Here is a 72,089-nt window from a genome sequence, read left to right on the forward strand (position 1 = left end):
TCTCTTTGTTCTCTTACTTACTTTACTCGTATTTATTAAATATTGGTAAAAATTAGTTTGTTTAAATTCTAAAAAGATTTTATAGTTCGAAAAAAAATTTTATATGGTGACCTTAGCTCAAAATATAAATTGTTGATTATTATTTATGATTATTATTTTATAATTGAAATATAATTATTATAATTGTATATGTATATAGGAAAGAAAGAATTTTATAATAAAATCTGATAAAATGTAAGTATTATAACAAAATATAGTAATAGTAATAATAAATGTAAAAGTAGTAATAATAATATGATAATAAAATATAATATAATAATATATAATTGAGGATGGTTTTACTTGTATCACTGTAGAGTGTTTTACAAGGGAGGGTGGGGAATTATTGTCTCTCCACTTTTTTCTCCGCAATATAATCTCTCAACCCCGTCATTATAACTCTCAACCACTCTTTCGTCACCACCCCCCTGCATGTCGGGATTTTTTTTCTTTTATGCTCGACACACATGTGCTGCGACTGTGGCCAACTTACGCGTTATAATCAGTACCTCCATTTGCATTACGGTCTTAAATAGTATGGAGGTACTTCTATAATGACATTTTACCTCCATAACTATACGGGAAAACCACAGAAAACCCGACCGGTACAGAGGCTGGCAATGAAACGCACATATTCTTAGTTTATAATCATTGAAAAATATTGGTGCGCGCCGGAATCGAACCCTGGTCCCACTCTTTCGAAATGCAAATACCGAGCCGATTAGGCGGGTAGACCTCTATAGCCAAGGAAATGATGACCTATAAGACCGATAGCATAGGTTCTGATGACTTGAATTCCTATAGCCCAGATTCCGATTACCAAGATTCCGATAGCCAAGATTTTCGATTGGATATAATCCCGATAACCCAGAATCCCGATGAAATAGAAATCGTTTGCCTAGATTCCGATGAGATAGATCCCGATGACCAAGATTTCCGATTGGGTATAATCCCGATAACCCAGGATCCCGATGGAGTAAAATACCAAATGCATCTTTGAAAAAATTTTTATTCCGATAGGTGGCGCCATTTTATTGCAGCTCTTATTTTCCGTAATACTTTAAGACTGTTTACATCAAACGACAGTATATTTTAAGGAAAGTCATTTTAAAAATTTTAATTCTAATTCCGTATATAACTAATTATATTTGTAACTAATTAATTAATTAATTATAAATAATTAAATTGGAAGGTACACCACTATTAATACTAAATTTTTTTCGTTTCATGAATTTTTAATTATTTCAATATAAAAACTAATTACTTAAAAATCATTTAAAATTTTGTTTTTCAAATATAATATAGCTACTATTAAATTTTTCATTTTTTAAAATAGTCCATAAAATAATTAATAATTAAATATTATTTTTTAAATTTCATCCAAAAGTACCTCATGATAAAAAAATATCAAAAAATCAATCTAAAAATTTTTTTTTATCTTCATAATTAAACTGGAGATCACTAGAATTCAATATTAAAATATAAAAACTATAATAATTATACTATAAACATATAGTATAAAATTTCAAATAGCATAAAATTTTTTCAATTATAATTATTCATCATAACTAAGTCATGATAAAAATTAAGTCATATTTTATTATAAAAAATTAAGTTATTTAAAATTATAAATTTAGTGACTGTAGCAGACACTTAACAATCTTTTATTTTATTTATCAAAAAAAATTTTTACAAAAAATTATTAAAAAAAAATTACATTTGTCATTTCTTTTAACATCTGAATTAGTCGACTTTAAATCATTTTTTTTTTTGTTTTTATTAATTGAATTAAAAGTAAAGAAATAATTTTTATAAAGCTTGAAAAGCTCGAAAATGTCATAAATTCAGTATTAAGCACCTTTCAGGGCCAACCGTTTTAGTGATTTTTTATTTTTTTTTAAATGAACATACTAAATAGAAGGAAGCTCTATAAAATTAAAGAAAATTTTTTTTCAAAAACTACATTTAAAAACCAAAAAAATTAAAAATAATAAAGCTTTGATTTCGTTAATATTTGACCAACCTATATCATTTTTAAATAATTATTTAAGGCTTTTTATCTTGATTAATCCATTATTAAATTTTTGAAATGCTATTGGTTAGTCTAAAGTAGAAGTCACACCTTTTTAGTAGATTTCATAAAAATCTAACTATTACAGCCGTCCTCATGGCGCAACTTTTAAAAAATTTAGTAATTTTCTGACTCTGTTTGTCGAGCTGAGTCAGAAAATATATATAGTTAAAAAGTTTATATATGTATGTGTTTATATATATATATATATATATATATATATATATATATATATATATATATATATATATATATATATATATATATATTTATACGATATAACGCGGCTTGTCAGCACGATAGCGTTCTCAATTTATATCCGATTGTTCTCAAACTCAACATGCTTTATCTATCAATAAATACCAAGGTTAAGTTCGAAGATGAGCTTAATCGGTCGAGTAGTTTGGAAATGACAGGATTTTGAAATTTTGAAAATCGTAAAAATTGATGTTTACACTACTTTAACTTGATATAATTACTGAACTAGACAAGATATCGAAATTCGGTAAAATGCATCTTGAAGCTCTTTTATTATGCTTTAATTTTCACTAGCTAGAAGTGGAAATAGCTTTAATATTACTCATTTTAGTTCACTTAAAAGAAACAGTTTTTAGTAGATTTCATAAAAATGTAACTATTACAGCCAATGTCTGAAGGAGTAGTAGTAAGATATCTTATGTGTTTGAGTACATTTTTCAAAGACATTATCAAACAAATACATTTGCACCAAATAATTATAATACGCGGATCAAAAGCACGGATTGGAGTTTTGGATATATTTACAAATGATCCACTCATAGGTGATTTCCGTTTCGAAATTGGTGAAACATCGTTCATTAAACTTATTCCGATAACATTAGGGACCTATGATTTTCCTTTATTACCAAATATAATAATCTAAATAGATTCTGAAGATGATGAATAACGATCGAGATACACATTTAATTTACGAAAATTTAATTGTTGTTAGATATCTGAGTAAATAAAATAAAAGAAAATAAATCAATAATAAGCGAGATAATTTTTTATTATCATATATATTTTATCAGTATTATTTTATAACATTACTTCATATTGAATTTTATTTTATGTAGTTTTTATCATTTCGATTCTAAATATTTTCTAAAATTGAAAATATTATATGTTTTTGTCCATTTGATGTCGGTTTGATTACTTCTTATAAGTTGCGAGAGAGAAGTTATGAAATCTACTTCCATTTCGGCTGCCGAATGGCCTTTTTTTTTATTTTATTATTTTATTATAATCACAACAGTTAAAGGTAAAAGAACAACGGTAACTCATTGTATATAGAGCATCACAATGGAGTTTGTGAGCTTCCTGTAGTCTTTCTATTTTATCCTCTTTTCTTCTATCTTATCTTTATCTCTATCCTATCTTTCTATCTTATCCTTTTCTTCCAATAGAGTGCTATTATTATCAGCGATATCAGACCGCAACCCTGTTGAAAAGCTCCAATAAGATCCCATCAAAAGCGACAAAAGCCACTTAGAAACCAATAAAATTTATGGGTTTCTAAGTGGCTTTTGTCGCTTTTGATGGGATCCTATTGGAAATTTTAAACAGGGAAGTACCTGTTACTACTGCGGTACTTAGCAATATTAATTTACTATGCGTTACGAATAATTGAGCTTCCTATTTCTTCACTTCGTTTATTGGGTTAGAGATTACCATCATTTGCGAATTTGGGATTATTTGTTGCCACTCGCTGTATTTTGCTATGACCTAGATCAAAACAATTTCAATAGATTAATTGTCAATATTTTAATTAAATCAAGTTGCTAATTTCAAAAGGTCATAAAAAAAATTTCGATAATTATTTAAAAGTGGGGTCAACTCCACTTTGGGCCTTAAATATGTGAAAAATTAAAATTTTTTAATTTTTTTTTTTTATTAACTTTTTTTTTATATACTTTATTTTGACTTCGGAGGCCTACGGTGTGATCAAGGGATTCTAAACAGACTTCTTGGCCTACAAATATTTTACCCAGCTAAGTCTGAATTTCTGAACGACCGAACGTTATTAACGTCTTGTAACTATTATTCAGGAGACACCAGTGTTTAACTTCTAAGCTCTAATATTTTCTCAGTATATTTCTCATTCTTACTGCATGCTCACTATTTCTTCTCTAAGAGCGTAGATCACACAAGGTATACGTTACTCCTAGGTATTAAATGGAGATTATATTTGTGGTATTTACTGCGTACTCTTTGTCTTGTTTGATGATACTGAAGCTGACAGAAATTTTTTTTTTTAATTTTATAACTATTAAATTATTATTAGAAAATTTTACTTATGAAATTTTAATTAATTTGACAGATATTTTTTAATTTTTTTAATAAATAAATTATAACAAAAAGAATTGAAGTTTAGAAATTGTAAAAATTATAAAAAAAAATTTTTTTAATTTAATTTTTTGAAACAAATTTAGATATTAAATATAATAAAAAATGAACAAAACAGACTGAGGCTCTGGTTTAACAAGGAATGTGGGGAGAAAAGAAAAGAGATGTTTAAAGCTCTGAAAAATCACCTGAAAGAGATCAGTGAAGAGAGTAAAAAGTCATTGGTGGGAGCCAGGAAAGCATACAGAGAAACCTGCAGGAAAAGCAAAGAAGAGTGGCTAGAGGAGAAGAGAAAGAAGATAAGCAGAAGTCACAACATGGCCCAATGGTGGAGTGAGAAAAAAGGCGTTTTAAACGAGAGCCAGGCAGGATTTAGAAGGAAGAGGGGAGTAAGAGACCAGGTCTTTGTAGTAAATGCTGTCATTAACAACTGGATGAAAGAAAAAAAAGGCAACAAGGCATTTATCTGCTTCGTTGACTTCCAGACAGCATTCGACAGTGTAGATAGAAAACTTCTCTTTCAAAAAGCCTTGGAAGCAGGAATCAGGGGCAGGATGCTGAGATTCATCCTGGCAGTGTACAGAAGGACGGTGAATGAAATTACAGTAGGTGGCGAGAGTAAAGGGAGTTTCGAGGCATCACAAGGTGTGCGACAGGGTTGCCCTCTGAGTCCCCTGCTCTTCAACATCTTTTTAGATGACATTGATGCAGAATTTAATAGGCGGAATGCTGGAGGAATAGCGATGGGCAGTATTAAAGTATTTTTAGGCAAATATGCAGATGATATAGCTATGTTAACCCCAGATTAAAATAGTATGAAAGAAATGCTCTGCATCCTAGAGAAATACGCCACGAAAAACAAATGAAGGTTAATACAAAAAAAACATAAGTGTTGGTAGTAGGAAGCAAAGGCTGCCGGACAAGAAGCGAGAGGATGGTGGTATGGAGGCGAGCCCTTGGAGGAAGTTAGAGAATTTAAGTACCTAGGTTGCTGGATCTCCAGTAGAAATAGCTGGAAAAAACATGAGAGAAATGGCAGGGAAGGCCAGGGTGGCAATAAATGCGACCTGGGGCCTGATTCAAAGAACAGCTAGAAGTACACTCAGAGACAGGATGTACCTATATAACTCTCTAGTCAGAGCGGGTGCAATGTTTAGAGTGGAGCTTTTAATCGCAGGTACAAGTTTATAAAAACTACCATTAGTACCGAGCCATACTGGGTAGACAGCAGAATACCAAGCTGGATAATGGAGGTGTGGAGCAGAATCAGGTGCGGCAATATAGTGAGAGCAGGTAAAAAAGGCTTCAAAGACTGGCAGTGTAGATTGTGCCAGAACGAAGATCAAACCCTGGAGCATATCTTCAGGTGCAGAAGCCTAAAAGCTGCAGCGAATGAGAAGATAGTAGAATTTATAGAGAGGTGGAGTGGCGGAAGAGTAGAGGCAGACTTCGACTGGCTCCTAACGCAGACTCTACGAGGTGAACCTATAAAAGAAATCTGTGAATATGTCCAAAGATTCGAGAATCTAGTCAAGGCAGGGGGCACAGCGATGGAAGATGAGCTAGTTCGTTTGCAATAGTCAGCAGGCGATCGTTGTCCGAAGTGCAGTGATTTTATTACCCCATAAGAGAGTCTATAAGCATTGTTATAGTTGCAGATAAATTTATTTTTTTATTATTAAAAGTTAAAATTAAAAAGTGCAGTTTATAAATTAATTAAAATGTTAGCCAAATAAGCAGTTAAAATATCTAATAGTATTTAAGAAAAAATGCAAAGGGCAGTTATCATGCCATACATTGTAACAAATATAATAAATATATAATAAAAAATGATTAAAACAAAAAAATGAAGAAAAAAATTTTTTTTAATAAACATTAAATATTGTTAAAAAAAAAAAACAATAACTTATTATTCATAGAACTTTACAATGCCATTTTATGACGAGTTTCTAAATGGGTTTCTAAATTTTCAGAAAAATGTAGATTTGAAGATTTTGCCGGACACATTATACAAATGTAACCATTCTCACACTTGACAAAGTAATCTAAAATATCCAGTTCCTCCATTTGTTTTTTTTCAGCATTATTATCTTCTCTTGTAACATTTTCCACTATGGCCTCCGTCTCTACATCTTCCGGAGTTTCTTCACCATCAGCCTCGATTTCTGTAAAAAATTAAAATTTTCATTTTTTAATTTTTTTTCTAATTATTTTAAAGATTTATTTTTAAAAGTGTGTCTAACCCTCTGATAACTTTTTAATGGCTTGACAAATTTTATTGAGATCAGTGCCGTTCTAATGGCTTTCATCAAACTTAGATTTTAAATACAATTTGAACCTATTCGAGCCTGTAAGTGTTAAAAAATCTCAAGAATAACATTTTGAAAAAATTGTTTTCTTAAAATAACTTTCAAACAGTTGTACCGATTTATTCTAAAATAACAATTAGTTCTTAACCGCGAAAAATCACTTCGATTGCCATCAAGAATATCTAAATCGGTTGAATGGTTCGAAAGGTATCGATAACGAAAAATTTTTTTTTTTTTTTTTTTTTACATTACTCCGGTATTATTTTTCGGATTGTTTTCTATAGTCTAGTCGAGAAGTGAGTTTTCTGCGAAAAATCGATCCGAGCCTCTTAAAAATATGGCGATTGGTGCATTGGATTCAGAATTAAATTCTGAGAAAGAGGTATTTTTTAATTTATCCGCCATCAAAAATTTCATTTGTTATCAACAAAAAACGAAGAGAAAGAAAAGTAGTCTCCATTTTTTAGTTATAACTTCAAAAATATTGAAGATACCTGAAATTTGAAAAAAGATCCTAAAAGAGAAGAAAATCTCAGTTAAACAAGTCTCGACTTCTGGAGTTGTAGCTCCATTATTTATAATTTTAATTTAACGTTGAAAATTGAGCTTTGCGCGGCCGTTTCAGTGCCTAGGCGTTGCCGCAAAGCAAAGCATGCTACACAAAATAATTTTTTTATAACATTCAATATTAATTTAAAAATCTAAATAAATTATAGTATCATCTACACACTTAAAGGAATATAGCCGTGCCAAAAAAAAAATTTTATCTTGATTTTTGTTTAAGTTATTAAATTGTTAATTAAATAATTTTTTTTTGTTGATAACAAATGAAATTTTTGATGGCGGATAAATTAAAAAATACCTCTTTCTCAGGATTTAATTCTGAATACAATGCACCAATCACCATACTTTGAAGAGGCTCAGATTGATTTTTCGCAGAAAACTTACTTCTCGACTAGACTACGATGTAGTAACATAATTCAGAGAGCTCAAAAAACCACGTCAATCTCCACCAAAAACGTCAAAATTGGTTGATTCGTCGAGAGATATTTAATTTCGAAAAATTAAAAAAAAAGGTTTTTTCAAAGTAACTTCGAAATTTAACGTTGAATCATTTACCAGGTCATTAATTATCTTTTTTTGTTTAGAGAATTGCATTGAGTGACGTAAACCCCATAAAATGAATTGATTTCATCGGAAGATATCGCAATTCAAAATTTAAAACAAAAAAAGGTTTTTTCAACAACTATTTAATTTTCGAGCTCAAAAAGTGTAGGAATTGTGTTTTTGAGCTCGAAGAACTGAAAAGTCGAGAAATATTCATGTCCACAGCGTTTGGAGATCGCTTGATGCTGGAAGTTACAGGGCTGGCTCGAGCTCGAACAGTCAACTGCTTTTCACATTTTTTATGATAATTAAAAAGATAAAAAAATATGTAAATTATTGTCTGATGTTAGCTAATTACAGTACTATATGGATATTATTACTTTTTAACTTCCCACAAAGAAAATTAAATATTTTCAATAATGGGGAAGTTATTGGTTTCATCCCGTTTTTCGAAAATCGAGTTTCCATCAGATCTCGACATTTTAAGGTTCTAGGAAACTTTCCTGACTATTCCCGCGATGGTGTCTGTATAGCTGTACGTATGTACGTGTGTGTATGTATGTAAATCTCTTATTACTTTTCAACGGCTTGACCGATAGGATCGAGATAGGTGACGATCTAAAGAGTATCATTGCCATTAAATTTCGTGAAAATTTGAATCGATTCGGTTATTTAGATTTTCAAAAATCTCAAAAATAAAATTTTTAAATAGTAGCTTGGTCCGGCAGCTCAAAATAACATATAATTTCAGCGCTTAGATATGGAATTTGTGGGAAGTGGCAAGGATGACCTTTAAGATCAACCGTTTTTCTAATTTTTAAATTACTGATTACCTGTAGTTGTTTCATCGTTAAAAGAATTTATTGTATCGTCTTCTTCTGTTATACTTTGCGGGCTGAAAGTTGCAATTGGAGATTCATTTGAATCATCAAAGTTATCTCTATTCTCAATGTTTTTACTGCAATCAATAATTCATTATAAATATTTTTGATTGATTAATTTTTATGCATAATTGTTTATGGACTCTGTTATGCAATAGTGTGTTAAGTACATAGGATTTCCATTGGACTTAACACATTAATGCATAACAGTGACCATATATCTGACATGTATTTGATAGAAAATACTGACAAATCTATACCATTTTCACTCATATCAATGGTCCGAATCCCGCAACTAGGAATCTGGATGTCTCTTTCACTAATGCAGGCCCACAAGAAGTCACTAGCCTTTTTAACGTTACTAAATAGAAAATAATTTATTAATTTATATAAAATGTATAATTACAATAACTTATGAAGTAACAAAATATACCTGGTTATTTCCATATAAGTATAGTAATCTAAACCCTCGACACACCAAACTTCTCCATGATTAAAATCGAAGAACACTTCAAATTTCCTCTGAGAGGACGGTACTGAAAATAAAAATTTAATTTATTAAAAAAAAAAATAAATTGATAAGAAAATTAAAACATTGGAGAAAATAACTATTCCGCCAGCGTGAAACAATGACAACGACCGAAAGGATCGTCAAACAGCAATTAGTTTACCAAGCAAACAAAAATCTATGCTATCGTTTATAAAAAAATCGCAGTATGATAAATTATTGATCATGTTAAATTGGTTATATATTACTGAAAATTTAGTTAAAGTATTAAAATCAAATTATATAATTCAAAAAAATGAAATTAAAACTATTCCCAAGAATGTACCGTCTGTACTTTTAGATAAACAGGTCATCATTAATTTGAAAAAATATTTTACCAATGAAGATTGGAAAATTGTCGAGTAAGTATATAACATAAAAAAAGTGAAACAAGGGGCATATGAAAATACACGAAACAAGTAAGAATGTTTTTTGTGTCAGAAAAATTTAGATGCGACAGTTTATGACGTTTCATCATTTTTTAAAAGTAAAAATTAATTTAAAATTAGTTAAAAAAATAAGAATAAATTTAAAAAAATTTATTTATTACATAAAAATGTAATTTATTTAAATTTTTATTCTAGATAATAAAGTAAATATTATAGTTGACCATAACGTAGTACAATACTATTGATTAAAGTGATATGGTAATCAAAGATTAATAACTATAGATTTAGTTAATATAAATTTTGAAACTAAGTAAAATTTCATAAAGTCACTACATAATAAAATAATATCACTGTTAAATACTAACAACATTGATGATAATGAGTATACCTGTTATTTTTTTTGATAAAACACATTTTAGAATTTGCATGAATTTAATATTTGGTTTTCTATTCATCCAAAAAGTAAAGAACAAATTTTTAGAGTTATTGGATTAATAAAATAAAATTATTCATTCGAATACTGTACGAATGAAATAAAATTATAGTATAAAATTATACATTGAACAACTTTTTAGATATTTTTAATAATTTAATCAGTATCAGTATCATATTATTTAATAAACTCAATATTAAATGAATTACTATAAAATTATCATTCAATACGTACAAGCTTTATAACATCTCATTTTATTAATTTTCAATATATTTTTTCAACATAAACTCACAAAAAAGCACTATTAATGGCTACGTTTTTAGACTGACTATAAAAAACAAATGACACTCCAAAGCTTGACGATCACAGCGTCACATGCATACACTACACCCGTGCAGATATTTCGCACGCACGGGGCACGGGTACGAGCACGGATCTCACACTACTTATTATTATTGTCAACTCTTGTTAAATTTTAGGTTGCGGCTTTAATAAAATAAATTGAGAACATAAAAAAAAATTTTTTCTTTTCATTTTAATAATAAATTTATAAGTTATTAAAAAAACAATTTTTTTTAATTTGGTAATTTTTAAAATAAATTTCATTAATTTCATAAGTATTAAAAAAAAAATTTTTTTTTATTTAAAAAATTTAAAAAATAAATTTTATAAATTTATTGATTAATAAAAAAAATAATTCTAAAAATAACTTACCATAATTAATAACGCCTCTATAAATATTAATTTTAATTTTACTAATAATTTCTTGAAATACATCCTTTTTGACAAACGACCTGCCAACGAGTTTCCTTAAAGCAAAGGCACTGAATGTACACATATCAATAATAAGCCTAAGAATAGTATGAAAAAACTCCATGCATCCCGAAGACTCAGCTTCTACATTCAACTTATACTGAATCTTCCTAGCAGCATTTTGTACAGTATACTTTTCATCAGAACTGTCATCAAAATTATTAGCGTACCTTCTGCTCCACAATTCTTCCTGTAGTTAAGACTCTTCACAGAACATACGAATCCCAGCATAGGATAAATTTTGAATAGTCGAGATAATAATAGAATACTCCAAATTCTGACAAGGCTTAGAAAAAATAAACTCCTGTCTGAGAATATCACAAAGCTTGAGCGCATTCTCCACTAAAATATGTTGAAAAACGTAAATTTTATCCTCGGCAATAATAAGCAGGTTGTTAATTTGCTCTTTCAGCGTCGTATATAAAACCGAGATAACAATACTGTCCATGACATAATGAACGACCATCGAGTTGCTGTAATACGCTACTTCAATCACGTTCGGGAAAATGGACACCGGTTGAATAGAAATGACAGTTTTTTTCTTCAATACCGTTGATTGTCCTTCCAGCTTCTGAATTATTTCCGGGCGTTCCTGCTTGACCGATCCGGGTTCTAAAATTTCTAGAGCATAGTTGATGACATCAATAGTCTCTCCGCAAAAAGTAATGTCTTTATGGAGTCACCCCAATTCTTGTTTCATAAACTCGAAGGCTTCAACAAGTTTGTCCAGCGTAGTCGTAGACAACATGTCTCGTCAAGCAGTCAACCAGCAATCGTTGTTTATTATCAACAACATCTGTGCCACAGAGCGACGAGGTAGACATCGTAGCTTTCAGAGATTTCTTCTCTTTGTTGTTCGTCGGACTGAGAAGCAACTTGGACTACTGGATGTCGATAGACTTGATCATCTCTCTGAGTGAAAACGGTTCGCGAATGTCCATCTTGACTATCCCGTAGCTTTCTTCCGCTGAGGGTCGACCAAATCGCCTTTATAGTAGAACCAAAAGTCTCCGGCTTCTTCGGCTGGCCAAGCTGTTCTCTCACGAAATTGCCGTTGGTCATAATTAACCGAGAGTGGAATTATAAGAGCGTCTTCGATAGTCCCGTCTTTGTATGCGTCGATAATTATACTGAGGATTCCGCCTTTAGGCATGCAAGGTTTTCCAGTTATTGTTCTACCGCCTTCAATCAAGAATTCAATATTGTGACCAGCGCGCAGACTTTCCATTACATATGTATGCAGCGTCGCGCGGTACAGTATGTCTTTGCGACCTTGGACTGGATCTATGCGTCGCTTTATATAGAAGGCTCCTAAGTCGTTCAGGAGTTTGCCGAAGATCGGGATCCTCAGGTTGTCTCCGGCAATGATCAGTGAGTTTCTCACGTTGTTGCATTGCAGCACGAAGCTCATTATGATGTAGACCAGGTGGCTGTGGTGCAGAAAAAGGAACATCATAGGCACTCCGCGATTGTTGGCCTTCCGCACCATTTCTATGTGGGAATCCTGGGCTATCACCGACTTTATGAACAGTGACAGAAGCTTAAAGAAGATATAGCCGGTCAGTCGGAGCAATTTGTGACTCATCGTGCTCTCCATGCGGGATAATATTGCTCGAGGTCGGGATTCTGCTTGAGCGAAAGCTTTTTCTTTTGGGATTTGATAATTCTTGGAGTTTTTATGGCTATTTGCTTTATTGCGTCTCTTAGTCTTTCCTCATTTAGAACCTGGAATTAATTATTTAATTTTTAAGAATTTTCTTTTAGTAAAAATCTTTAATCTATATTAAGAGAATAAGAATAATTTTGTCTCCAGGATACATAATTAAAAAATGATCTTGTATCTTGTAAACATTTAAATTTTTAAAGGTATAAGCTCACCCCGACATTACACTCATCGAAACCTTTCCTTTGAGTATCCACATCTATTTTTTATATATATTATTTACATATTTATGTATAAGTATATATGACAAATATATCAAAATGCATATGGGTACTCAAATAAAAGCTCTTGTGTGAGCTCTAACATGAGTGTAACATCGGGATGAGCTTATATCTTGAAAAACGTCAATATTTAATAAAGTACAGTGCAATTTAACAAAAGTCATTATTTAATATAGCAAAATTTTAATTGTTTATAGTTCACTAGTCACGGCAGTTACATAGTGGCTGCAAAGTTGCTATTTGAAATTTATTTAAAAATTAATTATAAAATTCTTTGGAAAAATTTATGGATTTTAATAATAAATTTTTCAAATGTAGATAATTGTATATAAACCGTTAAAACGAATAAAAGATTAGCAATAAATATTAAGTTAGGTCAATTGTCATTAAAAAATTTTGATCTAAATAAATCTAAATAAATACTCGAGCGAAGCCGGGACGGACTGCTAGTTATAAATAAAAAATTCATTTCGAACTAAGATAAGAATAAATATTGTGGTATCAATTTTTATATTTTTAAAGAAGAAAAGTATATTTTTAAATATTATTAAATTATTTATTTTCAATAATTATAAATGCAGGAAGCATTTAATTATAAACTATTTGAAAGATTATCAATATGGTCAATAGTTCTTGAGTTAATTTTTCTAATAATTAAAAAATAAATTGACTGTTTGCGGAACTCGAGGATACTCATATTTTTTCAGGTTACTTATAAATGAAAAATGACAAAAAATTTTTGAAAAAAAATTTCCGCCCGGTTCAACGAGTAATAAATTTCTTCCCAGTTATGTACCCTGAAAAAATAACAATAATTATTAATTATAATACTTAAAATTAAAAATAAAATAATTGATGCTTTAAATAATAAAGTGAAAAATTTGTGAAAGTTTCTGATCGTAATCGTGACACGGTTTGAAAATAATAATTACTGTAATTTGTATTGTTTTTTTAGCTTACTATTTACTCTATGGCCACTTTTTGAAACATACTTTCTCTAAATTTCTGCGAATTATTATTATTTTTATCCATCGCTTACAAAAATGTACTTGTTCATTGTGCATCGCACTGCGGATTTAATTTACAAAACTGTTACAATAATTCTCGAGTAAAAATTTTCATTATTTAAATTACAAGTGAAAATATTTTCATTTAATTAAAATTTAACATTGCAAATAATCAGCTCTTATAAAAGGATATAAATAAAATACAACAATAGTGTAATCATCAGCATTGCTTAAAAAAAGAAAAAAAAACAAAACAAAAAAAAACGTTGACACTTGAATATTGTTTTCATTTTTTGAATTTGTTAATTAATTTTGTATTACTCATGCGGGAAAAGTAGTATCTTGACGCTCGCAGTTGCGGTTGAAAAAGAGCCGTTTGCCCATTTTAAAATTACGCGTGAGTTTTTTCATAAATAAAACTGTTATTTGAGTGCGACAAGTTTACTTGTCGCACGCAAATTATTCTTGGCGAACTCAAACTATCCTTGTCGCATTCAATTGACTGTAAAAACTGCTATAATTAAAATAAATAACAAAAAAAAACACAATCTAACTGTCAATATTAAAGAAGTGAGGCTGACATTACAATATTTTTAACGATAGTAAAAATAATTTATTAATATTGAGCTGTTAAATTGTGATTTAAATTAATTAAGCAGAAAAATGATAATTTTAATAATTTTGGTGAAAAATAAATTATGACATGAAAAAGTTTTTTTTAAAAATTGACATGTAGGAATTTTATAAAATAAATAATCTAATTTTTATGAATAATTTTTTGGAAAAAATTTGTTTGTTAAAGAAAATTAAAAAATTGTGGTGAAAGCTAACTTTAATGTCATTTAATTTTATGTGTTGATTGTTTCAGTGTGTAAACTTATTTTTTAGTAATTAATATTAATTAATTACTTTGCATTTATTATCTGATTTATATTTGTTTCTTTTATTTTAACTTTTTATTTGTTTTTAGGGACTGGGGGGGCTCGCTTCGCTCGTGCGTTCAACATCGGTTTCGTGGGCAATCGACAACTTGTCGCACTTGTTGCACAATATACTATATCCGTGAACTTTGAGTATCATTATTAATTAACCATAAAAAATAAATGAACTTATCGTGATACTGCTATTTTATTTTATAATATTTGACTTATTGGTATGTACGCGGCGTGTAATTACGCAACAAGTGTAAGTGTGCTATCAAGAAGAAACTACGTGAATGTAGACACTTAGAAGACACGCTCAAAGTTATATATATATATATATATATACTTAGTAACACGCCAAGTCATATTCACGGAACAAAAAATTATAAATTAATTTAATGCTTACTCTTGATGTAGGTGTAAATGTTTGACAACATTAATAAATAAATGATTATATTTTTGGTACAGGAGGAACAAAAAGTTCAGCTTCCTATATTTTGAACAGCGCATTTTCTCTTAATTTTCTTATTTGTTCTCTGCTTTTAATTCTTCTTCTTTGAGTTTACTGGCCTGTGCGTCTTAATCCTAAAAAAAATAATATTGTTTACATTTTTTCAATTAATGGTTATAATTAATCATTTTTTTATTAATAAAATTAATAATTTTTAACAAACCATAAAGTGAAAGATGTTTAACATTATCTTCAGTATCACGAATGACATTTTTTCTCGAGTCCCAATGAGCTTAAACTTCTTGAATCCTTGTTGATAGTACATCAAGCATATTACTTACTCTGAAATTAAAAAAAAAAATAATTAAAAATTCTTATCAAATTTCTTCATTTAAATTCCGGAAAGTAACAATAACAATAAATGAAAAAATTATTAATATTCTTTAAACGATTTAAAAATAACTGTCGATGATTATGTAAATGATATTAAATGTTAATCGAGTAATATTTAACGAGTACTTGATTACACAGCCTTCATATTTATAAATTGAATTGATTGGTACTTTTATTGCAATAAAAATATTTATAAAATAAATTTAAAAAATTATAAATTTCTATAGTTGAAAAATTAGTAAGGGACACCACAAAAATTGAATATTTCAATCATTTCAGCCATTATTAAAATAATAAAATTTCTCGGTTAATAAAAATACAAAATATTTAAATAATTGAACCAATATAATGAAAAAATAATCTACAGAATCATTTCAATTTAAAAAAGTTAATAAATTTAAAAAATATTTGAATGAATAACACTTAAACTAACATTTTTGGATACTTTGTGAAAAATATGAAGAAAAAAACACGATACACATCACTAAAATAAATCAATAGTGAAGAAAGACTGTCATATTTTAATGATGGATTGGCATCAATGAACTAAACACTACGTGAGTATCAAGTTTTGTGTATTAATGTAGCTATCACTGCTAAATAAGATAATTATAATTATAACAAAATAAAAATAATCGATCTAAATTATTTATTGATGATATATTTAAAATTTTTCAAACTCATCATCATCTACCCGACTTCAATTATAGCACAGTTTTTATCAACTTCGACTTTACATTTGCTGGTATATAATATGCGGATTCAATAGTGCAAACACTGACACTAAGCCTATTTTCACTAAGCCTATTTTCTACTAATTATTTATTAATTTTTTTCTACTAAAAAACAATCTCGATCTTTTCTCAACTATAAACAGGATTAAAAATTTTTTAAATATTTCTTCTTCTAAAAAAAAAAAAAATTTTTATCACGTTTTATTAACTTTAAAATTTATCAATTACTTGGAAATTTCATTAAAATAGTATATTACACACCTAGGGAAGTAAAATAAGAAATGTCTCAGATCACATGTAATTGTTGGCCGAGGCGAAGCCGAGGTCAACAAACATGTGATCTGAGGCTTTCTTATTTACTTCCCGTGGAGTGTATACTATTTTTTTGCTCGACGAAGGCAGGAAGCGGCAACTTCGCTTAGCGCAGCGGGCCGAAAGTTGACGCTTTCTGCCCGTCGAGCAAAAAAAATATTTATCAATGATTAGTATTTTTAAAATCTTTAGGGCGATACGAGCTTAGCGAAGTAATTTAAGTTTTTTCAGTTTTATTGTAACTGGACTGACGATCCAAATACCCAGCACAGATCAAGAAAAGACGAAAGTTAAATGCATTTAATTGACTCAATTGTCCGACGTTTACCACCACGGGCACGTGGTTAAATGCATATGTGACAGCCAATGAACTCACATACTCAATTTTTACACGAATAATCTCAATTGACACAATATGTTATATACTTATATATACCTATGTACAGCTATATGCTAATTGGATATTTATATCTAATTAACTTTCAATGCTGGATGTTGAAAAAACATGTGTTAACCTCACTTAATTAAATTAATGTTTACTCACTTAATTTAGACAGCTTATCGAGATTTTTTATTTATTTTTCAGATATTTTTGAATGTCTCCTTTTATGACATTCTTTCAGAAATTATTATCGATATTTTGTTACAAATATTTGTAAAATTACTCCGTTTTTTATTTATTTATTTTTTTTTTTTTTAAGTGTGTGATACTCATAATCACTAACTTCTTATTTACAGAGAATAGAAGGAAAAGAACTCCCCCTACTTTGCTTTCGAGAAATGAAAGGTATGTATTGAATTTCAAGGTCAGGAGTTGTTTGACAGTTTTCCATATTTTTCATGGTTCGAATTATGGCTAATAAAAAAGACATTTTATCTTTTTATCAAAATAATTATGACACAATAAACTTTAGGAGATAAATTTTACATGTAAGAATTGTAAAAAAAATAATGATGTAACTTTTCATAACTAATTTATAAAACTATATAAAATTAAAAAATGTTTAACTATCAATTAACTATCAGCTGATTTCAGTGTCATATTACTTACTCAAGTAAATAAATTTTTTGTAAATTACATAATCAATTTTTTTGAGCTAGCAAGAGTATAACAATAAACATAATTTTAATAAGACGCTATAAAAATTTTTTTGATTGTAGAGAATTCTCAAATGCTTCTCATTATAAGACATGAAAAATTTTATGATACTAAAGTTTGCTGAAAACTGTCAATTTTTTTTAATTTTCATAATTAATTAATTACAATACAAAAATGTTTTGAAAAATTTTTTCGTTAATAATTTTTTTTTTTTTTTATGTGAAACTTATTAATTAAATTTTTTTCATTAAAATTCTATTGCTAAAAAATTATGACATAAGGTAGCAGTTGTTTTGAAAAATCATTAAAAAAATGGTATTTTCTAACTTCTACATGTAAACTTTTTTTTTCTAATTTTTATTGCCCTCAGTTTATTTATCATAAAAAATTATTAAATATATGCTAAGATTTATTTTCACAAAAAATTTAAAATCTCAGTGTCTTAAAATTTTTTTTTAAATTGGACCTAACTGATTATTTTATTTTATTATTGCTATGTACTTCAATTCCATTAAATTGTATAATTGCACCGTTTATTTAATAATTTAGTAATAAAGATAACTATTTGGTTTTAAGACTTTAAGGCGGCAGTATACAAGAAAAAACGTGGCTCAGTAATTTTTTCGCTTTTTAATCTATTTCTTTAATTTTTCAGATAAACTAAATTTTATTTTTCACAAAGTAAAGGTTAATTTAATTATAAATATTTTATAATATAGTATAAATACTTTTATAGTAAACATTAAAAAAAAAATCATTGCACACTGATGTGATGAATTTTGAACAGATAGCCAATTGAAGAAAGACTGAATATTTGAAAAATGAATACGAAAATTATAATAATAAATTTTTTAATTTGTTCATCTTCATCATTGTCATTTTTTGATAAATTTATACCTTTCTGTAGTTTAAATACATGCTCTATTGGTTTTGACTTGCCATTTTCACCAACTGTACATGGCTTAAGGATTTCGTCACTAAAAATCATAAAATTAATACAAATTAATTATCAACAAAAAATATATAACTTTACACAGTAAATAATTTAGAATTACCTAGACAACTTAGTAATGAGATTGATAAGTTTCATAGCCTCGTACTCTTTCTGTTCCCAGTCATTCATTCCAAAGGACTAGGTTTAGGATTCTCTTAGCATCCAATGACAGGATTTATATTTTCGTTATACTTAGTATACTATTCAGTGTCGCTTTCTCCGGACTCTGAGGAGTAATTCGACTTAGGTTGATTGCTACCTGAAAGTCCTTCATTTACAACCATTCCAGCTGCGTTACCGAAACCAGTATACTTAATCATGCGACCAACTGATGTTTTGTCGAAAACTATCCAATGCGGATAATTCCCGTAATTGTTTTAAATTATACGATAAAGTTGGGATTAGGAAATTAAATAAATATACTTGGATTTTTTGGGGAACAATTTAGAAGAATTTATTTGTCCCCAAAGGAGGAAAACCCAGCTAGGCTGGGAAAAAAACCTCCTTGATGAAATTATACAAGTAAATTGTGTATGTGTAAGTGTGAATGTGTAAAATTACGTTGCAATAACGCAATAGGGGTGAGCTCAACCGCCTTAGATAGAAGATTATCGATAATTTGAATTAGACAAGTCCCAAGGTGGGAGCTAGTAATATCTAATCACTTTGAACTATCTCAGAGTGAGATCTATTAATGTTCAATTGTCTCAAGGTGAGAGCAAATAATATTCAATTGATAACAGAATGTTAGTCAATTGAGTTTGATGTTTTTAGTGTAGAAATTAGTCAAATGATTTGAAGTTGGAATTTAATTATTTATAAGCTAAATTAAATAAGATCGTAATTAAATATCAATAACTAATTTAATGTAATTAATTGTTAATATCACGCGTCAATTATGGATTGACTAAAGCCGCGTGGCTGATGCAATCCTTGTTAACGGTGGCGCGTAATGGCCGCGTAGCGTCACTAAATAAATTTACTTGATTTTATTTATGTTAATTCACTGAACTATTAGACTGATTTAAATGAATTGAGAATTTAAAGTATACTTGAAGCTAATATAATTATTTATATTTAATGAATAATTTTAATATTTAAATGAAAGTGAGATGTAAGTAAGAAATATCAGAATTGATTCGCACAGAGTAGTCGTACTAGTACAAAAGTCCAAGCACAACTGTTGCAGCCGGCCACGTGAGCCGGCTTCTCTACCGCTAACCAAGGCGCGCATGGGCGACGGCCATAGCGTGATACGATTATTCCCGAGTTGTAACGATTAAGCCCGAAGGCGCAATTCTTCTTATAAGTATGTGACTAGGTCCTTTTCCTAGCGGTTAAACATACTCCCCCCGTTGCGAAGGTTGAGCAAGATATTATGAGTAGTGTTTACAATCAATGATATTACATGATTACAATATTTTGAATTTACAGATTTTAAGAATTGATTGGTAATGGACATAACAGAGTAATATTCCGTTTATATATGCCTTGAGCTGTTCGAATTGAAGCCACTCGTGTTATGTTATCCTCTCCTGGATGAGTCTCGATCACTACTCCCAGCTGCCACCGCATACAGGGTTGGTTTTTGTCCATTAGTAAGACAATTTGATTGACCTTAATATCCCCTCGATTGGAGTCCCATTTTTGCCTGGTCTGCAACTCATGAAGGTATTCCAAATACCAGCGTTTCCAGAAATCTTGTCGCGCCTTGACAGTGAATTGCCATGAGCTTAGTCTATTATCTGGAACGTCAGAAAAATCATTTTCAGGTAGCATAGTGAGAGGACGACCTATTAAAATGTGTGCAGGAGTTAAAGCAATAGGATCATTAGGATCACTTGACAATGAACATAGAGGACGAGAATTTAATATAGATTCAATTTGTATAGCTAGAGAATTTAATTCTTCAAATGTTAAAAGTTGTTCTTTCACTACTCGTTTAAAATAGTGTTTAAATGACTTGACTGCCGCCTCCCAGATACCCCCGAAATGAGGAGATAAAGGTGGATTGAATTTCCAGACAATGTTTCTCTTTATGGCATAGTTGTTAACAATGTCCTGATGGGACTTAGAGTTGAATAGTTGGTAAAGTTCTATTAGTTGATTATTTGCACCCACAAAATTGGTACCATTATCAGAATATACATGAGATGGAACCCCTCTTCTACCAATAAAACGTCCGAAAGCTCCTAAGAAACCCTCGGTAGTTAAGTCACTTACGATTTCTAAATGTACAGCCTTAGTAGCCATGCAAACAAAAACACATCCATAGACCTTGACTTTAGTTCTGTTTCGAAATTTACGTTCCTTGATAAAGAGAGGTCCAAAATAATCAATTCCTACGTGAGAAAATGGCGGAGATTCCGAGACTCTAGAACTAGGCAAATCGGCCATTTTACTTTGTAAGAGAATTGGTTGATATCGAATGCATTTAACGCAATGTCTAATGATTTTACGTACTTGATTTTTGCCATCTAGCAGCCAAAACTTATGTCTAAGATTTGAAAGTGTACTTTGTATACCCGAATGATACAAACTTTCATGAGTTTCTCTAATAATTAGATCCGTAACATAATGACGTGAAGGTAATAAAATAGGATGTTTTTTCGAAAAGGATATAGGAGCATGTTTCAAACGGCCTCCCACTCTCAATAATCCGTTTGAATCAATGAATGGATTAAGGCATCGTAATCGTAGATTTTTAGTCTCTCCGGTTTCTTTAATTTGTTTGATTTCATCATAATATTGTTCGTTTTGAATCAGAGTTAAGATTTTAATTTCAGTTAATAATTTTTCTTCTACGTTTAAAGGTTTGTGTTTGAATGGATTATCTTTTAACATTCGCAAACAATAGGAAAAAGAATTTATAAGTTTAGAATATGATGAAAACCGTTTAAATAAATTGTCAGTGGAAGCTAGTAAACAAGTAATTTTTCGAACACCAGGAAGTTCAGAAAGAACTGTTGGCTTTAAGTTAGGCCAATTGAGAGGATCCTGTGATAGCCACGTAGGACCTATCAACCACATTTTGTTATTTAGAAATTCAGAAGGAAGTTGACCTCTAGATAAGCAATCTGCCGGGTTATCCTTGGTTCTGACATGTCGCCATTCGATTTTACTGCAAAGGGTTTGAATTTGTGTAACGCGATTCGCTTCAAAGACCTTGAGAGTGCTGGGAGATCGTTTGAGCCATTGAAGTACAATAGTTGAATCAGACCAAAATGTGACTTTAGATATGTCAAAGTTAAATGAAGGAATTGTGTCCTTATATAATTTAGCAAGTAATAATGCTCCACATAATTCTAATTTTGGAATTGTAACATCTTTAATGGGAGCAACTCGAGATTTGGAACAAACTAATTTCACGATCACGTCTCCATGTTTATTCACTGATCTTATATAAATGCAAGCACCATAGCCTACTCTACTAGCATCACAAAATCCATGCAGTTGTATGTCAGTCGGATCAGGAATTAAAATATTTCGTTCAACCGAAAAGTCTTTGATTAGGGGTAATTGTTCAGCAAATTTACACCAGCGCAAATGCAATTCTTGTGGGACCGTTTCATCCCAATGGACCTTTAATTTCCAACATTCTTGAATGATGGTTTTGCCATAATACAATAGGACCGAGAATTCCGATAGGATCGAAAATTTTTGCAATGTCAGATAAAATGGTTCGTTTAGTTATTTTTCGTGATGAATCGTTTGATTTGACTGTATAGATAAATTCGTCAGTTAGAGAATTCCATGCTATGCCCAAAGTTTTAGAGATAGGATCATCATTAATAGCACAATCTAAATCTAAGGTTCTTTGATCGAAATTATCCAGTGCGTGTCGGTGATTCGAAGCCCATTGTCTGAGTTCAAATCCACCCTTTCGCACTAGTTGAATGATTTCGTCACGCAATTTTAAAATTTCGGTCAAAGAATTGGATCCGGTTAATAAGTTGTCGACATAAAGATCTCGTTTTAATATTTTTGAAGCTACAGGAAAATTATGAGATTCGTCATCAGCAAGTTGATTTACCGTGCGTATAGCTAGAAATGGAGCTGCAGAAACCCCAAATGTAACTCGTTTAAGTTCAAAGGTACTAATTTTGTCGTTATGATAATAAAGGATTCGTTGAAATTTATGATGATCCGGATGTATGCAAATTTGTCGATACATTTGAGCGATATCAGAAGTCATAGCATAGACAAAAGTGCGAAAACGTAAGAGAATGGTGAAAAGATTATCTTGTATAGTAGGCCCTGTTAGTAAGACTTCATTCAAGGAGATACCTTTATCGGTTTTAGCTGAAGCATCAAATACAACGCGTACCTTAGTGGTAGTGCTGGATGTTTTTATTATCGGATGATGGGGCATGTAATACCCTGGTCCACTATCATCCGGTACGTGTACCATGTGGCCAAGATTGATGTATTCATTCATGACTTTATTGTATTCGGATTTTAATGATGAGTCTGAATTTAATCTCTTCTGTAAAGACAGAAATCTATTTAGAGCCTTTTGTTTGGAATTCCCGAACTCGACATCGTCTGCGCGAAAGGGTAGTTTTACTATATATCGACCGTCTGTATCGCGAATAGTAGTGTTTTGATAATAAGTCTCACATGTAGAATCCTCAATAGATCGAGAATCACTAGAACTTATGTCTTCAATAGTCCAGAATTTTGTTAATTGACTCGACAGATCAGTTAGTTGACAAGTTACAGAAAATATATTTTTGTCGTCAATGACTCCTCCCGCTACAACCCATCCTAGTTGCGTTTTTTGTAATATTAAATCACAATCATTTTGTGAGCAGTTAATCTGTCCGACAGATAGAAGAGAAAGTGTGGTACCTGAACCGATAAGGACATCTACGGGTCTTGGTATATGAAATTCCGGATCAGCAAGCATTATCTTTTTAGGTATGTCTATTTTATTACGTGGAAAGATTTCATTTGGACTCAGCTCTGCAATTTCGTTAACAGTTAAAAATGATAATGATCTTTGAAATTTATTATTTAAAGATTTACAACTTATTTGAACGACATGTTTTGAAAAGGTTTGCATTCCATTAACAGCCCCGATCGGAATAGAACAGTTTTGCATTGGTAATTTTAATTTGCTAGACAAATTTTCAGTAATGAAATTAGCTGTTGCACAGGTGTCAAGTAAAGCGCGAGCTTGTATGAATCCACCCGTTGAATCACGCAACTGGATGAGTGCGCTCATCATCAATTGGAAACGCGGTGTTCTGAGAATTGTCGTATAGTTGTGTACTACTAGTCAAGATGTAGATCCCTTATCAGTCGTAACAGTAATAGGTGACTCGGATTTTACGGCATTGTTCTTTGAAGTATTCGGATTAGAGGGTTGTTGAACTGTCTTTTGTTGAATGTGCAGTTTGGTATGATGGAATTTCTTACAGGTTTGACATCTACTACTGGAAGGGCAAGTTCCTTTGTGTTCGCGAAGACAATTATTGCAAAGTTTAGCAGATTTTACAAATTTTATGCGTTCTCCTATAGTTAATGCATCAAACTTATAACATTTATAGAGCGGATGAGATAGTTTACAACATGGACAGGCAGTAGAAGTGGTTGTTACTAAAGCTCGGACTGGTGAGTCTGTTTTTTGTTTCTTGAAATTATTACTCGAATATTCATTACGTCGTCTTTTAAAGGAGCCATCGGAGTCGCGCTGTTTATTAGGTTTACGTGTACTGAGTCGGAAAGCAGTTTTTATTATAAATTTGCTAAATGCGTCAAACGTTGGGAGAGTGTTATCGTCTTCGTACGTTTCGTCCCATTTGTCTCTAATTTCTGTTGGTAATTTAAGTTCTAATAATCTTACTATAAATGCGTCAGTTGGGTTTGCTTTTAATGATTTTAAATCATTTAAGTGTTGTCGAGCATCATCTATGAATTTAGTGAGATTTTCATTAGTCGGGGTTGATATTGAATTAAGATTTAAAAAAGCGTCATAATGTTTAAAAACTAAAGCGCGCTCTTTCTGATAAGTTTCTGTTAAAAGGTCCCAGGCCTGTGTATAGTTTTCTGCACTTGCATCCAAAAGCGCGAGCTTGTTTGCAGCAGAACCAGTTAAACATCCGCGAAGGTATAAAAACTTATTAAGATCATCTAAATCTTTACGTTCGTCGATCAGTGTCTTAAATGTATTTTTAAAAGAAAGCCAATTTTCAAAGTTGCCATCGAATTTTGGTAAATCCGTGGTAGGGAGCTTAGTAAGTCGTTGAGTCTCGAGTGTTCGATTAAGAGTCGAAGCGTTAATTGCAGTTTGAATAGTGGCATTGAGAACATCTTGATTGGGAATTTTTATTTTAGTTGCAAGATTGTAATAAATTTTGCGAATTCCGTCCGCAAGTTCTATTTCTGGGTCCTCAGGTTTGTTCACTTCTAATTCGTCGATACTGGCATCGTACTGATCGAACATTTTTTCGATTTTAGGAAAACGTAAAGAAGCAGTCTGAATGTCTGTGGTCTTTGCTGTTAATTCATCGTTCAATGCGGTAATTTTAGCAGTTAATAGAACACGTGTTTGTTCTAAAGTCATTTTGTTTTAGTCATTTTGCGATAAATTTATATGATAATAATAGTAATAATAAATAACAATAATAAATATCAATTGATAATTAATTATCTTATTTCTGTAATAAATAGATCACTTACAGTAATCAATTGATTTGAGAAACAATTTAAATAATTAATTATAATTAAATATTAAATAATTTGAGAATTGATAATTAATTATTCTGTTGCACAACAATTAATCACCGGACAATGATCAATTAATTGTGAATTGTCGACTAATTAATTAAATTAAGTTATACGTAAATAATTAAAATAATAACGTAAATAAATATTTGAATGATAACCAATTGCACTAGTTGACCGATGAATTGATTGCCAAGTGACAATCGATTAGTCAGCCAAAGTCAAACAATTAATTAAATTACAAATAAATAAGTTGGATATATTATCAAATGATTAAATAATATATTAATTAATATTATAAATGATTTAGTGTTAAAGACTTATCTTATTTGTATTGAAGTCCAACGATGCTGGCAGCAGCTGGGTGGTATAGTGATTGGATCTTCGGCACGTCTTGCTCGTCTTCGCAAATCAGGGTTCGTGTACACCTCACAGGAGGCACCAAATGTTTTGTCGAAAACTATCCAATGCGGATAATTCCCGTAATTGTTTTAAATTATACGATAAAGTTGGGATTAGGAAATTAAATAAATATACTTGGATTTTTTGGGGAACAATTTAGAAGAATTTATTTGTCCCCAAAGGAGGAAAACCCAGCTAGGCTGGGAAAAAACCTCCTTGATGAAATTATACAAGTAAATTGTGTATGTGTAAGTGTGAATGTGTAAAATTACGTTGCAATAACGCAATAGGGGTGAGCTCAACCGCCTTAGATAGAAGATTATCGATAATTTGAATTAGACAAGTCCCAAGGTGGGAGCTAGTAATATCTAATCACTTTGAACTATCTCAGAGTGAGATCTATTAATGTTCAATTGTCTCAAGGTGAGAGCAAATAATATTCAATTGATAACAGAATGTTAGTCAATTGAGTTTGATGTTTTTAGTGTAGAAATTAGTCAAATGATTTGAAGTTGGAATTTAATTATTTATAAGCTAAATTAAATAAGATCGTAATTAAATATCAATAACTAATTTAATGTAATTAATTGTTAATATCACGCGTCAATTATGGATTGACTAAAGCCGCGTGGCTGATGCAATCCTTGTTAACGGTGGCGCGTAATGGCCGCGTAGCGTCACTAAATAAATTTACTTGATTTTATTTATGTTAATTCACTGAACTATTAGACTGATTTAAATGAATTGAGAATTTAAAGTATACTTGAAGCTAATATAATTATTTATATTTAATGAATAATTTTAATATTTAAATGAAAGTGAGATGTAAGTAAGAAATATCAGAATTGATTCGCACAGAGTAGTCGTACTAGTACAAAAGTCCAAGCACAACTGTTGCAGCCGGCCACGTGAGCCGGCTTCTCTACCGCTAACCAAGGCGCGCATGGGCGACGGCCATAGCGTGATACGATTATTCCCGAGTTGTAACGATTAAGCCCGAAGGCGCAATTCTTCTTATAAGTATGTGACTAGGTCCTTTTCCTAGCGGTTAAACAACTGAAATCAAAAATCAAATGATTAATAACAATTGCTAGTCTATAAAAAAATGAAATGACTGAAAAATTAAAATTCTTTGCATTTTTTTTTTTTTTATTTAGTACAATAATCGATAAAAGTACACCACGAGATGAACTAAAAATCAAGCACAATATAGAAAACATTATTTTTTTTTAATTTAATAATTTTATTTAATCAACTGCAATATTTTAACAATATTTTAATAAATCGCCGGCCAGACGTGGGTACGAATCGTAAGCTGATCTTACAAACTAGCTTGGTTGAGATTTAATCCTTGCCGCGTAGGTTAAGATTTTCACAAACCAAAAAGACCCCAACGCACCACTCCCATCAGTTAAAGTTGGCGATATGACCACAGCAGTTAAAGCTGACACTAAATAATAATTAATTAAAAAAATAAAAAAAAATTATGAGCGACCTTTCAAAATTTTAATTTTGAACTGAAACTTTCAGAAATTAATTTTTTTTGGTCTATGAAATTATACCGTAACGAGACAAAAAATGAAAAAAAAAAAAAAAAAATTCTGAAATGCTAAGATTCAGCCTTACGTTGATTTTTCAACATTTTTTAAAAATGTTCAAAAGCACAGAAAAGATGGGAATCTTTCAAAAGACATTAACTTTGGTTAAATAATTTCATTGAATTTAAAATGTAAAATATACTTAATTACTAGAATTAAATAAATTAAAAATATTTAAATGAATTAAAAATTTTTAAATAAATTCTTAAATTGTGTATAAAATTAAGTTAAATCAAAATGTAAATAATTTTTTAGATGAAAAAGAAAAAAAATAAAAATAAAAAAATTTAATTTTTTCAATAACAAATTACTTTCATTTTAAGTAAATCGACAAATTTATAATTGACAATACCATTAAATAGTAAATGGCATATATAAAAATGACATTTTTTAATTTTTTATCATAAATATTATTTTAAATCATATTTCGAGATAATTATGAAGTTTTTACAATAAGAATATTATGTTACAAACGATTCTATTAACTCTCACATACACTCATCATAAAAAATGCATTATTTTATCATGAAATAGAGTAAAAGACCCCATTAGTGGCAGGGACTCCATTACTGACCCTTTCTTTGATTTTGGTACTTAATCAACTAGTGAAATAATTAATTTCAATAATGAATACATTATATCTAATCTTTAAGACGTTTTTATCAAAAAAATTTTCAATTTTTATTATAAGTAGAAAATTTTTTCATTGAAAAAATAAAAAAGTGCCACTAATATGGATTAGAGGTGCCACTAATAGGGTCTTTAATAATAATAAAAAAATAAACCATAAATATGTATTCAAATGCACAATCTAAAGCCGTAATTTACTTCTTCTTAATCTCCAGATTGTGATTACTCTTTAGTGATATTTCCGACAAATAAAGATAGCTGAAGAGTTCAAGGTTCGGGCTTTCCTTTGAGCTGCTGAAAAGCTGCTTTCTCCAAAGCTTCGCGATGATTCGGATGAGCGACGTTGATAAGTTCATGAGCACGTTGCTTCAGAGTCTTATCAAACAGACTCGCGATTCCGTCCTCAGTTACGGCGTATCTAACCAAGGCTCTGCTGGTCACCACGCCATCCCCTAATTTCAATACCGGAGATATTTTGCTTGTTTTTCCGTCAGCAGTTGTTGAATTTAATGTAACTATCGGCTGGCCCAAATCGTCTTTACTCATCGTCGCGCCAGTCAGAAAATCTACCTGGCCTCCAAATCCACAGTACATTCGTGTTCCTATACTGTCTGAACAGTACAAATTCAATCCACGTATTAATACAAGTCATTTTCGGTTGCTTGGCTATTGTTCTCGGGTCGTTTACGTAATTGACAACCAACATCTCTGTAATATAATTTATTGATATTATTAAGATTATATAAATATTGGTTAAATTTTTTACTATCAAGTAATATTACAAGTGTTACAAATGATAATAAAATTTGGAGATATTTCATCATATTTCGATTTTTTTAACTTAGAAATAATTTATAAAAAATTATTTACAAGAAAATATTTTATGAAAAAATATTTTTAAAAAATAATTTTTTAAAAATCATTTATGAAAAAATATATTAATAAAACATTATTGTATAAAAATTATTTAAAAAAATTGAACTTTTCATTTTTATAGATTTAAAAATTCAAAATAATAATCAAATCTCAAAATTTTAGAATCATATATTGAAATTATAATACATACCAATAAATGGATTGTTGTGCATGAAATCATACAATTTTTGTGATCCAACACAAAAAGATCCTACAATCAACGCGATGAATAGACTTTTTGTTAACAGTAATACATCCAATGTTAACCAGATCAACAACACTATTGCTAAAAATTTCACTATTAATACCAAGGTTCTTATGGCTCTTCAACTGAGATAATACTCCGTCAGGAATACTTCCAATACCCAGATGAAAAGTCGCTCCGTCAGCTACTAAATTCTCAGCAATATGTTTGACGATCGTCCGCTCTTTGTCGGTTGATGTCGTAATAGGGTGAGCTGGCAGAGGCTCATTATGCTCGATAGCGAAGTCGATGTGACAAATGAATAATTGCGTCACCAAAAATCCTCGGCTTATTTTTATTAACTTGAACTATTAAAATAAATTAAGATTAATTTCCCATTGAAATTACACCTGTAAAATTATCTCTACTCTAAAAAACGTAATTTATGTATTTAAATTTTACTCTTAACGAACTTACCGGCTATTTTTTTCGTCTTAATAAAAGCTGCGCGAACACGCAGTCAACGCTGGTTCCCAATGAACAATATTCTTTACTGTGTGGCAATCTTATGTTAATTAAAGCGATGTCAAGTTTCATGTAATCTTAGTTGAATATCTTCGGTATTTCATAGAGGAAAATAAGAATAGCGTCAGTAGTATCTTCATTCACAGCTCCTCTGACATTACCACCAATAAAAAAGCTCACGGATATAAAGTGTTCTGTCAAAATAAATAAATAAATAAATACCAGCAACCTTGCAGTTACTATGTGACTGCCGTGACTTGTGAACTATAAATAAATAAAATTTTACCTTATTGAACAATGACTTTTGTTGAATTGTACAGTACTTATCTAACTATTGACGTTTTTAAAGATATAAGCTCACCCCGATGTTATATTCATCAAGAGCTTTAATTTGAGTATCAACATGCATTTAGGTATATTTTTCACACACACACGGACACATATATATATGAAAAATTGATATGGGTACTCAAATGAAAGGTCTCAATGAGAGTAATGTCGGGGTAAGCTTATATCTTAAAAAATGTTGATAGATCACAAGATACAAGGTCATTTCTTAATTATATATCTAGAAATAGAGAAGATTCATATGCAGCCTACAGACTTGTCATAATAAATTAACTATCAGTGAAAATAATATGAAACCTTGAAAAGTAACAAACTCAAATCAAGACCTTTGCAATGAAATTCAATTTCACTAAAAAAAAAAAAAAAAATACAATTCTATCACATGACTATCCAGGAGAAAAAATTTTTTCAATTTTGTTATTAATATAGATTTAATAAAAAATTTATTAAAAAAAAAAAAAAAACACTTACTTGCAATTTCAGTCTTTGCAAATGGAGCAGCTCCTTCCAAATGCATGTAACACAACCGTACATTTTTAACATTAGAAAACTCCAACTTCGGTAAGACTAATTCGTAGTGAAATTTAATACAAATTCAAGTAACAAAAAAAAAAAAAAGTACGTAAATTAGACTACTGATTTAATCAGGTTAAAAAACTTTATTAAATTTTTTAGAATTATTATTTACAACTATTAATAAGTTTAAAAATTTTTTTTTAAATTATATTTAAATAAAATTTTTGAACTTTTAAAAATAGTTGTTTAAAAAACATCAGACTTTACTGATTTTATATAAATTAATTTAATAAATCATTTTCTATCGAATCCTTAAAAAAAAGTCATTTTAGAATGAATCATTTATAATATTAATAATTAATAAACATAACAATAATCATTTCTGCAAATTATCGTAAGATTTGAATTCAGAAATTACTCTAGGAATAGAGGAAGACTTTTAGTTGAATGCACAGAACAATTACTCAATTTACTCCCAACTGGCAGAAAGTACCATCACTTACCCTGAAACAGCGACAAATCTTGGAAGACCAACCAATGAAAACAACTTACTTGTTCAATGAAAACAACTTACTATTTATGGATTATTGAAATAGTTTATTTCAGAAAATGATAATTACAATAATATTATGTAATATCATTTTTAATTAATTGGGGTGAAATCGATTCCGTCCAGACTGCGATATATAATATCCCGCGAAGGATTTTGAAGTGGATACTTGCGACTGGTTAGTAATTCCATCATGAAATCCAGAGCTGCGGTGTTGTCATCTACACAAATAAATTTTTTAATAACATTTGTTCATGATAATTAATTGAATAAATTTTACACTATTTTTTTTAATTTTTGTAACAAATTAATTATCATAATAACAATTATAAAATTATTTAACATAAAAATTTATAAATATTAAAATGCTATTTCTTCAGAATAATTTTAAAGATTTAATTTAAGGTAAAAGCCCCAATAGATGATCACGTACCAGTATATGATCACTCCATGTATTTGTATATCTATATTCATAAATATAGGTATACAAATACATGGAGTGATCATATACTGGTACATGATCATCTATTGGGGCTTTTACCTTATTTGTTAATTAAAATGAAAAAATAATTAAGTTTTTACTAATGTTAGGGCCACTTTATTAATCTACGATCAAATTTTATCCAGGATAAAATTATTATTGCCTGTATATTTATATATATGAAATATATAGATATATTTTATCATTGGATAAAATTTTATCCTGGATTGAAAAACTGGCCCTTAGTGTCATAAATTTAGAACAATGTTATATTATGAAAATAAAGTTAGCCGACATTTCAAAATTTTTAAAAATTTTATATTGAAAAACTTTTAATTGAATAATTAATAAAAAAATTTAACACTTAAAAAACTTGAAAAATTATAAGTGTCATTTTTTAGAAATATTTTTTTTATTGTAATTAAATTAATAAAAAAAAAAACAAAGATTTTTAGACGTCTGCTAAATTCATGACATTAAAGTTAGCAGTCACTTGATAAATTTTGAATTATACCTTTTATTTTTATATAAGTTTGAAAATCTAAATTTTCAATTAAATGCAGAGGTTGGTTGTCGATTTGAAAATACATGTGGTACTTCCTTTCCCCGGAATTGCCTGAAAATTCATAAAAATAAATATATTAGATTATATGTTTTATTAAAAAAAAAGAATTAAGATACTTTATTAATATTGTTATTTAATTAAAAATAAAAATTAAATATAAAAATTAACGATAAAAATTAAAAATACAAATTAAAAATAAAAATAAAAATTAAATATACAAATTAACAATAAAAGTTAAAAATACAAATTAATAATAAAAATTAAAAATACAAATTAAAAATGTGACGGGTGGGCCTACCCTCCCGTCAATATTATGATATTCTATATATATTTTCTATAAATCGATGGGCCAACTTGCTCACCTGAATTAGACACCGAATTTCCGTTGTATTTCTAGCCTGACTCTGGTTACCGAGAATCGCTGCTTGCACGTGTTGCTGAGGAGACGCTTTCTCATGGGAACCGAGCGAACAGGTACTCTAGCACAGGGAACCGCTTTCGGCGCCTTGATACCATTTTCTGCTGACTAGGGAACTTGACAATAACCACCTAGTTCCTCAGGGCGGAATAATCTGAGTTCAACCGCGGAATAATACAAGTTCCGCGCAGTGATACAGGTGTTTGGCGGCATCCGCGACCGAGGTTACATAAACCTGGGACCTTCAGGAGGAGCGGCCTCTTGTAATCAGTCAGTCGTTTAGTCTGTCCGAATCTATGTCGAGTCCGAGTTGTCTTGCATCGTGATTAATTGTCTCCTAAGACTCTCATTCTCGTTGCTGTCCCATCTCTCTCTCAGTTATAGAATCAAAAGTATTGCATCAAATGGATTATTGTACTGGATTAGATTTGCTTTCATAAATAGAATTAGTTTGTAAAAGAGACTCTCAGGGCCATTTCGGGCAACTCCCATGCCTTGGGGACGCCCAATAAACAATTAGTACCGTAATTCATGAGTATTCTTCATTCACTGCGCGACCCACCCTTTTATCAACATCTAAATATTTTTCAGTGAGACGCTGAGCTAGTCCGGAGGTCTGTTTACGTGACAGGTAAATAACCAGGTGTAGGCTCACACGTAACAGAAAAATTGGCGCCCAACGTGGTTGTCGCCCAGATAAGTGAATTGAGTGAAGTGAATTGTGTGGAAAATTTAGTGGTGAGTACCCAGAAATCGGAAAAACTGAGAACTCTAGGAAATACCCGGGTATAAAAGTAAGAATTATTGAAGAATATTAAAAGTGAATCGTAAAAAGAAGATAATTGAAAATGAAAAAGTGAATTGAAATAAAGAAGATAATTGAAAATAGGAAAAGTGAATTGGAAAAAAGAAGATAATTGAAATTGAAAAAAGTGAATTGAAATAAAGAAGATAATTGAAATTGAAAAGTGAATTGAAAAAAAGAAGATAATTGAAAATGAAAAAGTGAATTGAAATAAAGAAGATAATTGAAATTGAAACAGTGAATTAAAATGAAGAAGAATAATTGAAATAGGAAAAGTGAATTGAAACAAGAAAAATAAGTGAAATAGAAAAAGTAATCCAGAAAAAGAAGAATAATTGAAAATAGGAAAAGTGAATTGAAACAAGAAAAATAAGTGAAATAGAAAAAGTAATCCAGGAAAAAGAAGAAGAATAATTGAAAATAGGAAAAGTGAATTGAAACAAGAAAAATAAATGAAATAGAAAAAGTAATCCAGAAAAAAGAAGTATTATTGAAAATAGGAAAAGTGAATTGAAACAGGAAAAATAAGTGAAATAGAAAAAGTAATCCAGAAAAAAGAAGAATTATTGAAAATAGGAAAAGTGAATTGAAATAAGGAAAATAAGTGAAATAGAGAAAAGGAATCAAGAAAAAGAAGAATAATTTACATAGGAAAGTGAGATAATAAGGAAAGTTATTGAAATAGGAAATTAATTGAAATAGGAAGAATTGAAGTAAAGTGCAATTAAGAAATAAGGTAACTGGAATAAGAAAAGTAATTAAAACAAGTGTCCCCGAAGAAATAAGAAATTCAGTGAAACAAGAAAATAAAGTGAAAAAGAGAGAGAGAGGTCAAACAAGTGTCTCCAGAAAAGAAAGAAATAAAGAAATAGAAGCAGCTACTACAAGGGAGAGGAACACAAGCCACGCAGAGGATAAATTAACAGCCAGCAACAAAAGAACGTGTCATCAGCAGGGCTCCGAGGAAATAGGAAGGCCGACCAATCATTTTAGAGGGCACAGGGAAACAGTAAATGCAGATTACAATTCAATTGAGCATCTTGGCACTGAGGTAAGTCGCAAAAATTGATCATATAAAAGAAGCCGGTGACGAGGATCGGCAGGCGTGGTTCGACGGGTGGCGCGATAACGAATCACACAACTCCACCCCTAGTTCTGAAAATTCCGACATTGCTCTTGACGACCTTTCATTTGACGCACTAATAAACGAACGGACATTAGAGAACGGTTCGACGAACGGTGTCCTAGACGACGAATCAGAAGAAGAATTATCAGGAGAACCAGTGACGACCATGGTGGAGACAGAAGAAGCCCGGTTGAAGCGCATCATATCACTCACGAGACACATCCCAGTATTTTCAGGAGAAGGTGATGTCGAACCATTTATCGACGCCATTGAATACTGTACCCCTAGGCTAAAGGATGGGGATGAAGAAACCTTCATTTTGAATTAGCGTCTAGACTTTCAGGCGTTGCAGTAGGCAGCATGAGGACAGTCATGAAGACAGCTCGGACAATCGACGCAGTCATAGAAAAACTACGACAAAATTTTGGGCGTACCGAAGACTTCTTCGCAATATTAAGTCGACTAACAAAATTATTGCAGGAGGAGAATGAGAGCGTAGCAAGATTCGGGGCACGTTTAGAAAGTATGAGAAGTCAGGCAGCTAACAAAATCGACAGGAGTACACTTACAGCGGACCAAAAACAATATCGAAATAATGATTTAAATGCAGCGGCCCTGGAAACATTTATTGTAGGTCTCACACCGCAGCTATCATTTGCAGTTTCCACCCAGAAACCTAGGAACCTTACAGATGCATTGAAAGTGGCATTGGAAGCCGAGATCCAGAGTGAAAAAACGGAGGCAATGAATAAATTAAGAGAAGACAGAGTTCGCCGCAGAGAGAGAGACCTCGCTAGAATCAGGTTGGCAACATACGAGGAAGAATTGCAGGCCGAGGAGTCAACGAAGAAATCCAACAGGGAATCAGTCGGAGAGGAACCACTAGTATTCACCGTTACGAACGATGCAGCTAATATTGACCAAGGTGGCCCAAAATGTTATGGATGCGGAGAGCCAGGACATTTTATACGTAATTGTCCAGATCAAAATGAGAGACGGCAGCAAGTACGGCGAGGAGCACACAACCTTCGAGGAACCGGACAACTGTGCAAGAACAACAACCACGATAATGCCAGTAATTTCGATAACAGGAGGTCGTATGGTAACAATTACTATGTCAATAATAATCAAGCCGGTCAAGGATATCAAGGTAACTACAGGGGTCAAGGATATCAAGGTAACTACAGGGGACAAGGAAGAGGCAACAATTATCAGTACAGAAGAAATCAATGGCAGCAACAACCAGTAGACAACCGAAGAGATGGATCAATGAGCCCGCAGTATCAACAACAATCTTGGCAACAAAGACAACGACTACCTCAGAACCAGCGGCAGCAACAACCACAACAAAGACAGTATCAACAGAACCAAGGTCAACAAGAACAAATGTATAACACAAGCCATTTAAACTAGAGAAGGCCGGGGCAGCAATATCCCCCGCTGAAACGGCCGACTCAAAAACCTCGGAAAACAGCGAACGTAAGCTAAGAGAGAAAAATATTAAACTATATGGGAAAATACATACAAAAATAAAATTCAATGCGAAGGAAGTTAAGGGTGGAAAAGCAACATTTTTAATAGACACTGGGGCAGAAATAAACCTTATTAGGGACAGCACGCTAGGAACAGAGGCAAAAATCGACCGATCAAAGAGAACGAGACTCCAAGGAATCACATCAGAAGCAGTTATAAGTTTAGGACAGGTGAAATTAGAAATCGAAGGCCGAACAACCATCTTCGATGTCGTAGGGGATGAATTCAACCTAAAAGAAGACGGAATCCTGGGGTTACCCTTCTTGGGAGAGCAAGAAGTGAAGATCGACTTCAAAAACAAAAATTTAACTCTTGGCAATAAAAACTTTAAATTCCAAGAAGAGATCATCAGAATACTTAGGAGATGCGCGCATCTGGTACATGTCAAGGTGATCAATGCTGAAAAAGAGGGGTACATTCCGCGATGCGACATAGCACCTGGCGTTTATCTGGGAGATGCAGTCGTGGCTGTCAACAACGGGGTAGCATGCATGTATGCTTACAACACAACAGATGAGGAACACATATTTACAGTGCCGTACCTGGAGGTTGGAAAATTTGAAGAGAAATTAAACGAAGCAACGATACATAGCGTTTACGAGGAAGGTGCGAATGAGGAGACGAGGCAAGAACGAGCAGACAAAATACTTGAGATTATACCAACAGAACACCTTGGGGAGGAAGAATTAGAAATGGTACGTCAAAATATTTGGTACGAGCCTGACATATACATACTACCTGGGGAGAAACTTCAAGCAGCAAAAGTACCACCACACAGAATACGGACGACCGACGATATCCCAATAAATGTTAAACAATACCGAATGCCTCATAATTTAAAAAACGAACTAAAATCACAAATACAAGGCATGCTGGATGCCGATATAATCGAACCTTCCGATTCACCATATAGTTCGCCTGTATGGATTGTGCCCAAGAAACCAAAACCCGACGGATCAAAAATTGGAGGCTGGTGATAGATTTTCGCAAATTAAATGACAAAACAATTCCGAACTCATACCCGCTACCTGATATTCGAGACATACTTGACCAACTTGGTGGCGCTACGTATTTTTCGGTCTTCGATCTCGACTCAGGATTTCATCAGATTCCATTGGCAGAAGAAGATAAACATAAAACAGCATTCTCGGTTCCAATGGGTCACTATCATTATAAAAGAATGGCAATGGGACTTAAAGGAGCTCCACCAACATTCCAGGGTACCATGGAGTGCGTGTTATCAGGCTTACAGGGGGAGTTATTATTCGTATACATGGACGATGGAGTAATATATGGAAGATCGCTGGAGGAACACCGCCAGAAATACGAAAAGTTTGCTGACAGATTGAAGAAAGTAGGATTGAAGCTAAAACCATCAAAGTGTGAATTTCTACGTCGAGAAGTTACATATCTGGGGCACATTATCAGCGCAGATGGAGTCAGACCAAATCCAACGAAGGTGGAAGCTGCGGAGAGGTTCAAAAGGCCAACAAACGAAAAGAAAATCCGAGAATTCCTGGGATTAGCCGGCTATTACAGAAGATTCATCAAGAATTTTGCAGGAAAGGCCAAACCATTAACGGACCTGCTCAAAAAAGACACGCCCTTTGTATGGGAAGAGGCCCAGGATAATGCATTCAAAACATTGAAAAAAGAGTTATGCGAAGGAGTTACATTGCAATATCCCGATTTCGAAAAACCTTTCATAGTCACGACAGATGCGTCAGAATATGCAGTGGGAGCAATATTAAGTCAGGGTAAACTTGGAGAAGATAGAGCAATAAGTTACGCCTCAAGAGCAATGTCATCAGCCGAGCGAAATTATAATGTCACGAAGAAGGAACTACTGGCAATAATGTACGCTATAGAAACATTTAGGCCGTACATCTATGGCAGGAATTTCACCTTAGTCACTGACCACCAACCATTAGCGTGGCTGAAATCAACGAAAAGGCCTGGTGAACATCTACGACGATGGGTCGATCGATTGGAAGAATATAACTATACAATTGTACACCGTTCAGGTAAGAGCAACTCAAATGCAGACGCGCTCTCCAGGAACCCAGTACGAGATGAAAATGGTCAGCTCCTACCGTTAGCAGAAGTAGACATGGCAAAAAGAGGAAGGAAAGAAAATACAGCAACATCATCAACGGAGCAGGGCGGTCCAAGGAAAAGAGCACGTAGGAAAAAACGAATGCCAAAAGGAATGGAGCAGTCCAGTGACGATTCGACATTCGACTCCGAATTCGAAAAAGAATCCCACGTAGATATGGAGTTGACATCAGCAGTGGCGGGACCCTCGGGAATGCAAATGGAAAAAAGGAAAAGGGGACGTCCAAAAGGAAGCAAAAATAAACCCAAGTCAACACCAAGGCTGGAATCAGGAAATAATCGTAATCAGCGAGAATATCAAACAAGAAGTAAAGATGCTGCAAGTAAAAGCAAAAGGAAAGAGTCACTAGAAGATTCGGAAAGTGACAAAGATACGGATTCGGCACCGGAAACACAAGGAGGCAGGCTCCAGCCATCAGAACGAAAAGATGCAGTGATTAACGAAAGCGACGATGAAGTAATAGGATCTGGAACGCAGGACAAGGAAGTAGAGAATCGGGATGACCTATGGGGGCAGTTATTAACGGAAAATCCCGGAACAAGGAGTACAGACGACAGCGACACCGTAAATCCAATGCATCGCGAGTTAAGCATGCCAGAAGGATACTCCACCAATCCAGAAGAAGAATCAAATGTAAAATACACCAGGCAGCATGTAACAGATGTCAACGACAACTTTGTATTCTTCCTACCTGCCAGTGGAGAGATAAATTCGGACTTAGTCGATATACTCTTGGAAATGAAGTGGATAAATATGGGAAATATACAAGAAGATAATCTAGAAAAAGGGGATGTATTAATGATAAATAAAAGGAAAAGATGGGGGTTCGGAATGATATATGCATCCAATGCTATCGGTAGAACAGATGAAGAAGTGCTGGACATGGTCGTGGCATCGTTGAAACAGTTGGCAGAACAAAAACAATGCAAAACCCTACGAATGCCTACAGGGATCGAGTTACTCAGCAAAACAATACAAGCATACTACGTATCAAGATTGAAGGAAACATTTTCAAATACGGAAATAAAAATAATTCTATGCAGCGGGAAATTAGAAGTGCCGAAAGCCACCAATAGAAGATCACTAATAAGGGACCACCATACATCGGCTGTAGGAGGACACAAGGGCATGACGAAGACGTATCGACGTATAAGAAGCCAATTCTACTGGAGGACTATGCAGCAGGATGTGAGGGACTACATCAAGACCTGTTTTATTTGCCAACAACGGAAACTGGTACGTGTAAAACCAAAGAAACCTATGGTCATCACGGATACTCCGGAGACAGCCTTCGAGAAAATATCTATGGACATCTATGGGCCACGAGAATTAACCAGACGAGGTTATAGATACATATTAACAGTGCAGGATCTATTAACAAAGTTCGCCATTGCCATTCCGCTGAAACACCAAGAGGCTGGAGATGTTGCAAAGGCGTTAGCGGAAAAAATCATCTGTCTGTTTGGAGCACCACGAGCAATCTTAACGGATAAAGGAACGAACTTCATGAGTGAAACGATGCAAAGCCTGTGTAAATTATTTAAAATCAGACATCTTAATACAACCGCATACCACCCGCAAAGCAACGGTTCCATTGAGAGGAGTCATCATTCGTTAACAGAGTACCTGAGAACCTTCATCGACCAAAATAGAGAGTGGGACGACTGGTTGGACTTTGCAATGTTCTCATATAACACGTCAGTTCATGAAGCAACCAATTACACACCCCACGAACTAGTATTTGGACGAACTGCAAGCATACCATCAGAATTTTCATTAGGAGCAGATACGGCTGGTAAAACTTACCATGACTATTTGACGAACCTAGTGGAAATACTAGAAACAACCCAAAGACTGGCGAGGACTAATTTAGAAAATGCAAAAAGTAAAACATGCTTTTAAAGGAAATCAAAAAAATATTACGACCGCAACGCAACAGAAAGGGTCTTCGAAGTAGGTATGAAAGTGTGGTTATTAAAAGAACCGCGGACAGACAAGATGAAATACCATTACGAGGGCCCATATGAAATAACTAGGGTTTGTGAAAACAATAACGTCGAAATAAACATAAGAGGCAAACTTCGAGTGGTACACCAGGACAAAATCAAACTGACACAGACAGCTCCAGACTCCGAATCTGAAGACTTACTATTAAATATAAGCTCTGCATGAGGATGATATAACCTCCTATCCCCATTGTTAAACAAAAACGCGAAATTATATGTTAACAGATACTAAGAAGAAAATACGAGAAGCCATGGATATTAAAGAATTAAACAGGAAGATGATCACGGCGGTCATGGACGAGGATGTCATAGGAATAATCAATATCGTGCAGGACTACGGCCTAGGATATGTGCCAGAATGGAACCAGGGATACACACTTCTGGGGAAAGCTTTAACAAGAGGAAGACGGGTATCAGTGAGAGAATTAATCAGATTAGGAGCCAAAATAGATGAAGCAGATCAAAAAAATTCAACAGTGCCCTTGTGTAGAGCCCTAGGCCGAGAAATGATGGAGGAAGCCTGGCTTCTTATACATCGAGGAGCACGACTGGATGCCGACAATGATGACAGTGGTAACCGACCAATACACGAATTAATAATAGACAGAGATTTTGGATCAAGACGCGTAAGAGTCACGAGCAGAAGAATGTTATACCACATGATCCGACAAGGGGTGGATTTATCAGCAAAAAATAGAGAAGGTCAAGCAGCAATCCATCTAGCCGCAAAGCAAGGTATATGGGACTTATTCAACGTCCTGCTGGAGGAAGGCTCAACAATCAACCTAGAAGACGACAATGGAAGAACAGCATTATTCTACGCAGTAGAAGGAAGACAAAAGGGAAAAGTGGATAAACTACTTCGGATGGGCGCTGGAGTTAATCACACTGATAACCAAGGAATGACGCCATTGATGATGGTCCTTAACAAACGAGTAGACTACGTCCACGCAATGAGAAATGACTGGAGCAGTGAATACACAACTCTCGTCAATATTGTAAAAATTTTGCTAACCTTTGGAGCAAAAATGAACCAACGCACTACAGAAGAGGGCATTACGGCATTACACATGGCCGCACATAGAGGATACGAGGAAATAACTAGAATGTTGCTAATCAACGGAGCAGATATCAACGCAAAGACAAAAAGAGGGAGGTACGTTCCGCAATTCAGCAAGTATCACAGAGAAGTAGCTGACATGCCAAGGGATTACGACCCTGGTATTCCAAAAAACACATGGAACCACGCAACTCGCGGCCAAGTACAAGTATGTGACCTAATCAAATGTTGGCTTTTGAAGTTACGAGCAGGAGGTAAAGAGATAGCGGAGGAATTGAAATCAGAAATAGCATGCGTCGAGGAAAAATACGAAGAATACGAAACCATAGTACTGAATGAAATAGAGATTATGAAGAGCGTATCTACAACAAGACAGTCGATAACCCTGTTCGACGTCTGGAGGGCTTCAGAGAAGCAGATGAGTATCTATTGTAGATGCGCGGAGTTCGGGAGCATTCTAGAGGAAAAACTGAGACACACCGACTACTTCAAAGAAGAGCTGAGAGAGAAAGTGAAACGGGCATTACGAAGGAAGAAGATGACCGACACCGTGAAAGAAGAATTAGAGAAAGTCAAGTTTCTACGTCATCTGCAAGGACATGAACTAGACAGAGTCATGAGCTATTTGGAAATAGAGGACTTGGTAAAAATTATGGACCCGAAAAACATCTCAACTACGGAAGAAGAATAAATGGAGACGAAAATACCAACAAAACCAACAATACCAGGGCATGAAACGATACGCGAAGTAACCATATAGGTGACGTAATCAGATAATTATTATTGAATCTTTATATTATAGATTTTAGCACGGGATCATAGAATTTAGTAAAGAATATAGTGTTAAATATATTTATAATTTTTTGCCTACTGGAAGATAATTACATAACCAAACTATAATAATACAGCATGTTAACTAGAAATACTACCCTTCGCATATATTATCTTCTATTTTTCACTCTTTCATCTCAAAATCCGGCCGGTAATTCTATCATTTATAAAACAATAACAACGCTTAAAGCTTATACTAAACAAAACTATGTTAACTAACGCAATCGGGAGTGTAATTCCTTCCAGAATAGGGTGGAAAAGATCGATTTAGAAAAGTACTCACATATGTATATACACATTGACATATATGCGTGGGAAATTTCGGTACGGTAGGGGAAAACAACGACTGAGTACAAAAAAAAAAGGGGGGGAATAAAAAGAGAGGTTAAAAATAATTCAGATTTTGTATTAAAATAATTTGGAAGCACTAATAGTAGGCGTAAGTTATAAAATAGTTCATAAGGACCAGCAATTGGGACCTGACTTTAAAATAGTAATATGTTGTAAATTACTAATTTAAAAGCGAGAATCCCCACTGACCCATAAACGAACGTTGTTTCAAAAAAAAAAAAAGAGAGAGAAATATTAGGTAGAGGAAATAAGACTAATAAAAATAATAATAATAATAATAAATAAAGGATACGATAAGGTTGTGTGGTAGATACCACACGTGAGCAAAAATAATGCTCTTACGTCAGGGCATCACTACCGCGCCCTAACGGTTGGAACGGCCCATCACCAGCAGCAGCAGCAGCGGGTACGAAGAAAATCAGGAAAACGGCAACATCGAGACACCATCCAGCCAAGTGAGGAAATAAAACCTGGAAAAACATGTAATCAATGAAACACATGAATATAAAAATAGGACGAAAGAAATGAACTCACCGTCTAAGGATGCAAATCACTTAGATCAATAATGACACCACCAACAGCAGAGACATCACCAAGCAGGACGGGAAACAATCACTCAGCAAAATAATTCACCTGGAAAAATGTAAAACAATATAGTAAACGAAGTATAAAAAGGGAATATGGAAAAAAACTCACCATAGATCACAGTAAATTAAAAACAGGAGCAACAATATCAGATGCAAGCGACGGGTACGGCAACAACATCCAAGAAATAGTGACAGCCGCAGTAACGAGAACCAGCAATCGAGCCACATCAGAGCAATCAACCTGGAAATTCTATTAATGTAGTAATGAAATGCGAAAACAAGTTAAAGGAAATAACTCACCAGTGACGGCAACGGAGCATCAACGACAGGAACAACGAAAACGGCAGAAAACCACGAACCAGTCGTCGAGAATATAGGTAGATTTACGTGGGAATCTATCTATTGTAGCCGGTCTTATGTTGAAATTTTGAGAAAATTTTGTCATAATATGTTTCATTAGTTCGAATATGAGCAAAATTTCCATTTAAAAAAAAAAATTTTTTTTTCTCGAATTTCGTATATTTTATGAAAATAATTTTCCAGACGTAAAAGATGGATAAAAGATATCAAATTTATCTTAAACTTCATTTAATTACCTTCAATAATTAATGGCGTGATTTTGAAAATTTTCAAAAAATTTTTTTTTCATAAAAATAATGTACGTTAAATATCACACCTTTACACAAATCACACGTCAGAATTGTCAGCTCTACTTAAACACGTCTAGCACAATTATACGACTGTTTCCACAATTTTTTTTTTCACAAGATAAAAAAAATAATAATCACGTCAGTTTCACAAGATTTTGACATAAAGTCAAGAAAAAAACTGAGAAACAAAGGAATTTAGGAATAAGAAAAACTGAGAACATAAAGGCAATTACCATTTAGCATCCATGGGGCAACTGAGGAGTTGAGACGCTGTGGAAGAAATCGGAGCTTATCAAAATGAGATAAGCCGTGCAGCTGCAACTAAGTAGTGAACGAATAAAATTTAGTATAGGGAATACGTAATATAAAAATATAAATGCAAAAATGACGGTAACTCCTAAAATATAAATCTTTCAGAAATTTATAAGAATCCGAAATTGCAGCTTAGGAAATTTCCTATGAATAATGTTTTTATACTGTAGGACTATCTTCAATATCTTAGGGGATATAGAAACTTAGGAAGTATTATTAACATATCGAAAATGTAAAATCATGAGATTATAAATCGGCTATAAGTCCTAAAATATTGATTTTTTTCAAAACAACGATAAGAATTCAAAATTGTAGCTTAGAAAATTTCCTGATTGCAAATCTTGTTGAAAATTAACATTAGTATGAATTTAATTGTAACCTTATAAAAGAAAGTATCGCTATAAAAACATATATAGATATACACATAAGTACTGAGTATACTTTCTAAGCGTTAAGAAACGTACGATGGGTATATATATATATATATATATATATATATATATACTTTTTATAATATTCATATATACACTTACTTCACTTAATTCAGTTAAGATAAAACACACTAATTAATAATAAGAAATTACCTTTTTCGAAACTAAAATAAAATTTGTATATAATTTAAGAAATTAGGGAAGTCAGGTGAGGAGAATTTTATGAGGGAAAATTCTATGGAAAATTTTTCCCACTAATCAAAAGAATAACGATACACACTGGAACTTTAAATTCACTACATATATATTCACTTGTTTTACACAAATTCTAATTTTAACTAATTCAAAAAAAAAAAACAAATTACTCCTCACTTGAGCTCACCAAGTCTGAGAGACCACAACACAGCTCATCAATCAAAAAGTGTCCTGAGAGTAAGGGTAGGGGTCATTGAAATGCCGTGCAAGTGCTCCACGGGAGAGATAATCGTGGACCCGTCGGGAACGAGCCGTATTGTACTCGGTAATCATGCCCTCAAGAACGATGGGCATGGGAAGTCCTGAGATGCGCCGAAACCTCACCAAAAGAGCAACCCCTTTCTCAGGCCTCAGGCTTTCCTCAATTAGCATTCTCAGAATGCTACACATTCTTAAAATTTCCTGGAAATAATAAACAAATTTTAGGGAGGATTCAGAATTAGCTATGATAATTCGTTTAAATTAAAACAAAAAAATATATAATCTTATAATAACTTACCCCGTCAGTCCTATTGGAGACTTGTAGGCATCGAAGGAAATGAGAGGTCGAGATATAATTGGACATGTTGAATGAAAATTTTTTTTTCTCTCCTTTTCTTTGAAGATTTCTTTAATTATTAAACTGTCACTGCTAGAGATGTGATCAGTCGGAGCGGAATAAGTATTCTAATTAAGTAGACGCAAGTGGGACCATCGGGTCCAGCATAGATAACGTACTTAGAAAAGCACTGTCAGCACGTCTGGAGAAGCGATACAGATGAGAAAAGAATAACTCTATCCTTGTGTTCTCATATTTCATGGGGAATAAATCTACGGTAGGATACGTACTCAGTCGTTGAAAAACGATTAGGATATAATATATTATATTAAGATAATAATAATAATTGGTAGATCAAAATGTTTTTTTCATAACTAGTAATTTTAAGAATAGTTAATTAAGTAATTGTCGTTTCATGCCCAATGATATTGTTCACCAAATAAAATACAGATGAAAGGAAATCCTGTCGATCCAAAAAAAATATACAGATAAAAAGTTATAAATTAATGCCATAAAATTTTTGCAGAATGAGTAAAGCAATAAAAAGATTATTACTAGTGATGCTGCTGATCATCCAGACAACACAGGCATTAATAGGATATGACTGTGGAGGAATTTCAATGAACGTGACAACGATATCAGCGGTCGCGGTAGGAGAGTGCAACATCCCTCTCAGGAACCCGAGAGAAGAAGCTGTAACTTTACAATTACTGCAACTAGCTGAATTCAAAAATACGGAAGTGCGGGAGTGTAGAGTAGAAGTGAATCGAGTGATAACGTATTGCGGATATTGGTATCACACTTTCGCGGTAACGAACGGAAGACAAGAGTACATTTATGAGCTTGATTATAGACAATGTAAAAAATTACAAGAAGATGGAAGCTTAAGGATGGGCGATTCAGGATTTATAGAAGGAGTAAAAAGGAATAGTACTGATTTTCGGACTATAATGCTAGCAGGAAAAACAACAGTGGATGGAAAATGCACGGGAGTTTCATACAGCGATCCATTTGGCACATGGGACGGAGTTATCGTGGAGGCGACCGTAAAAATTACAATCAAGAACTATTATGCGACTATTGAACGAGCCAGTAATAAAATAATTTTAGGAAGCGGATCAAGATGCGACTGGGCAGAAGGAGAGTGTATCGACCAATCAGGGAATTATGTGTTTTGGGAAGTCATCAGGGATGATTCTTGTACAGCCAACCATCTCACACTATATGAGGGTCCGGGATTGATTCTATCGGGTGAACCAGGAGAACCAGAAATTTATACTCTAAACACAGAGGAGACGACCTTCGCCCTGTCAAAGAAAATGGAAAAAGAAGTTTGTGGTTACAAATTAATTCAAACAGAACACCCGAAATTGTTAATCAGGATATTAAAACCAGGAGAACACGGAGCGAGAACGCGACCAATCGCAACGCACGATTTAGATATCTTCACATACATAAATTCAAAATTTATATACGTAGAAAAACATATCAAACGTCAAATGAAAGCTCTATACAGAGACATATTGCTACACAAATGTGAAGTAGAGAGGCAAGTAATTTCCAATGCACTCATGTTTTCGGGACTTAAACCAGAAGAGTTTGCCTACGCTATAATGAAGGGCCCAGGATATTACGCTAGTCTCGCCGGAGAAATAATATATTTAATAAAATGCGTAGCTGTGGAAGTGACATTAAGGAAGACACAGGACTGTTACCAAGAACTACCGGTAAAATATAGAAATGAGAGTTGGTTTCTAACTCCAAAGTCTAGGATGCTGATCAAAGAGGGAACGATGGTGGATTGTAATCAGCTGTTGGCAGTAGGATATGAAATAGACGGAGCATGGATTACAATGAAACCCGACTTCGAAGATACTGTCAGACCACAAACCTTGAGCCCATTAACGACACCAACTTGGAGTTATGAAGATCTGAAACATCTGGCAACGAGTGGAATATACACGGAAAAAGATCTTGAAAAATTAAGAAACAGAATAATGCTACCAGTAGAAACACCGGTAACAATAAACACCATAGTAAGAGGAGCCACCGGAAGGACAATTTCAGGAAATTCGGGAATATCCATGGCAAAGTTCATTGACGAGGCAGACATCGAAAATTTCGCGAAAAAACAGTGGGAGAAATTTTGGGGAGGATTCTTGGTATTTGGCACAGCTAGTGCTGGAGTAATCGGAGTAATCATGGTATTAAAATTCTTAAAGATAATAATCGATACGGCAGTTCATGGATATACGCTACACAGAGCCTACGGTTGGAGTCTATATCTGCTAGGAGCAATATTATCTTCCATAACTCACTTATTGTTGCATTTAGCAAAGGAGCCTCTGAGAAACAACGAGGAAGAAAAAACGAGGCGACAAAAAGGAAATCTGGAGGAAACCAGGGAAGAAGAGTCGCGATTCTAAAAGAAAGATATTTACTTTAGCATTAAGCCACAATACATACACATATACACACAAATATGCATAATCGTAACACACACAACAAAAAAAAAAACGGGGAAAGGGTGTGAGTTGTTTATGTTTATTATTATTCCAGTGCCTTGATGGAGCCAACTCGGGGATCCTTGTCTAGGGTCATCGCTTTGGACAACAGGAGGGGATTGTACTCAGAGGATATAGGAGAATATCGGCCATTCGCCCGCAACAAAACAATTGTAACCTTTATGAACATCGAGGACGAGGAAAGGAAAATCGAAATTTTGGAAGAGAAGATAAACGAGGTAGCGAAAGAAGAATCGAGCAGCCAATACAGGGAATGGAGAGAACAGATCAGACGAATGAAGACCCGAATGCGCGATAGCATCCACCGCTGCAGTATACGGGAAGCATTTACCACCGCTGAAACCCTACAATACCATCAAGAAATCTTTAAAATCAAGGAAAATGGAGAAAAGATAAGAAGAACAGAAAAGGGCGAATGGATTATCAACCCCAATCAAGGAGGTCTAAAAATAGGAAACGGAACCACCTGGGAGGAAATAGATGCTGAAATTATACTAATGGACAAAATCACCGCTACAGCATTTTTTGTCGCTCTAGCGGCATACGAAGGTCAAGCAATTCGTGACGTATATTCGCCAACTGTTATAAAACAAGGATTAGAAGAGATTTTAGAAGAAAATAGTAACTCAGATCTACTGACGGGAACAAGCAACGACGGCATAAGGTTATTGCTGGGAATCATAGACATCGAAGTGATAATTTTTCATCAGCAAATAATTTACAAATACGTAATTCCATTAATACAGAGAACAAGTTACAGACTAATTAGGCATTATCCTTTCCCGACACAGATCATCTCAGCACCAGGATTTGGCTCGATTGTCAAGCCTACTACCCCCTTTACGGCGATCAACGATCAGGGATATATTCCGCTGACACAGGAAGAAATAAGATCATGCCAGGTGATAAAAGGACGATTTTTGGCTATGCAGACGGCAACTGCAAAGACAACCGATCGGACGGAAGAATGTGAAGTGGCACTGTGGAAGATGTCACGAGATATTGATCTACGAAGTTGTGATTTAAGAGTCGTGAAGATTAAGGAAACAATTTGGACAAAATTAATGGGAATAAATGCATGGTTGTTTACAACCCAGGAAGCTGACATAGTAAAGGGCAAGTGTCAAGCGAATAAATCATTAGAATTGGAAGTGCGCGGAACGGGAGTAGTTTGGATGGCTCCTGGTTGCGAAGGAATGGCAGGAAAAAGGATATTCACAACCACACAGGAAATAACGATCGCTACGAAAATATCCGAGGAAGTTTTAACCTGGCCAAGGATAGATGAGGAATTAGAAAAATTTTCCAAGGAAATGCAAGTGAATCTAACCCACGTTCTAAAAGAAATCAGCGAAGAAAATGAAGTACAACTTCCGGAAGGTATAAAATTTCATCGAATCTGGAGAGCTATCAAGCAAAAAGGGTTGAATCAGACTGTGCATTCGGCGTCCTACGGAACAAGATCTCCATTAGTATACATCTGCGCTGCTATAGCACTTTTAAGTGCGACTGTACTTTGTGACCTAGTATAGCGTGTAATGAAGAGACGTAATCTAACGAAAAACGACACCAGTGAGGATGTTGGAAGAGATAACCCATATTGTGAGGTGGAAGATGCTATCCCGGAATCCAGTCAACCGATGGAAGTCATCATGGAAATCAGCGACAAAGCCTCCCGATCAGGAACCAGGATCAGCAACCCGGAGGTCATTGAGATGACCGATCGACCCAAGAGAATCAACTCGAGGAGTAAGCAGACAACAACGGTCGTCGACAGCTGGGACTACAGGGCAATGCGCTTTTAATTGAAGATCTGGAATCCTATTAATCCTTTCAACACACTCCCGAAATCCCACCTACCTTTTTTTTGTTACAGGGACCATCTAGGACCACCCTAAGAGGATCATATTAACACTATCCAAGGACACAAGAACCAATCAGGAAGGAGACATTACCAGAGATCTTCGCAAAACCGTTATATTGTCGGGACATAAGTATTGTAATCAACATGCATGTTAGCATATATTCATTATTGCCTATATATTCACTATTATATATATATATTCATTATTATTCTAGAATGTAGAGAAGTCTCTTAGGGTTCCAATTATTTAGTCTGAGCAAGAGGGTGGTACAGCAATTTAGATGAGGAAAAAAAAAACGCGTTATATAAATCGGGACTTCAAGGTAATAGATTCCTAATACCATTCAGGAGAATGGCTTTCTTTTTTTAGCCGGGGGAGCATGTGACGGGTGGGCCTATCCTCCCGTCAATATTATGATATTCTATATATATTTTCTATAAATCGATGGGCCAACTTGCCCACCTGAATTAGACACCGAATTTCCGTTGTATTTCTAGCCTGACTCTGGTTACCGAGAATCGCTGCTTGCACGTGTTGCTGAGGAGACGCTTTCTCATGGGAACCGAGCGAACAGGTACTCTAGCACAGGGAACCGCTTTCGGCGCCTTGATACCATTTTCTGCTGACTAGGGAACTTGACAATAACCACCTAGTTCCTCAGGGCGGAATAATCTGAGTTCAACCGCGGAATAATACAAGTTCCGCGCAGTGATACAGGTGTTTGGCGGCATCCGCGACCGAGGTTACATAAACCTGGGACCTTCAGGAGGAGCGGCCTCTTGTAATCAGTCAGTCGTTTAGTCTGTCCGAATCTATGTCGAGTCCGAGTTGTCTTGCATCGTGATTAATTGTCTCCTAAGACTCTCATTCTCGTTGCTGTCCCATCTCTCTCTCAGTTATAGAATCAAAAGTATTGCATCAAATGGATTATTGTACTGGATTAGATTTGCTTTCATAAATAGAATTAGTTTGTAAAAGAGACTCTCAGGGCCATTTCGGGCAACTCCCATGCCTTGGGGACGCCCAATAAACAATAAGTACCGTAATTCATGAGTATTCTTCATTCACTGCGCGACCCACCCTTTTATCAACATCTAAATATTTTTCAGTGAGACGCTGAGCTAGTCCGGAGGTCTGTTTACGTGACAGGTAAATAACCAGGTGTAGGCTCACACGTAACAAAAAATTAAAATTAAATAAACAAATTAACAATAAAAATTAAAAATACAAATTAAAAATAAAAATTAAAAATAAAAATGAAATACAAAAATTAAAAATAGAAATTAAAAATAAAAATTAAATATACAAATTAGCAATAAAAATTAAAAATATAATTTAAAAATAAAATTTAAATATAAAAATTATAAAAAAAATAAAAATACAAATTTAAAATATACATTTAAATTAGAAATTAATACTACATATAAATAATTATTTATATAAATAAAATATAAAAATTAAAAATAAAAATTAAATATACAAATTAACAATAAAAATTAAAAATACAAATTAATAATAAAAATTAAAAATTAAAATCAAATATACAAATTAACAATAAAAATTAAAAATAGAAATAAAAAATAAAAATTGACAATAAAAATAAAAAATAGAAATTAAAAATCCAAATTAAAAATAAAAATTTAAAATATAAATTTAAATTAGAAATTAAGACTACATATAAATAATTATTTATATAAATAAAATATAAAAATTAAATAAACAAATTAACAATAAAAATTAAAAATATAAATAAATACTTACGAGGTACTTGTACGATTTGAATATCTTGTTTATTCATATTAATTCTTTCACAATTTCAATTTTATTTAATAAATACATATAATTTTATATATTTAAATGTTAACAATAAATGTAACAACAACTTATCACAGAACAGAAATTTCAATTAATAATGAAACAAGAACGCTCATCTCATCTATCCTTAAAACAAAAGCATAACGTAACCTGAAGTTAGTGAATAATCAAAGTTCGAAAAAAATCTGCCACGATTCCTTAGTGGCTGAAATAAGACGCGCCCGTACCGCGATATTTGAATATATAATTAAAAAATATTTCTGTACATAAAATAGATGAAGTCTCTTATAAGATCATCAATAAAATATAATGCTCAATAACTAAATTAAAAGATTAATTTTCAATTATAAAAACTATGATTTTTTTAACATAATTAATCCTAAAATTAAAAAATTTTTTTTATATTTATAATCATGGTTTTTGGTAGTAATTTCACAATTTTAATGATTTATTTAAATTGACATAATCGTTATAACTTGGGACATACTGTTGACCACAGCATTGTGCAGAAGTTATTAACTTGCTGTGTGAAATACAATAAATTCAGCGTATAATATAAATATTTCATTTGATTTATTGCTAAAATTATTTTTAATATTTCTTAAATAAAAATATAAATAGAAAAGTACACCGGTATTAAAATTTACTGAAGTTTATTTATAAATGATTAGTACCCGTTATTTTAAATATATATAAGCTATTAAATTAATTGTAATAATCTAATATTTTTAATTTTTCATACTTAATAATTAATTAATAATAAAAAAAAAATTTATCCGGATAAACAAAAAAAATTAAAAATTATTTTTTTTTTAAAGACTGAATGATCGCTCCATTTTTTGTTACAAAAATAATATTATTTTGATTGTTATTGTTATTATAATTATTATTTTATAATAATTTTAATGAAGTAATATGAATTTTTCATAACTAAAATTTTTTCCGGGATTCAAGAAAATTGTATCAGAAGATGGATTTATTATTTTAAATTCTGTTGATTCCATATTTTTTACATTAAAATAAAAAAAAATTATTTATTTTCTTAGATTAAAAAAAATTAAAACAATTGATACTAACCTGAAAAAATACTTGGTAATTACTTTAGATTAACTTAATTATATAATTATAGACTTGAGTTGACAGGATAAAGAAAGTATAATAAATAAAATTGTATTATTAATGTATATTTATTAAAATTTTTTACAGTACTCTTAATTCAAATTAATTTCCTAATTTTTAAGCTTGATTTTTTATAAGAAGCGTGTTTTTTGCTTTTCTAGACAATTATTTTTTATTATAAGTAGTACAAATGTAAAGAAGAAAATATCATTTTTATTTAATTAATAATAAAATTTCAAATTAACTCAACACCGCTCCCCATAGACCCGTCCAAGTGCCTAATCGACGAGAAGAACCTCCAGGAAGTTATAAAGACATTAAAGTCGCTAAAAATTATCACAAAAATATAATCTAGTCTTAATTTCTAAATTGTACTCTAAATATTTAGTTATAATTGATTCACCAATTATTATGATTCAAAATTTTCATGCATGTATAATTGCTTGAAAAATTCAGATTATTATTATCTATAGATTCTTAAAGTATTACTTATAATTATTTAACATTGTTTTTAGTCTCGAAGTCGCTAATGATCATGCTGTTTATGTGACTATTTAATAAACTAAAAAAAAAAAAAAATTCATTTCTTTTTATATTTAAAAAAAAACCTTTTCTTCAATTTCTAAAACGACCATGTTTTTTTAATTATGAAAATTTTATAACGAGTAATTTATTAATAATTATTTACAAGTGGAGTCAACCCTATTTTGGACCATAACTAGGTGAAAAATTAACATTTTCAATATTTTTTTTGAATGTACATAAAAAAACGAACAATTTAAAAAAAAAATTTATCGATTTGACTGAAAAAAAAAAAAATTAATGGGTTTGCCTGGGTTGACCCCACTTGTAAATAATTACCCAAAATTACTGTTCATAAAAATTTAATAATAATTGTCATAATGTAAATTAAATATATTTTTATAAATTTTAATCTATGAATATATATAATATATATGTAAACATATATAACAATATCTATAAAATATATAAACAAATAAAACAAAACGTTGTTATCAACGATCGTCAATTAGTCTTATTTATATAATAGTATGTAGTTACTTAGAAGCTTATTTAAATTAAATTTCATACGATAAACAAATGAAACTCCATGTTGCTATGACAACGATCGTCAATTAATTTTATTAATAGTAACTAACTATTTAGAAGCTCGTTACACTTTTATTGCATCTTAACTGTGATAAATCAATCTAAAAAAAAATTTAATTTATGAAATAAAATTGAAAAATTATATTATGTTTAATAGTTTGTATTTTAGTTATGTTTGATAGTTTGTTCAATAGTTAAGTTTAACAGTTCAATAGTCAAATAGTGTAAATAATTATTTCATTGTGATAATGAAGATTATACCGGGTAAAAAACCGAGATCTAAAATTCTATTTCATAAGGGGCATACTTATGCTCGAGATTGGAATAGCAATCATATCTTTAGATGCTCCAAAATAAAGTCAGAACGCTGTAGAGCCTACGTAAAATTTTATAAAGTAATTAAACAAATTGAAGATTGTTTAGATCAGAAAGAAGATGACTATGAAATTGTAAACGCACATATCGATCTACCTGACAAATTTAAGGGAGCATGGTCAGATCTGAAAGAGGTGATGAAGACAAAATGTGAAGAGACAAATAAAGCTCCGAAGCAAATTTTTGATGAAGTTTCTAGGGCGTAAGTTATTTTTTTTTTAAATAAAAATTAAGAACTAAAATTAAAAATAGAAATTGAGAATAAAAATTGAAAATAAAAATTAAAAATACAAAATAAAAATAAAAATTAACAATAAAAATTATATAAAAAATTAAAAATAGATAATAACAATTAAAAATAAAAATTTAAAATTTTAATAAAAAATACTAATTAAAAATTAAAAATAGAAATTAAAATTAAATATACTAATTAACAATAAAAATTAAAAATAGAAATAAAAATAAAAATTGACAATTAAAATAAAATATAAAAATTAGAAATAGAAATTAAAAATAAAAATGAAATATAAAAAGTAAAAATAGAAATTAAAAATCCAAATTAAAAATAAAAATGAAATATACGAATTAACAATAAAAATTAAAAATACAAATTAACAATAAAAATTAAAAATAAAAATAAGAAATACAAATTAACAATAAAAATTAAATATACTAACTAACAATAAAAATTAAAAATAAAAATTGAAAATACAAATTAAAAATTAAAAATTAAATATAAAAATTAACAATAAAAATTAAAAATAGAAATTTAAAATTTAAAATTAAAATTAAATATACAAATTAACAATAAAAATTAAATATACTAATTAACAATAAAAATTAAAAATAAAAATTAAATTTACAAATTAACAATAAAAATTAAAAATACAAATTAAAAATAAAAATTAAATATAAAAATTAACAATAAAAATGAAAAATAAAAATTAACAATAAAAATTAAAAATAAAAATTGAAAATACAAATTAAAAATAGAAATTAAATATAAAAATTAACAATAAAAATTAAAAATAGAAATTTTAAATTTTAAATTAAAATTAAAAATACAAATTAACAATAACAATTAAAAATACAAATTAAAAATTAAAATTAAAAATAGAAATTAAAAATAAAAATTGAAAATACAAATTAAAAATCAAATATAAAAATTAACAATAAAAATTAAAAATTAAAATTAAATATACCACTTAATAATAAAAATTAAAAATAAAAAATTAAAATTAAAAATACAAATTATAAATACAAATTAAAAATAAAAATTAAATATAAAAATTAACAATAAAAATTAAAAATAGAAATTTTAAATTTAAAATTAAAATTAAAAGTACAAATCAAAAATTAACATTAAAAATAGAAGTTAAAAATTAAAAATAGAAATTAAATATAAAAATTAACAATAAAAATTAAAAATAGAAATTTAAAATTTAAAATTAAAATTAAAAATACAAATTAACAATAAAAATTAAAAATAGAAATTTTAAATTTTAAATTAAAATTAAAAATACAAATCAAAAATTAAAATTAAAAATAGAAGTTAAAAATTAAAAATAGAAATTAAATATAAAAATTAACAATAAAAATTAAAAATAGAAATTTAAAATTTAAAATTAAAATTAAAAATAAAAATTAAATATACAAATTAACAATAAAAATTAAATATACTAATTAACAATAAAAATTAAAAATAAAAAATAAATTTGCAAATTAACAATAAAAATTAAAAATAGAAATTTTAAATTTAAAATTAAAATTAATAGTATATTACACACCTAGGGAAGTAAAGTAAGAAATGTCTCAGATCACATGTAATTGTCGGCCGAGGCGAAGCCGAGGTTGACAAACATGTGATCTGAGGCTTTCTTATTTACTTCCCGTGGAGTGTATACTATTTTTTTGCTCGACGAAGGCGGAAAGCGGCAACTTTGTTTAGCGCAGCGGGACGAAAGTTGCCACTTTCCGCCCGGAGGGCAAAAAAAATACAAATCAAAAATTAAAATTAAAAATAGAAGTTAAAAATTAAAAATAGAAATTAAATATAAAAATTAACAATAAAAATTAAAAATAGAAATTTAAAATTTAAAATTAAAATTAAATATACAAATTAACAATAAAAATTAAATATACTAATTAACAATAAAAATTAAAAATAGAAATTAAATTTGCAAATTAACAATAAAAATTAAAAATATAAATTATAAATACAAATTAAAAATAAAGATTAAATATAAAAATTAACAATAAAAATTATAAATACAAATTAACAATAAAAATTAAAAATAAAAATTCAAAATACAAATTATAAATACAAATTAAAAATAAAAATTAAATATAAAAATTAACAATAAAAATTAAATATACAAATTAACAATAAAAATTAAATATACTAATTAACAATAAAAATTAAAAATAAAAATTAAATTTGCAAATTAACAATAAAAATTAAAAATACAAATCAAAAATTAAAATTGAAAATAGAAGTTAAAAATTAAAAATAGAAATTAAATATAAAAATTAACAATAAAAATTAAATATACAAATTAACAATAAAAATTAAATATACTAATTAACAATAAAAATTAAAAATAAAAATTAAATTTGCAAATTAACAATAAAAATTAAAAATAGAAATTTTAAATTTAAAATTAAAATTAAAAATACAAATTAACAATAAAAATTAAAAATAGAAATTTTAAATTTAAAATTAAAATTAAAAATACAAATCAAAAATTAAAATTAAAAATAGAAGTTAAAAATTAAAAATAGAAATTAAATATAAAAATTAACAATAAAAATTAAAAATAGAAATTTAAAATTCAAAATTAAAATTAAAAATAAAAATTAAATATACAAATTAACAATAAAAATTAAATATACTAATTAACAATAAAAATTAAAAATAAAAATTAAATTTGCAAATTAACAATAAAAATTAAAAATACAAATTATAAATACAAATTAAAAATAAAAATTAAATATAAAAATTAACAATAAAAATTAAAAATACAAATTAACAATAAAAATTAAAAACAAAAATTCAAAATACAAATTATAAATACAAATTAAAAATAAAAATTAAATATAAAAATTAACAATAAAAATTAAAAATAGAAATTTTAAATTTAAAATTAAAATTAAAAATAGTAATTTAAAATTTAAAATTAAAATTAAAAATACAAATTAACAATAAAAATTAAAAATACAAATTAAAAATTAAAATTAAAAATACAAATTAAAAATAAGAATTGAAAATACAAATTAAAAATTAAAAATTAAATATAAAAATTAACAATAAAAATTAAAAATAGAAATTAAAAATTAAAATTAAATATACAAATTAACAATAACAATTAAAAATACAAATTATAAATACAAATTAAAAATAAAAATTAAATATAAAAATTAACAATAAAAATTAAAAATAGAAATTTTAAATTTAAAATTAAAATTAAAAATAGTAATTTAAAATTTAAAATTAAAATTAAAAATACAAATTAACAATAAAAATTAAAAATACAAATTAAAAATTAAAATTAAAAATACAAATTAAAAATAAGAATTGAAAATACAAATTAAAAATTAAAAATTAAATATAAAAATTAACAATAAAAATTAAAAATAGAAATTAAAAATTAAAATTAAATATACAAATTAACAATAACAATTAAAAATACAAATTATAAATATAAATTAAAAATAAAAATTAAATATAAAAATTAACAATAAAAATTAAAAATAGAAATTTTAAATTTAAAATTAAAATTAAAAATACAAATCAAAAATTAAAATTAAAAATAGAAGTTAAAAATTAAAAATTTAAATTTAAATTAAAAATACAAATTTAAAATTTAAATTTAAAATAGAAATTAAAATTGAAAAAAAATTTATCGTAGAATTGATAGCTTAGCACTATTATCAGAATTGTTATCTTAAAAAATTTTTTTAGCTACCCAGAAATAAGTTCAAGCTACTGCTATAATGCTTGTTCAAGCATATTATCAAGAAGTCGAGCAAATAGTAGGCCTAAAGTACCAAAAACACTTCGTGATTTAGGCAACATTTTAATTAATGATAATATTGCTTCCGGCCACGTCGAAAGCGATGGTCATTCAGCAGTGATTTTTACGCGTGAATCTCTATTAAGTCTTTTAAACAGTAGTAATGATATTTTTATGGACGGTACTTTTGAGGTTCGTTATTCATTAAATTCATCATTAATTATAGTATTATGGTTTGTTAATGTCGTAACTTATTTAAAAAAAAATTCACAGAACACTTCGCGTAAACCGAAGATCCATCAAATATATACAATTCATGTGAAATATCAGAATATGGTAAATATTAAAAAATACACAATTTAAAAACTTTATTTGACTGAAGAGAATAAATTAAAAACGAAGAAAGTAGTTGTAAAGAAAGTGAATATCTTGAATACAGCAAAAAATTGTTAATATGACAAATATTATTATTACTTTACGTGAATTTCGCTTTGTTAAAAAAGTATGTTTTATTTTTTATATTTTATTTTTTTCTTTTTACATTTAAAATCATCAGTTTCTTCACTTATTTTTTTCGGTTAGCATTTATTCTCTTGAAATAACTTTTTAATCATACAATAGTACAACCATCCATACCTTAGTTTATTTTATTATTAAATAATGTTTAGTATATTGCTGTCGTTATGATCCTAATGGAAAACAGAGATACGAAAATGTATAATAAAATATTTGATTGGATTCAAAAAAAAGCGATAGCATTGAAGGAAAATAAAAATTTAAAAATATTCACGGATTATGAGAAAGCTACGATAAAGTCACTAAGAGATAATTTTCCAGTGGCTCAAATACACGGATGCTACTTCCATTATTCTCACGTGAGTTTTTTTAATACTTTAGTTCATAAACGAATGTTCAAAATTGATATAAATATTGAAAGTTATTTTATAATGTATGAAAATTATTAAAAAATGTTATCTATTTTTAGGCTGTTATTAAACAATGGGTTAAAAAGAGGATTTCTCTTTCTGATAGCCTCCTGACGATGATGTTAAATATTCCCCTTTTACCTGCCAGTCTCTTCTTAAAAGCAGAAGAAATAATTCGCGAGATAATTCATGAAAATAAATGGGATGACGAAGACCCTACAATTATCTCTTTCATGACGTATTTACACAGAGAATGGATCATTCATAGCGATCACGTTAGTGTATTCGATTGTCCAAATAGAACGACAGATGGGCCAGAAAGTTTCCACAGACATAATAGAAGTAAATTAGGTGGCGTACACCCACCTATTTATGAGTTAGTTGGTAAGTAACATTGGCTTTTTATAAAAATTTTTATACACTATAATAATTAAAACTGTCGAGTATGTCTACAAAAAAAAATTTCTTGCGCCAAGAAAATTTGTAGGAAGACATTAGTTATTTTGGAGCAAGAAAAAATTTTCTTGGCTCAAGGAACTTTGACTTTATTCAAAAAATTTTCAATCATCCTTAATATTTTCTCGAGCCAAAAAAATTTATTCTCAAGTGAAGAATTTTTTTTTTTCAGTGTATAATAATAAAAAAACATAAAATTCTCTAGATACATAATTAACAAATGACCTTATGTCTTGTGAACTATTGACATTTTTAAAGATATAAGCTTATCCTGATGTTACACTTATCAAAAGCTTCCATTTCAGTACCCACATGCATATATATATATATATATATATATATATAAATGCATGTGGGTACTAAAATGAAAGCTCTTCATGAATGTAACATCAAGATGAGCTTACATCTTTAAAAATATCAATAATTAAGAAATGAACTTGTATCTTGTTAATTATTGACATTTTTAAAGATATAAGCTTATCCTGATGTTACACTTATCATAAGCTTTCATTTAAGTGCCCACATGAATTTTTCATAAATTTATATATATTATATATATGTATATATGAAAAATATATAAAAATGCATGTGGGTACTCAAGTGAAAGCTCTTGATGAGTGTAACATTGGGATGAGCTTATATCTTTAAAAACGTTAATATTTAAGAAAGTTCAGTGCAAACTTAAGAAAAGTCATTATTTAATCAATCAAAATTTTATATATTTATGGTTCCGGCAGTCACATAGTGACTGCAAAGTTGCTAGTATTATTAATAAACAAAAAAATTAGGAAAACGGTTGACCCTGAAGGCCATCCCTGCAACTTCCCGCCAATTCTATACCTAAACACTTGAAATTGCACTTATGACGTTTTAGAGCTCTTCGAGCTCATAAATACAATTTTTATATTATTTTGAGTTCTCCGAGCTCAAAAAAATAGCTTTTGTATGCTTTTGAGCTCTTCGAGCTCAAAAGTTTGATAGAGATTCGATGAAACACTATTTTTTCAATTTTTAAATCGTGATAACTTTTGAATAAATGAACCGATTTCCACGCGGTTGGTGGCATTCGATGCAGTTTTTTAAGCTTCATAAAAAATCTTTAAGTTTATATTGACAGAGTCGAAAACTTCGAAGTAAATCCGAAAAAACACTTGTTTTCTTTCGTCAACGATAACTCACGAACGAATCAACCGATTTTGACCGGACTGGCGGCGATGGACGTGGTTTTTTGATGTTAAGAGCTGATTAGTTTTTGGAATTTATCGGTGAAGCCATTTAAAAGTTATTTCAAAAAAACCACTTTTGAAAAAATTTTTGAAGTAAAACTTCTGTAGGCGCGACTAGGGAGTAACTCAGATTTTTTTTCTGACGGAAGTAACGCTTACTATAGTCTGCGTAGTTTCCGCTATTCAAAAATAATAATTTGGATTGGTCGTAAGTAAATGTCATATACTCCACGCTTCTTGACTTATGCGCCAGCTAGTGGCAAATATCATAATCAATTAGGATTATTTATTTCCAATATTTTAAAATAGGTCAATTGTGAATAGCAGAGTGAAGAAAAATTCAATAGTTTTAAAAAAATTATTTTAAATTGCAAAGTTTTTTGAAAATCTCTAAATATACTTGTTTATTTATAACTTTTGTAATAAATGAATTATTAATAAATTTTCTGACGATTGCCACATTCTATAAAATTCAATTTGAAAAATCCAGAAGTGCACGACTCATAATGCTCATTTAATTATGAAATATTAAAAAAAAAAAAAAAAAAACATAAGTCGTTCAAAATTAGTTGCCGAAAAAACAGCTGTACTCGGAAGGTAATGCACAGGCGCCCCTGGTGAAATAAATGTACATAATTTGTATAGATATATCACCATCCATGTAAATTTTACATGGATATATTTATAGATATACAGTCTTCTAGCTTTTTTATTTCGTTAATTGTACATGAATGATACTAAATTACCTATAACTATTCGCATTCGGTGACCTACAATTATCCTAAACCCAGTCAGCATCCAAGTCAGAAAGATTTCAGTATGAAGTCTTTTAAAAAACTTCTTATAGAAGTCCTAATGTGACGTCTTAAGGAGCTCTTTTTTACGAGGTCAGAACTAAGAGCTCTTAATGAACTCATAAGTTTGGAGTCAATTTTCTGACATCTAACTGAGTCCCTTTTTTGGACTTTTTTTTGAGTTGCGTATAATGAGCTTATAGACATTATAAACAAAAACACAAATTTCTTTTTAATATAAAGCTGTCAAAATCTTATTCATTTTTCATTTATTACTTTCCTGATTGAGAAATTAAATTGAAAATGATTAAAAATAATTCGAATTAAATGATTTAAAACAATTTGAATAGATTAATATATAGATATACACTTGGCATAGGTTAACTCATTTCTCTTAATCTAGGTTAATTAATTTTTTCAGAAATTTTAAATTATATTATGAAGTAATAGGCAATAATGTTAAAACCTGGTTCGTAATCAAACTAATTTAGATAAAATAATAAAATTGGATTCTAATCTGAAAAAATTATGTGAACTTTCTACATTTAAGGAGTACTTTGCATGTATCAATTTTAAACATTTTATTCGAATTTAACGATATCTTATAACTATATACTTATTAATTATTGTTGAATTTTTAATATTCATTAATTTATCTATTAGATTTTATATTGTGAAAAGTAAACAAAATTTATATAGACTATTTAAAAAAATATTACAGTTAGACTTTTGAATATTTTTTAGTATATAAATATTCGTAAAAGTTACTTTTTCTCTATCGATACACAGTATCAAATAGAATAAATAATATAGACAATGATCGCAACATTTCATCACTATATAAACTTAGCTTATAAGAATAATGAGATGTGTAACGACATATCGTTTGAACAGCGTAGGGGGTTAGGTATCGATCTAGCACGCGCGCGACACGGGTTCGAATCTTAGTTACGGCAATTGCGATTTTCACTTTCTCTCTTTAAACCGACAATATTAGGTCTAACTAAAATAATAAACATTCGAAATCAGCATCGGTGCTTCATGAAACTCTGAATTATTTTTCATAATTTACTTTTATTATTATTATTATTATTAATATTATTTTTGTTGTGTTCTTATTATTGTTATCATTATAATAGCGTATAGAGATAAAAAATCATTCATTTGTGCGAGTTCAGAAAAAAGAGCTCTTTAAGAGCTCGTTTTGATGAGTTCTTAAAGTCTACAATAAGCGGCGCATTCGACCTTTTCAGAAGGTCTTAAAGACGTCTTTTAGACGTAGACTCTGACGTCCAAATCAGAAATCTGAGCTCATTCGGAATAACTTAATACGTCATTTTGCTATCTGGGAAGAAATAAAAAAAAAAAATAAATTATTGAATTTTTAATTAATACATAGATTTAAATTTTGGTGGAAGAATATTTATCAAAAAGGTAGTGTTGAAAAAAGATCCAACTATTGAGAGTATATTTGCTCTATATGTATGTGTAATATTTTGATTTTATGTTCTTATAATTAATCAATACTTAATTACATAGATTTTTTAATTTGTAAATTTTATTTAGCTCTTTTTATTTTCATTTTTTCTAAATTAATTTTTGATCGGATAATATACATATATTGCTATTTTCTATTGAAATTCTTTTAACGACTACACACACACACACACACACACACACACACACACACACACACACACACACACCGACAGAGTGCCCTACGAGTAGCTAGTGCCTTCCGCACTCTATCAGAAGAAGCAGTGTGCGTCATTGCTGGAACCCTACCTCTTAGAGTTCTAGCAGAGGAAAGACGGGCCCTTTACCAACGAAAAAGGTCAACTGCACTGAGCCCGGAAGAACTTAGAATTGAAGAACGGCAAAAGAGCATAGGCCGATGGCAACTACAATGGGATGCTGCAGAGAAGGGTAGGTGGACGCACCGTCTCATACCTCGGGTCGACATTTGGCTTAACCGGAATCACGGTGAGGTCAATTACTATCTTACGCAGATGTTGTCGGGACATGGGTGTTTTCGAGAGTATCTACACCGCTTTAAGCACGATGACTCTTCGGAGTGCCCGTCCTGCCCAGGAGCTGCTGAAGACGCGGAGCACGTCTTCTTTGTATGTCCTCGTTTCGATCCACAGCGTGAAGAACTGGAGAGGATCCTGAACCAGAGAATGCAACCAGATTCACTAGTAGAAGCAATGTTGTCATCAGAAGCTGCCTGGAACGCTACCAACACGTTTGCAACAGAAGTCCTTAAAGACTTGCGTTCCACCGAAAGAAAAAGAGCAAATAGCAGAAGATAGAAGGAAGATAGTTAACACCTTAGCCACCAGAAGGAAGAGCAGTAGCTAGATCCTCCCTTCACGAAGTAATGCCTGACGGCGGTTTCCATGAGGGATTAGAGGAAAGAAGGAAAAGGGGTTTAGGGTTTAGTGGGTAGGGGCGTTAGTGTCGAATTAGTATGACGCTGCGTCGAGTCGCCACATATCCAGGCCAAACAGCTATGCCTAGAATCCGTAAAAAGGATTCCCCCCCCCTTAAAAAACAAACACACACACACACACACACACACACACACACACACACACACACACATATATATATATATATATATACATATAGACACAGTGACAACATCGCGAGGGTAGTCAGGGAAGCTTCCTATGACCTTAAAACGTCGAGATCTGATGAAAACTCGATTTTTTCAAAACAGGGTGAAAACAATAACTTCCTAATTTTTGAAAATCTTCGATTTTGTTAGTGGGAAGTTAAAAATGTCGCAGTGATTTTAAAAAAACACTTGTTTTCAAATCTTTTATTGACGATATCTTTTGAACTAATTAACCGATTTCTACGTTTTTGGCGGCAATCGACGCGGTTTTTTAAGCTTTATAAATTATGCTATGTCATCAAAAGTGATCCGAGAAGAAATGACGAAGTTATGTGAAAAAAACATTTTTTTCGGTTTTTTTCGGTTTTCTTTCGTTCACGCTATCTCTCGAACGAATCAACCGATTTTGATCGGGTTGACGCCGATCGGCGTGGTTTTTCAAGCTTAAGGGCGGATTAGTTTTTGAAGTTGATCGATAGAGCCGTTTAAAAGATATTCCAAAAAAACTACTTTCAAAAATGATTTTTTTCTTATTTTTTTTAAGATTTTTCAAGATTTCTTAAAATCTATCGGTCCGAATCGGTTCAAATTCTCAGGAAATCTAAGTTCAGCGTAGCCCTTTCGAATGGCACCAACCGCGATGAAATCGGTTCAACCGTTCAAAAGTTATAAGCGAGTCACATAGTCACACACACACACACACACACACACACACACACACATACATACATACAGACATAGTGACAACATCGCGGGGGTAGTCAGGGAAGCTTCCTGTGACCTTCAAACGTCGAGATCTGATGAAAACTCGATTTTTGCCAAACGGGGTAAAAACAATAACTTCCCGATTTTTGAAAATCTGAGATTTTTAGCGGGAAGTTAAAAATTAATTTTTTTTTTAAATTAATATTTGTAGATGGAATTAAAAAAGTATTAATTGACGAAGAGATAAATTATAAAAGATTAAAGACTAGCGCAGGGTTACCTAAAAGACATGAACCCAAGTACGCAATAGATGTAATGAATTATATAAATTATTGGAGCAACGTAATGAAAAAAGAAAAAGAGAGATTCAATGTAAGAGATTTTCTACTTATGAAACCCAAATGTTTAAACGAATTAGTGCACAGTATAAAAGTACTTATTGGTGATGATTTAAACAATATGAATGTCAATGACGTTGCTCCAAATTTGTTAGACGTAATTGAAAAAGAAAAACCGAAAACTAATTTAAAAGATTTATTGCGCAAAATTGAAGATGAAATCCCTCCAGAGTCGTGTAACCCGTTTTTAAAAAAACGAGAAACTATAATGACATCTCATTATTTTTCCTCCAAACGTTCATCTGCAGAGGAAATTATCAATAGTCCAACACCTCATCCCTCAACTGACAAAAGTTCCGAAAAAAAAAAACAAGCTAACTCTACTGTCACCTCTCAAATGCGACTTTTTAAAAATCCAAGACCTCCTACCTCCACTGTAACTTCTCAAAGCCGACTTTTCAAAAATCCAAAACCTTCTACCTCTACTGTGACCTCCCAAATGGATTTTTCAAGCGCTGCAGCAACACCTTCTACCTCTAATGTGACCTCTCAAACGCGACTATTCATCAATCCAAAACCTTTTACCTCCGCTGTCACCTCTCAACCGGACTTTTTTAACGCTGTAAAATCTCCTATTTCCACTGTCGTCACCTCTCAAAAAGATTTTTCAAAGACTCCAACACCTCTAATCACCACTTTAACGTGTAAAACGGATATTTTTCCAAAATCTATTAAGTTAACACAAATAAACAGCGGTGCTGCGAGTTCTTTGAAAGAAGTAATGATTAACGGAAAAGTTGCTCATTTAATTCCCGTTAATAACTTCAAAGTAGAATCATTAAAAATTTTAAAAGACTCGACAAACTCCATACGTGAAGAAAAAATAGATAAAGATAATTGCATTAATTATTTAAAAAATACGTATGAATCAATAAAAAAAAGAAATATGTCGTGTGACAAGTGGCTACCGGAAAAAAAAAAGAAAAAAAATTAACAAGGCATAAAAAAAAATAAAATACATGAAAAAGACGCTTCTCAATAAATAATGTTTAGCTATTTTATTTTAAAATAATTAAAATCGTTTTTTTTTTTTTCGTTATATATATATATATATATATATATATATATATATATATATATATATATATATATATATATAATATCAATTTATTATAAAAAAAAATATTTTATAATCAAGTGTTTATTTCATTATGTACTGTAAGATTAACATATATATTATTTTTTTTTTAACAAATTAAAATTATATTTTTAGAGCCAATTAATTAATAATAATAATAATAAAAACTTACTGAAAGCTAGTACGAATAGCCGAATAACAATCGGCTAGCCAAAGAAATTTGGCACAGATTCATTGAAGGAATGAGTTTCAATTAAAAGCTCAATGTAAAATCTGGCAGCTTCCGGAAGACTCCCGCAACCCGAGAGTAGACGACCTGGAATTTAAATTTACACCGGCAATGAAGATTTTCTTATATTAGGAAGACTAATTTTTATTAATTATTAATTACCTTGCCGCAATTAATGTACTCAACAGCTGTCATTGAATTGACGAAATTTCGATCTGAAAGAAAAAGTCAAAGAAAAATTTTTATTAATGTTACTCTATATTAGTTACATATATAAAAAATTTTTTCATTTTGTTAAATAAAATTTTTGATAACATATTTATGTTTATTTTTTAACATTTTTTTTTTTTTATAAGTTAGAATATTTGAAGGTTTAAAGAATTGTAATTATATTTTAATCAATTGGAACTGATTTTACACAAGGTGAGTTAAAAAATTTTTTAAACTTTTTTTTACACTTAAATAAGAGAATAAAGAAAATTTTCAAACTTTATTACGTAAAAAATTTTTTTTGTCCTGAAAATACGTATAAAACGATTAAAAACAAACAAATTACATCACAATCCAAAATTTCATAAAAAAATAACTCCAAGTTTTTCGCAAATTTACAAATTTTTCAACTTAAAATGTTTATTTATAATGGATAGAAAATACTCTCAAATTTATTTTCTACTATTTATTAGATGACAAAAAAAATTAATATTAATTTTATGAAAAAAATTTTTATGAAAAATTAATATATTACAAACTTTAAATAAATCTTTGAAAGTGTTTTATAATTGTATATTAGAAAGGTTTTTTTATAACAATTGAGTAGTAATTGTATGACACGACAATAATAATTTGTGCTGTGTATACTCTGTCGTAAAATAATTATGAAGCTATTAATTAACAATGCAATCTATTTTAAATTTTACTTCGGTTCTTATGCTCCTATAATTAAACATAAAATTATACTCAATGTAATGTGAAGTATGTGTTTATATTTATAAAAAATATATTTATATTCATAAAAAATGAATTTTTTAAAAATTAATTGAAAAAAATAATATTGTTACCATGGCTTACCAGTGAGTAGATGTCAAAAACGTTAAACACTTGTTCAACATACTAAACAATTAAAAACAATAGCCATTTATAAAACATAGCAATCCAACAATGTCGACAATCGACACACTATGTACTTTCAAGGCCAGTTTTTCAAAACAGGATTAAAATTATCATAGATTTAAGTAAATATTGTGAATATATGTCATAAATATTGATATATTCACAATAATATAAATAATTTAAATCCAAAATAATTTTAATTTTAATCCTGAATTGAAAAGCTGGCTCTAACGACGTGATATATAGCCAGCTCGTAAATAAAACTTTCACTCTTCTCCAGTCTTCAGTACATTCCGTAGCATGACGCTATGTAACAAGTTGTTACTAACAACCACTCTGCATACTTTGTCACAGGGTTTTTATTCCCTGTGTGCGTCCCTCCCTGCGCCTAAATTTGGCAACAGATCCACACTCGGTGTGTCTCTGAATTTATTATTTTATATTGATTTATGAATTTATTTATTGAATTTAATATTATTAGTATTATTTATATTTGAAATTTCTAATATTATGGTTATTAATTTAAGAATTAATTTTATCTTTATTTCAGACATTTATAATGAATTATTTGTAATTTATTATTATTATTATTATTTGTGTGCATTGCCGTAAATCATTGGCATATAGTACCTAATTTTGCTATGAGTGATAAATCATAGCCTTTACTCGCACGGGTGAGGCCCTACAATATCGATCGCGAGCAAAGAGTTCATTGAATTAGGGAAAATGGCTAGAGAGGCCCTTGTTGTCGAACACGAGGCCTCGAACGGTTTACGGTGACAAAATTGAGCAGACACGCGGTGGCCCGCTTGGTGTGAGGTAGGCACGCGGGACCTCCGCTATTGTAAGGAGTGTGGATTTGGTGCCTTGGTTTGAGTTTCCTTTTCTGGTGAGTACTCACAAGTTGAGATCAATTAATATCCGCACACCGCTGTCTCCTGGCTTAAATAAGTTATTCTTTTACTGTCCAACTAAAATCACTATCGATTGATCGGGTCGATCCCGTAGCGAGTAAGGGTTATCATAAGGGAATATTTGTACCTGTCCCGAAAGCCGCGTGTTGGGTCCTCGATACGGCCAGCAATTTTTATAATTATTATTGTCAAATTAGGTTTATTATTTTGCGTCATTGACAATTATTATTGTCAAACATTAACTATCATTACAAGTATTATTTTCAAGCGCAATTCAGATTTAATATTCTTAAATTTTAATTACTGTTACGATTATTGTTTTGATTGCGGTTATTATTATTCTCGAACGCAATATTGTAAAATAAGTTGAAGAAAAATTTATATGTTAATCACGAATTCCATAAAGGATTTATTTTGTTATTTAAAGGATAAATTTAGTTTTAAGTAACTTTATTTTTGAATAAATAATTTATTTATTTTTATTGAAATTTTCTGATCCATTAATAATTAATGTATGAAAGCTGATTGCCGGATTCCTTTCCTATGACTCATCTTCCTATCTTAGTTAAATAATCTAGGATATTAGTTTATAATTATTTAGTTATTGTTTTTGATTCCAAATAATATCCTAATCTCGACTTTGATTATTTCGTGATTTATTTTCCATTCTCATTAATTTAAATCGTTAATTGATCGTCCGGCGCGGCCCCTGGAATTTTTATTATTTTTGGTAATTTTCATAAAAAATTACCTGGCGTCCAAATGTGCACTAACCCAGCCTGAGGGGTTTCCGGGTTAATTTTATTATATGTTTAAAAAGGGCGAGCGTAAAATACCCTACCCAGCCGATATCTCCGCCATCGGTCGAATTTAGTTGAATTTTGGGGAAAAGTATTGTTACAACTTTTATAGTTTACGGAAAAAATATCAGATGGCGAAAGTGGGAGCTATGGACTATACACTGTACAGTGGTACACAATACAGCGTAAAAAGAAGTGCACTACACAGTGAAATAAGAAGTGCACTATACATTGCAATAAGAATGTAAACAAACATGAAAAGTTAATAAATAAAAAAAAAAGTTTTTACTTATTTTAACATAATAAAAATAGATGTGTCTATTCACACACAAAAAATCCTGATTTATCCACGCAGCGTGGATTTAAGGCCCTTACATTTACGCGGCGTGGATTTATCAAGACTTTTTTACGTATGAATAGACATGTCCAATAAAGATACAGTGTTACGTTAAAATCTTTGAAATTAAAATTTGGAACCTTTCATGAATAGATTAATGGAATACAACGTAATTAAAAAATAAGAATTGTAATAAAAAAATAACATTGATTTGCAGTGTGAATTGTAATATTTAATAGTAATTTTTAATAAATATTTCAAATGACAAAGTTAAGAGAATGAAGCCAAATTTACTACGGTAACATTGGAGTATTTGGTGTAGATATTATTTTTACGAGTGCGACCATCAAGTGTTGTCAATAGACAAATTTATTATTTTTTTTAAATTAGATAGATCAATTATAAAAAAGAAAAATAAAAAAAATTAATAATGATTTGTAACAGTACCGGCTATGAGGAAAGATTCACTGGGCTACTCTGATCGAATCTGACTGGAGGTTGGATTGGAACATCTTGTGGGACACTCGGACTTTCAAAAACAGCCTGGACTACGATACGAACTTTGTTAGGGTGATGATTCTTACTGGATTCACCAATAGTAAATATCCGATTTCTAATGAAATCTGTTGGGAAGAAGAAGCGGACTTATGGTACTAATTTACCTGGACCGTCGATTGCTTATAAGTCTACCACTGAAGAAGGTTATCCTCGGGAAGCTATTGCTGCGCAGTTACCTCAGAGCGCTCGCTTTTCTTTGAATTTGCCTTACACTGCTTTTGAACTTGGTCACACATCAAATTTCATTGAAAGATTGACTATTGAGGTAATTTTCTAAAATTATTATTATTATAATTTATTTATCTATTTATTTATTTCATGTTACTAATGCTAAAAAAGGGTATACAAACTTTTTTTCGTCCAATGATGTTAAGAATGTGAGGACTGTAAAAATTTACTGAGTTAATAAAAAATAAATTTTTTTGTTGCATTATTTTTTTATGCCGAAACTTCGAAATTTAATTGAAGCTTCATATTTTTTTTTTTTTTTTTTTTTTATTTTATTTAAATACAATCAATCATTTCTTTAATTTATAATTTTCATAGCCCGAAGATCAAAATATTCCATTTTTAAATCGAAAGGTTAAAAAATAAACATTTTTTTTATCGAAGCCAAAAAGAAGTATATGAAAAAAAGTTATTTAAAAAAAAAAATTAAAAAATGTTAATTTTTCACTTAGTTAAGGCCCAAAATGGAGTTGACCCCACTTTCAAATAATTATCGAAATTTTTTATATGCACTTTTGAAATTAGCAACTCGATTTAATTATAATATATTGATAATAAATCTATTGAAATTGTTTCGATCTAGGTCACAGGAAAATACAGCGAGTGGCAACAAATAATCCCAAATTCGCAAATCATGGTATCTCTAACCCAATATGCGAAGCAAGCAAATGGGAAGCTCAATAATTCGTAACACATAGTAAATTAATATCCGAACAAAAACAGTTTCACTGTAAAAAATTGCGCCAAGTCCACGTTCATAAAACTCATCTCAATAACATTTGCACTTTACAAAAAAAATTAGGCTCGTTTTAATAATTTTCATTCTCTACAAAAAGATGTGAAATACAAAAAAATACCAAGAAACCGTCATAATGTTGAAAAAATTGAAAAAAAATTTGTTGAAAATTAAAAAATAAAAAAAAAAATTTTTTATCGTACTTGGCGCGCGTCATTGAGTACCCCAAATTTTTTCGGAAGAATTTCAACTCAAGAAAAAACGATTTCGCTTGTATATATATGATCATATTATATATTTATATAGATTTCATTAGTCAAGGATACTGAACTCATTGAAAACATTGCTTAGTGTATTAATTATCAGTTTTAGTGAAAAAACCCGTTTTTAAAATTTTTTTTAGATCTTTAGTGAAAACAACTGTCAATATGGTGGTGTGTTCAAGAAATCTGAAATTATATAAAATTTTTGGATTCATTTTTTTCAGCTTCGTCATTAATCTTTAATGAAGAACCTTATGCAATATTAAAGCTTGATATTGCTTCGTTTAATTGTAATTAACACATTTTTATTGGCACTCACACCGCATTTTCCCAATTTAGTCGGCCATATGTTTTATTTTTTAGTAAACACAATTCTCACAATGCAACCGACCCAACGTATGCATGCGTATCGACTTGTATGAAGTTTGCATAACTGCGTATGACATTTCTATTTTACCTAACTTTTGTAAAACTTATTATGAAATAACATAGGTTGACTTACTTATAAATTTCTCAACATTAAAAGGATGTTCATTTATCCTGAAAAAATTTGGGGTACTCAATGACGCGCGCCAAGTACGATAAAAAAATTTTTTTTTATTTTTTAATTTTCAACA

General features: G+C 30.7%; 4 protein-coding genes, 2 long non-coding RNA genes and 2 pseudogenes across 7 annotated transcripts; 2 read left to right on the forward strand and 6 right to left on the reverse strand.

Annotated features, from left to right (window-relative positions):
* Positions 1–6,321: 6,321 nt before the first annotated feature.
* LOC123258961 lies at positions 6,322–13,594 on the reverse strand (annotated as a pseudogene).
* Positions 13,595–13,650: 56 nt separating this feature from the next.
* LOC123258435 lies at positions 13,651–16,574 on the reverse strand. The gene is made up of 5 exons (XR_006508063.1): positions 16,366–16,574; positions 16,105–16,267; positions 15,502–15,620; positions 15,234–15,412; positions 13,651–13,694 (listed from the first exon to the last, which is right to left on the reverse strand). It is a non-coding gene; the product is annotated as an uncharacterized LOC123258435 (long non-coding RNA).
* Positions 16,575–20,247: 3,673 nt separating this feature from the next.
* On the reverse strand, positions 20,248–21,207 carry LOC123258962. The gene has a single exon (XM_044719218.1). It carries the CDS (start codon positions 21,205–21,207, stop codon positions 20,248–20,250), a length of 960 nt encoding a protein of 319 aa, XP_044575153.1.
* Positions 21,208–24,091: 2,884 nt separating this feature from the next.
* On the reverse strand, positions 24,092–25,378 carry LOC123258963. The gene has a single exon (XM_044719220.1). The coding sequence runs from the start codon at positions 25,376–25,378 to the stop codon at positions 24,092–24,094; it is 1,287 nt and encodes a 428-aa protein (XP_044575155.1).
* Positions 25,379–28,436: 3,058 nt separating this feature from the next.
* On the reverse strand, positions 28,437–31,153 carry LOC123258964 (annotated as a pseudogene).
* Positions 31,154–31,321: 168 nt separating this feature from the next.
* Positions 31,322–33,477, reverse strand: LOC123258709. The gene is made up of 3 exons (XR_006508123.1): positions 32,616–33,477; positions 32,203–32,304; positions 31,322–31,428 (listed from the first exon to the last, which is right to left on the reverse strand). It is a non-coding gene; the product is annotated as an uncharacterized LOC123258709 (long non-coding RNA).
* Positions 33,478–40,472: 6,995 nt separating this feature from the next.
* LOC123258965 (putative ankyrin repeat protein RF_0381) lies at positions 40,473–42,008 on the forward strand. The gene has a single exon (XM_044719221.1). The coding sequence runs from the start codon at positions 40,473–40,475 to the stop codon at positions 42,006–42,008; it is 1,536 nt and encodes a 511-aa protein (XP_044575156.1).
* A 28,020-nt stretch (positions 42,009–70,028) lies between these two features.
* LOC123259297 (T-cell immunomodulatory protein-like) lies at positions 70,029–71,176 on the forward strand. 2 transcript variants are annotated; one of them, XM_044719660.1, is made up of 3 exons: positions 70,029–70,042; positions 70,132–70,510; positions 71,057–71,176. In XM_044719660.1, exons 2-3 carry the CDS (start codon positions 70,304–70,306, stop codon positions 71,162–71,164), a joined length of 315 nt encoding a protein of 104 aa, XP_044575595.1. In that variant the 5' UTR covers positions 70,029–70,042; positions 70,132–70,303; the 3' UTR covers positions 71,165–71,176. The 2 variants fall into 2 exon arrangements, with proteins under 2 accessions (XP_044575595.1, XP_044575594.1); XM_044719659.1 differs by lacking the exon at positions 70,029–70,042 and having other exon boundaries at positions 70,049–70,510.
* The last annotated feature ends 913 nt before the right edge of the window (positions 71,177–72,089 follow it).

The sequence above is a fragment of the Cotesia glomerata genome, linkage group LG2, assembly GCF_020080835.1.
Source record: "Cotesia glomerata isolate CgM1 linkage group LG2, MPM_Cglom_v2.3, whole genome shotgun sequence".
In the NCBI taxonomy this organism is placed as follows: domain Eukaryota; kingdom Metazoa; phylum Arthropoda; class Insecta; order Hymenoptera; family Braconidae; genus Cotesia; species Cotesia glomerata.

Coding starts and splice junctions, on each gene's coding strand:
- LOC123258962 (XM_044719218.1), bottom strand. CDS start 21,207: ATGGCCGATTTGCCTAGTTCTAGAGTCTCGGAATCTCCGCCATTTTCT.
- LOC123258963 (XM_044719220.1), bottom strand. CDS start 25,378: ATGACTTTAGAACAAACACGTGTTCTATTAACTGCTAAAATTACCGCA.
- LOC123258965 (XM_044719221.1), top strand. CDS start 40,473: ATGTTAACAGATACTAAGAAGAAAATACGAGAAGCCATGGATATTAAA.
- LOC123259297 (XM_044719660.1), top strand. CDS start 70,304: ATGAAATCTGTTGGGAAGAAGAAGCGGACTTATGGTACTAATTTACCT. Junction 70,511..71,056: donor TTGAAAGATTGACTATTGAG/GTAATTTTCTAA, acceptor GTTTCGATCTAG/GTCACAGGAAAATACAGCGA.